At 42.9% G+C, this 72,089-nt stretch overlaps 2 protein-coding genes across 2 annotated transcripts in view; one reads left to right on the top strand and one right to left on the bottom strand.

The window, feature by feature from the left end:
* Positions 1-1,349, bottom strand: part of cdh23 (cadherin-related 23) — a gene marked incomplete at its 5' end in the record, with an annotated part of 145,779 nt that extends 144,430 nt beyond the window's left edge. Inside the window, one exon of the mRNA XM_084561196.1 lies at positions 1,295-1,349. Coding sequence (XP_084417322.1) covers positions 1,295-1,349 — 55 coding nt within the window. The remainder of the gene's footprint in view (positions 1-1,294) is intronic.
* A 25,746-nt stretch (positions 1,350-27,095) lies between these two features.
* On the top strand, positions 27,096-71,641 carry plpp4 (phospholipid phosphatase 4; the record flags this gene model as incomplete). The annotated part of the gene is made up of 7 exons (XM_084561585.1): positions 27,096-27,366; positions 51,519-51,627; positions 57,226-57,316; positions 61,073-61,136; positions 61,282-61,406; positions 68,536-68,706; positions 71,433-71,641. Exons 1-7 carry the CDS (start codon positions 27,278-27,280, stop codon positions 71,639-71,641), a joined length of 858 nt encoding a protein of 285 aa, XP_084417711.1. The 5' UTR covers positions 27,096-27,277.
* Positions 71,642-72,089: the final 448 nt, after the last annotated feature.

The following is a 72,089-nucleotide window of genomic DNA, read 5'->3' as shown; positions in this document are numbered from 1 at the left end:
AAGCTGTTTTTTTTTTTTTTCTGAGAAAGATCAGGAAACATGGTCTTTGATCACCTGAGCATGGCGATACACCAGAGACATTGAAGTGAGTATGGGTGGGGCCAACCTGTTTGAAGTTGGAGTGCTTGATAAAGTGAGAGTACTTTGAAAGTAGGAGTGTTTCATTCAGCCATATGCCTGTCTGGCTTGCCAGTATGGCTCTTCAGCCCAACGAGCATGGAGTGTGCTTGACGGGAAATAAAGTGAGGGAGGAGGGGGGTTAATAAGCTGTTCATATCTGTGGCTTCATTACAAAAGGCAGTATGTCAAGCTTGGATGTTTGAATGCAGGTAAATAACAGCTAGAAAAAGATCACAGTGAGTATCATCAATCCAGTTTGCTAGATTAGGAACGTAAGAGTCAAGAGAAACACAAGATCAGAGTGCTAATGGCTTAGTTAGGAAGGGAAAGGAGTGAACACGGAAGAAGTAGTAGCATTAAGAAACACAAGGTGTGAAGCAAGAGTGAGAGACTGGAGGACTCCAGAGAAAGAAAGCAAGCCTTGATAAACTCATTGTGCTTGATGGAAAGAGGTTGTGGCAGTCACTTAATAACTTTCCCCGCTGCTTCAGCGCTCTGTGTGATTGGAGGTGTCTCCTGCCTGTCACTGCGAGACCCTTACTGTGACTTTCCACAACATTGAATCTCTCTCTTATATGTCTTACTCAAGCCCTCACAGAGTCATACCCAGCAAAGAGGCAAATACTGTATTTTTAAGTGGCTCTTATGGCTGAGCTATAAGGTGGAGATCAGGAAAAGGAAAGGAAAGAGAATAAGATTAATTGTCAAGTCAAGAAAATGTAAGGTAACATATTTGTTAGATGTAAGAGAACAAAATCTCTTCAGGCTGGCATTCATATTTCAACAATTCACTGATTAAAATTGGGAAAAAAACACATTTAATCCTTAATTTTACTAACAAAGGTAGAATTATGGTTACATATTGATGAATTTTTTTTCTTTGCTCAAGGAAGTTTGACTGATCATGAACCTTTGAGTTAAGCAGCTTCGGTTTCACAGTGTTTTACATATTCACCAAAATAGCTGCTAAGTAAAACCACTTTTCTCCATGTTTTGCAGCTGAGACGACACATTGTTGTAAATTAAGTTTAAATGGAGCAGGAATTTATGCTCACTGTATAACTTATGCAGCATTAACACCTTTGACTCATATTTTTCCACTCAAAAAATAAAAATGAAAGTCTAGTCTTTGTGAACTTATACATATTCATTCTTTCTAATCAGGAGGACTCACCTTCACAGAAGGAGTGGAGAATGAGGAAGGGAAGGAGGAGCTTGGCAACTGTCATCCTGCCACCTAAACCCACACTCCACGACATCACCTGCACCTGATAAAACACAGAATACAGCTGCAGTTATTTTGTTTGCTAACTTGCCATATGTCTAGCCTCATAATATTCAAACACATTTCAGCTCCTCTATGTCAGGAGATTACTCTGTAAATGAGCACAAGATGTGATCAATTAGGATAAAATAAAAATGTTTGCTTCCCACCAAGCTGCAAGCAGGTGTTTTCTGTGTGTGGTGGTGTGTGTGTGTGTGTGTGTGTGTGTGTGTGTGTGTGTGTGTGTGTCGGCTCAGGGATCAGGGTGTTGATGAAATGAAATTCACAGCAACAGCTCATTTACAGTACAGTGTACACACCGTTTATTAGCCATAATCTAGACACCGCACTGTTAAATGTTTGATTTAAAAAGGAAAAAAAAAACATAACACATGTTCTGGTGCAGAAATGAAAGTGTGCATTTTCAATGTGAGGAAGCTTCAGCTCCACTGGCAGCGACTAAGACAAATTAATAACAAATAATGACCCTCAGCATTTGAAGAGCGTAATTAGGATTTTTATAGTGTGTTCACAGTCAAAATGTTTGCTTACAGGTGTCAACTGTCAATTTGCTGAAAGCAAACCGGCAAATACAAACTGATAAACGGTAACTTGAGGCATAGTTTTATTGGTGGCAAAGAAACACATTTTATTTGATTGTGTTCAATGTAATAAGCCTCTTCTTGGTTTGACACTATTAGTTTTATGAGGATTGCAGTTAGGAAACAGCTGAGTGAGGAGGCAGCCTTACTGTCTTCCCCATTTCTTTCTCCCCTCATCTTCGTCTCCTTCCCCTCCCTCATTTGTTTCCTCTCTTTACACTGTCATCCCTCGTCTCAGCAAGGCCTCACTGGGCGGAAAACTCATTCAGTGACAATTGAATTTTGAAGGGTTATCTTTCTAAATTCTCCCTCTCCCCGAAGCTCACTGTGCTGCAGTTCATGGTAAAAAACGTACAGAGACAGGGCTGCTTGTCCTTCAGGTATCTGATGGCAAAAAATAAATACAGAAACCAGGGTGAGAGGCAATAAAACCCAATACAAATGCTGCCCTGTCGCTGTGGTGCTGTTAAGGATACACTGTATGTGGAGGATTCAATTCAGATAAAGTAGATAAAATTTACAGGTGAGTAAGAACGAAACATAAGGTAAAGAATAGACTGTCACCATTTATTGTATAAATGTGTGTGTGTGCATCTATGTGTATGTGTGTTTACATTTGCTGTGCATGTTTGTCAGTTTGAATAGGGACATTTGTTTTCATTTGGATTCTTGTTTCCTCAGCATTATTGCATTTCACTGTCTGTAACAATGCAACCTGCATGGCTACGTCTTCTACTTTTTTTTTTTAGCCCAGTCCTTCCTCATTTCATTTTCACCTTCCTTCTTTGCTCACACACTTTCAATGCTCTTCCTTGCTGGACCTTGAAGACCTGATTTCCTCAAAACACGGCCTTTCCTTCTTGCTTGTCCTCTCCCATACCGATGTGGTCATCTAGTAGAGGGTATCAGTGTTGACTAAGACAGAAAGCCGACAACAGCCTGAACAGATTTCCCCTACTTGTCCTTTTCCCAGGCAAAACATTTCTTCCTTTATAATATCATTTCCTGCTGTTGGTGTCATAATCATATTTGAGGTTGCACACCCTGGAGCACTTCACGTCGCCGTATGTACAGACAAACACAGTCTGTCAGTAACTACAATACAGCAAGCAACAAGACCTCGGGGCAAAATCTGTGCTGTCTGTGCTCCTCCCTGACGCTTGGTAGGGTTGATCAGTCTGAATGACGGCAATCAATAAAGCCCATTTGCAGTTATCCACACTAAAAACAATACAATAATTGTACATGGAGCAATGAAGAAGCATGCATACCACTTCTGCATATTATCTGCTTTCCTAAACAGAGTGTGGCCATCGCCTATTGATTCTCTTTGTACAAATATCTACAGAAATGCACAGAAATAAAAATATGGGACATCACAGTCACATTCACCTACATTAAAATCTAATGTCTTTCATTTGTAGTGGATCCAAAAATGTTATTATAGTATACAACAAAAATGGTTGATATTTACTCAGTGTCACTGACTCCTCCATGTACACAATCAAACACACACACCCATCCTAGCTAATCCTTTCTCCAAATGCTAAGCGACATCTCTGAGATGACGAGTGGGCGAATATGAATGATGGATACTGGTTGAGACAGACTATGCTGGGTTTGAGAGAGCTGGAGCAGCAGTGGAAAACACAAGCAGTGCTGCAGCAGCAGCAGCATACAGTCCTCTACGCTCACCAGGATGCAGGGGGATTCAATATTAAACATTCTCACCAAAAAGCACCCCACTATGTTGGACATGCTCCATACTATAGCTAGAGGACTAGGTGGACACACTGACCTACCTGCCTTATGTTTTGTCTGTTTCCCTAACCTGGAGTGTGTATTAATCTAGGCTCCTGTTATTGTCTGCCTGAGGCATGGGGAAAGTAAGCAGCTGCCAAGGCTGCTTTGAGCAAATTACAACCTTGAATGTCTTGAATATAACTAAATTGGAATGTGGGTAAACAAACAGTAATTTACCAAAGCTCTAGTGCATGACTTGCATATAACAAGAGTGATGTTCAAGCCCTTGTCACATGAGTCCACAAAATGGTGATTGAGCTAATCAGCACCAGATAGATTTTGCATCATATTGAAGTTTTAAATCTGTTTCCAGTGGCAACATTCACACACTGGGGTGCCACATTTGGAGTTAAGTATGTAATTAGGTTTCTATTAGAGAACAGTTGAGAGTAAAGGAAGAAGAAAGAAGAAGAAAAAGACACACAGAGGAAAGATCACAGTTCAAAGAGCAAGGGACGTCAGATACATGCATTGACTGTATCTGACGTCCTGCCAGCAGGGGGAGAAAAAAGTTCCATTCTGAAACCTTAACTTTAACTATTTTGTCAAGCAGATGAATTACTCAAAATTTTAAGATTTTCTTGACAAAATTATGCCAGCATCTCAGTTGAATTAAGATCAAATAATTCTAATATGTGGTACTCATTGATGCTTGAACACGAACCTGCAGTCTGACTCTGTTACCTTTGAGTTTCGGCTCCTAATTGGACTCTTGGCCTTCCAGACCTGTTCATCATTCCCCTAGACTCTTCCCCCACATTTCCTGTCTATCTACACTGTCGCTATCCAACGAAAGCCCTTCCAGAAAGGGGTCATCACTAGGTCTGCAATAAATGATTATTATCTAAATTAATTAATATATTAATTATTTTCTGAGCAGTATACCATTCAATAATAAACAGGTCGTTTACATTTTTATTCAAACATCATGGAATATCCATGATCTCTATGAATGAAAAACACATTTCAAGTATCATCTATCCAAAAAAAGTTAAGATTTATTCAGGTTTGACCTAATCAGGAAACATGTTGTTTACTACATTCATTCATCACTCAGTGAAGACTCTGTTGAGAATGAGTCAACTTGGATAGCTTGTGCTGATTGAAAAGTGAGCAGGAGTCACCATGATTAGGGACGGACGTATACATTACAACGTTCTGACGTATTCCAGGCTAACCAGCGTTGTAATGCCATCCATGACATCGACAAATCCTTGTAGCTGAGGTGTTACCCTCCACAGCAATTGCAAGAATACATACAGAATAATTCTAGTACATCGGGAAGTACGCTTTGCTGCTGAGTGTTTTGAGTGCCACAAAGAGAAGTCTAATTTACTCCATCGCCTTGGACTATGGTGGAGAAATTTAGAAGTACTTTGGGTACTGTGTCAGTTTGCCAAAAAATGTAACTGAAACTATCAGCATGGCAAGATAGCCTGAGGCTGCGTTGTATATGACTGGGATGACGTGAACATGTAAATGCCTGGTGTGCCACTTTTTTATTACTATTAAGTACAAAATATTCCTAATTCCACCATTGTTGTGTTTTAGTATCACTTGAAATAACATTTTCTGAAAATGGTATGGCAATTAGTTCCCTTTTAAGTCTTTACATGGGAGGCTCGGGCTATTGTGTGACCATACAATGTGCGGTTTATGGTGCATACAGCATGCACCACTGCAATCACTTCACTAACAAAGCGATGGGAGGAGAATGGGAAGGTGGGGGGTGGTGGTTGGCAATCAAACCTCTGCTTAGCTCCCTAGGAACCCTGGCCATGACCCCGGCTTCTATATTCAAAAATTAAAACCAATTCTTTGATAACAGATTTAGTATGAGCCATAGTTTTACTGGAGAAGTAAGTTTGACTACAAACAATCCTATTTCACAATTCGGCAAAATGTAATTGAAAAAAATAGGTCTGATTAAATATTTAGGAAATTTGACCGTATACAATTGGGTGTTTCAAATGTTCAAAGCCATAAATGAAAAGACCCATCAGTGATAATGACTCTGAATCCAGCTCACACGCCGTACCATTTAAAATGCCATCAGGCATAGGGCAGATGAATGAAACTGAATGAAACCAGAGGCTCTTGTGGTGGGAATGGGGTAATTAAACTGCAGAAGACAGGGCTAAGCAGGAGTGGTCCTTAATGCAAGCTGGGCCCTGCTGTGGCACTGTCCCACTCCATTGGCTGAACTGTCACCATTTATCAGTCCCTCACATCGCCTCCCCCCCAACTCTGTCAGAGACGCTGCTCCTCTTCTGCTCACCCCCATTCACTTTTACATCTTGTACCAGTCTCTCACTCCCCACAAGCTTGCCATTTTCTGTCTGTTGTTGCTTGTTTTTCCCTTTTTTCCATCATCTCTCTCTCTCATCTTCTTTTCTATTCTTGTTCTTATCTACAATGGCTCATGTCTCTTCCCTTTTCTTTTTTGATTCTCCACACAACTTGACTTGCCCAATTATATACGTGTTCTGTAGTCATTTCAAACTGTTCTTTGTGCAAAGCTTTGGCAGATAATTATGTCTCTTGTGTCCTGATGTAAAATGTCAGCACAACAAATAAATGTGTTTTGAGGGCCATGCATTTGCAGTTTGGTCATATTATGTGTTGGTAACATAAAGTATTCCCATACAAATGGTAAGATAACTTAGGACGGCTCCTTGAAACTTTTTTTGTTGTAGTTTTTCACTTGTGAATAATTGACCATGAAAACCATTAAATCAAATCCAAACATTGCACTGTACTACATGCCAACATGCCATAGATGCCATAGATCTTCCAGATTTAAAAGACAGACTATCTTAAGACCTAGAATGACTGTTAGGGTCACATACAGCTCCCACTGGGTTACATGTAGGGTGGCTCTAATCGAGGACTATATAATGAATTGTGGCCTTTTGGCTTATCTGGCTGTAACATGTGATTAAAGCAGTCTAAAGTGCAGAGTAATATCTGGACTCATTGTGCCATGTCCAAAGAAGCCCACCTGCTCACATGGCTGTATCTCCTGGCTTACAGCACTCGATATTATTGATTACATGGCAATTGTGTCTGACTTGCTTTAACCTCAAAGGAACCCCTCTCAGAGGGGAGTGGAGGGTTTTAGCCGGCAGCCAAATCTGGATTATCACAGCAAATCAATGAGAGATTTCTGCCCGCCCTCGGCCCTCATAAAAAAGCCATCACTCATTAGCACAGCGATCTGAGACAGATTAGCAGACATTTGGCTTTGTCAGGGAGGAGGGAAGGATAGCACTGCTCTGATGAGCTGAGTAATGTCTTCCTTCCCGCCCTCTTGATCTCTTCATCTCCAACATGACATGACTTCTGAAAGCCTTACTCAGCAAACCTCACTCACATGACAAGAGTGCAGTGTAAACAGGATGGCATTTGGATTACAGTGCATGCTGTGCTTTCTGAGTGGAAATGGTAATCAAACTGGCACTAAACACTGATTCTGAGGGAACTGGTGATCGAGTCACACACGAAACAGTAGTTAGCACATTTTATTTGGGGCAGATTTTCAGAAAGAAGGCCACCTGGCACATTATATAATTTAGCTTCTTCATAAAACACCAGTGGAGATTTAATTCCACGCCAGTGAGCAAATCCCAAAATCACCAAATCAGGCAGATGTTAATAAATTGTAAAACATGACATGAACAGCTTCCCTCAGCAGAATTGAAGCCTGTCCCTGTTGATTGGCTTCTCCAGAAAGCAGCTGGACTGACGTCTTTTGTCAATAAAAGATCACTACGTCCCCACCAGGCAAACAGACGATAGGGGGAGTATAGGACACATGCCGAGAGAACGCCGTTCTTCCACTGGAGATGCTGCCCGCATCTTCTTTGATCCTTTATAGACTGACAGCAGTGCTTTGCAAAACACTGTGGGAGAGAGGGGGCAGAACCGGCTGGAAGAAGGAGAAGTGAGAGGCACCGCATTACAGCACTCTGTCACAAAATGCTTGAGCAGGCGCAACTCATGCCCACTCCGTCCTGTGTTGACCAATACATGGTGTGTGTTTTGTGTGTGCTAGTGGCTGAGGTGGGAGTTAATTAGACTTCACTGGAATAAAGAGTAGAAGCCTGACGGTGTGCCACACGGAGACACAGCTGGGTGGAGAATGTGCTGCATTTGGCAAATGAATGCTGAGGAGCTATACAGCTATACAACATTGATTAAAAACTGAATAACATGTTGAGGACATTTCATCCTAAAGAAAACTCAACTTAAGTATCTGTTCTTCATAGACTTAAGTAACGTGGTAATGGTTACAGGAGTGACATATGATATTTAAATCAGTTCCTCATTTGAATCAGTAACACTGAAAACTGAAGACTGATACAGAAATGTAATTTACATCATTCAGATCAACATGTCTTCCAATCCCCTTCATCCCATTGGCTCAAATTATTGTGTTTAAGTGAACAACAACCCAAACATAATAAATATTATGTTAAATATTTATTATAAAATCTTATTGTCAGGGTTGATAGTTATATGGAAGGACAATTTTTATGTGTTTTATGGTTGTATTGTACCAGACTTTTCTATAAGAGTAAACTGTTTCTGGTAGATGTTTATTAAACTTACTAATATAAATGAGAATATTTAATCTAGGACTAGATTTTATTATAAAGGAAACTAAATGATGCACAGAAACAACTCACTGTGCAAAACATTACAGCCAATTCACAACTCATAAGATAAGTGACAGAGAGCTCGTGGTGAGAGGTTTGTGGGAACCAAGAAACCATGCTTGCTACTGCCTTCTGTTCCCTGAATGCAGACTGATGAATCCACCCAAGGTCTGATTTTAAGCTTTTAGTGGGTAAACGGTAAATGAGAACATAACAATAATGCATTCCTTGACTTTTTCTTTACTTTCATCCATCTACAGATATAAAAGCCGTAATCAATAACCCGTCATAACCTTCATGTTCACTGCTCAACTTCTATTCTATTGAATCACAATGTTTTCATCTTGACTTTGTAGACAACCCATAACGTTGCATTGTGACACAATGACATGTACTGAATTACTTCTTTCCCATCGCATCTTAAAATGCATGTTTCTACACCATGCTTTCTTCTTTCTTGGCTATTATCCGCTGCGTAGAGCTTGTTAAAGCTGTTGCAGCAGAGGCCTGCGTGTATATCAAACAACACAAACACAGACAGCTGTGTCAGAGGGCAGCCGATAGCCTGTAGAGACTCATTCATCTCCTTTTGTCTCTTTCTCTGGTAGGATGCAGTCAAGCTACTCTGCCAACAGCTGACTGCTTCTATTCTGGTTGAAAGATCAAAACACACCATTTAGTAGCTCCTCTCTGGCACAGATGACCTTTGCATCTCAACACTTCACCTCTCTCCTCATTCAGCGTGCCTCCCATCTTACTTCACCCTCATTGTCTCTCCTCCCATTCTGCATTTCTCTGTGCTGCCGAAGCCCCACTTCAGGGCAGCTTTTCAGGCGTAAATACCAGCAACAAGGATTTGTCACACAACAAAGCTGCCATTAAATTGCTGTTTTGTTTGTTTTACATGCCACGCTTTATTTGCAAGGGAGAATGCATTCCGATATGGTAAACGCTACTGGCTTAGATATGAATCCCCAGTGTTTTCACGGTGGTGAATTAAAAGCTTCAATTCATTCCTCAAGGAAATTTCAATTTCCAGATTCCTCCATAATGGTTTCACACTACGCAATAATGAATCAATACAGGGATACGGGGATTAGTAGCAATAGACTACAATAGGATTATTGTGGATGGTTTACTACCCGCTATTTAAGCCATTAGCTTCTCTAAAAAGGTTCCGTCAGTGATCAGATCTAATGTAAGCTTTAGCACGCCATTACAGATTTAGGAAAGCATGGATTCACGTCCCTAAGGACAGGAGCATGACAGCTCACCTGTAAAATCAAGTGGCTGGGCAGCCCAACCCTCTTCTACAGCCTGTTTTCTTCAGTTCTACCCGACTGCCTTGGCTGATTTAATGACCACACACAGCTGGACCAGGAGAGAGGTGTGTGTGTATAGAAATGGGAAATGAGGGACGAGTACAGTGATCATAATCACAAGTACCAGAAAAATGTTGTGTAGAAACCAAATGCAAAAGGGAAAAGGCAGGACTCGCTAAACGTCTGTGAATTCTTTGCAAAAAGATGTGACCCAGACTCCAAAACCACAACAGGATATTATATGCACCACTGTATAAATATCGCACTAACAACATTTCAGTCTCTCCTTTTTCATCTGATAAATTATTATAAATAAAACATCATACGGGGAAATAATGTAATACATTCATGTGCCATCACATGAGGAGCAGGAAAGGACTGTTCAGATGCTTTCACACATGCTAATTATGGCAAAACCTTTCCCAATGGTTCCACTCACAATTTCCAGACTGGCTGAGTTGCAATTATGGCAACACCATGGGAAAAAAATTAGATGCTTCCTTTTAATAACCATCAATTTTCCACATTGTACATTACCTTCACAGCCTTTGCTATTACACTTATACCATCTTTTCTTGTCTCCGTACCTTGCTCTGCTTCCTGTCTGCGACCTCATACGATAGTCCAGTAGAGTCACTGTATCTGCAATTCATTCCTCTATTCCTCATATTGGCTTTCATTTGAGCCTGTCACTCAAGGTGTCCGTCAGATATGGACTCGCCATTTCAGTATTTTTTATTTTTTTTGTCCTTTTCGTATTCTGAATGAATCTGACAGTGACTCAAAAAGGACAACTGTCAGAAGTGTGCTTTCGTAAAAAAACTGTAGCAGTTTTCACTTTATCACATTTATTCATTAATTTTCTGTAACTGCTTGTCCTGTGGAGAATCGCGGGGGGCTGGAGCCTATCCCAGCTGTCATTGGGCGAAAGGCCAGGTACACCCTGGACAGGTCGCCAGTCTATCGCAGGGCTAACACACAGAGAGACAGACGACTACTGACACTCACACCTACGCCCAATTTAGAATCACCAGTTAACCTAACGAGCATGTCTTTGGACGCTGGGAGGAAGTCGGAGTACCCGGAGAGAACCCACACAGACACAGGGAGAACCCAGAACCTTCTTGCTGTGAGGCATCGGTGCCAACCATTGCACCACTGTGCTGCCCACATACATAATATAAAACATGATATTGATGGGACATGAGAATGCACAACAATTGTTTCAAAAGAATATGCAGCATACAGTATGAGCTGGGGGAACATTATAAACAGAACATCCACACTTATACAGCGGTGGACTGCTGTGAGCATGGATGAAAACCTGCAACATGTGAAAACTATGGCTCAATTTTTCCACGTAATTTATTACAGCTAGAGTGACGACAGCATGTCCTCAGAGGCGTACAAGCTTGGTCACTGCTTTTATGACCTAATTTCGGTTGTGTAAGGCTCATCTGAAACACATCGTTGCATGCACCGTTTAATCTGACAGGTTGGAGACAACACAGTGTTACTATGTATAGTGTCAAGTGAAGCTGGGCCTTGGTGTATGGGTTTGGGTTCAAATTAAATTTGTGTTTTTGCTGTTTCGTGTATGCTTATGTTTTTAAATTGCACTTGCTCGCTCCCTCATAATTAGACTGTCAGATGTTGCATTAGGCTGCTGGTGAATACATAAAAAAGTTGTTCACAGAAATACTAAGATGCTTTTTTTAAATATTGGAATAATCGAAAGTCATAATATTATCCAAAGTTAGAACTTATAGTAATAAGGAATATTACTGAATGAATAGTATGAACAGTCTGAGCAGAGGTAAAATAAACTCAGATTACAAAACCCTGCATTACTGCATCAGCTTTTTCTGAAGCAGGTCTAGTATGAAGACTAAAGCGTCATTACATTAAATATTTAACAAATTCTTCCATATCTATACAGTTACAACCAGGTGCTGTATTTGAAAATGATAATAATTGTTATCAACACTTTTAATTCTTAACCTTAGTGGTGCTCCCCTTCAACCTCGCGTTGCATCGCCGCTGCGTTCAGGTAACACATGAATAAATAAGTGAGCACCAAGGCGCTTCCCAGCAGGCGCCTCTAGAGTCGCCAGGGCTACCTGAGATTACACTGAACACCTGACACCTCTGCGCAAGCATGCACGCTACCTCACATTTACTGCCTCTTTAGCTACTCTGACATAATAACCTTTAATGAAACAACAGCAACAGTTGGAGGGGGGCCATTGAAGAAAGCGATATAACTTGAATGAAGTGTGCGCAGGTGCGATTTTATATGACTATAATAAAAACAGTGCTCCTATCAACCCAACACCACATCAAAACACTATTTAAAATACCAATGGAATACTTGCAAAGCCATTCAAATTCAAAAGAATGCACGACCAAATATAAAAAGAAGTTGGTGTGCGTAAAAGTCTTGAATTACGCACAGCTACAATGGGCATACATGTTATAATACACAATAAAAAACATTATCCATTATGTGAAAAACTCTTCTCTGTCGCAGTCATCCATCAAAGTCTGTTTTGTGTCTCTGAACTCATAGCGGGATGATCATGTCATTATCATATTGTCCTACCTTCCTCGTCCGTGTCCGTCGCTAGCTGAGCGCCTTTAGATTCGATTGCCTGTCCTGCTGTGATGCGTTACCAAGTATCTGCTACCCTCTCTCCTTTCTCCTCTCTCTCCCTTCTCCCCCCTCTCGCTCTCGCTCTCTCTCTCTCTCTCCCGTTAGCTTTACTCTGTCACCACCAACGCCCTGGTGATTGCAAATTCCACTTCCCAATGTTCACAATTACCTCCAAACCCACCAAGCTCAACACAAACCTGCTCTAGTCTGGAGCTCCAGCACAATGTCCCGTATCACACACACACTCCTCCTAAACCAGGGTTACACTCCAGCAATTCCAGCGCTTGTATACAGACACAGACGCATAAGTTTGAAATGTTCTTCTTAAGTCATATGATTCTACTTTTCTCGATTAAGAAACATCAGTTTTGACACGAAACGTATATTTTGCATATTACATGGCATTAATTAATTACAGACATACGTAAGCCATGCCCCTGCTGCGTTTGCTGCATGTCAGTGGGAAAATGTGAATTAATACTCTCACATGAGTTGAAATCATCTGCAAGCTTGACACAAGACGGAGTGAGATTAAAGAGATCTGTTTATGAGGCGTTTAAATAAGATCACGAGCTACTGTATAACGCAGATTAAATTTGGAGTCAATTATTCAATCACGGAGGTTACGGGTGTGAAGAGAATAGCCAGTGTTATATCACCATCTAGTGTATAAAGTAAGAACTACAATCACAAGCAACACGATATCGAAATGAGACTATTGAATGAGTTACAGACTTTATTCCACAATTCCACATAGTGACTGTTTGTCAGCTGAGTGAATAGTCCCTTAACAATAGTTGTTTCCAAACATATCCCAACTATATTTCTTTGAATGCTTTTGTTTGCATTTACACATCAGAGGCACACCTTAATTGCCCCTGGTTAGATACACAACCGTGCCTTCACACGCTTTACAAAACCTACAAAATGCAAAACTTAAAACAAATCAAATTTACGAATGGCTAAATGATAGAAGACCAAGGTAGGGCACACATGAGGTAACAACAATACCGACCTCCCCTGCAGCCAACTTTTAATCCTTACTGCACTGATATAAAAGGCAAAAGAACTGCTTTCACTCACTGCAGAATATTATTACATAAGGGCTATGGCAAGGATGATGACATGAATAAGCTGCCTTTAAAATGTGTAATGATTTCATAATGCTGCAGTAGCTCTTGTCAAAAGAAAATGATGGAAACACTCTTCCTTAAAGAGGAAGTTTTAATTTCAGTTAACCTGGGACCAGACACCTCAGGGAGGAAGCAAATAATTACAGCATGCTATTATGCAACCAAATGTACCTTTGTAGCCCGGTGAGGGAGCTGACTAGTCATCACAATGATTTACTCACAATGATGCAGGTCTCAGGATTTCCCTTTTCTCCCCAAATGCAAGTGGGACAGCTAAAAGCCCAAAAAAACACAAACAAAAATGCAACACGTCAGTTTTAAGAAAACACATTGCATTAAAAATGATACGGTGCCGACCTCTAGTGGACATTTCACGCAGCTGCAGTCTAGCAGTTTTAAAACAGATTTAAGTTGCCATGGTTACGCCAGGTCCAAAGCCTAAATTATAAGTTTGAGACTAATGTAAAGATTTTAATAACACTTAAATAATATGATTAATTAGCGTATTTTACATATGATTATTTTCACATATTTTTTCTTAGTCTTTGGCCTGAAAAACTTTTCCTGCTTGGTTATATTTTTATTGTTTTCCTGCAACACAAATTAAGCACTTGTTCAAAGACAGGGCCAGAGCTACGAAAGACAAAATTACCCAGGACATGTAGCCTAAATACTTTACTACAGACTCGTACTGAAACTCTGTCAATTTAAGGAACAAGGCTAATTAGCACTAGCCAGCATAACTGAAACGCTAACGATAGTCATCACTAAATTTAACCTTCTGGTTGCCTTTCTGTTTTGCTTCAGTGGTCAGTATTTTCGTGTCGACTTTAAACAATTTTTAAAATAAGGTTAAACATACCTTTGTCAAATTCTCACGACACTCATGTTACTTGTGTGCTAACTTTGTGCAGTACGTCCTCTGCATGGCAGCCACCTGTCAAGAACATCACAGGTGAAACGAATACAATCCATGATGACCCCTTACGATGGCTCGGTTCCAACAAGTGTGCCAGTTATTCCTGACAGCGAACCTGCATGCACTAAAGCAGGGTCTCCACTAAATGGATCGCAGCCAACATGAACGCGACTGTGCTCTCCCCTATTGTAATGCAAAGTATCTGCCGTGAAAATGCTGTTTACTGTCCAAGTGAGCCAGCACATTACTCCGTGATAATGTGGAACGAATTAGAATAAATGGAATGAGGCCATTATATTATTATTTTAATAATAACTGCTGGTCCTGTTGAGAGTATGCAATTTAAAAGATGGCCTGTAGTATTCTCTGAATGGCCGTGTAAAATGTGTGTCATGTTACTGAATAATAATATTTAAATAGTTCTTATAACTGGGAGTCTGAGTAATTTGACGTTACACAAAGCAGTGATGTAAAAGCCTTACAAGAATGTCTCGGTGTGAAACTGTGCGGCACTTGTGTATTTATTATATTGTTCTTATTTTTTAAGGCCTATTTCCCATATTTGTAGTACATTTTTATGAAACTCATAGGCAGGGGTTACCTGTTAATAACTATTGTAGTGAATATTTGTATGTAATACTGGTGCAAATAATGTGCATCTAATTCAGTAACTCTGACTGTAAGGAAGATTTAGCAAAACACAGTTTTTAATCCGATTCTGACTTTAAATTGAGAGTAGTCTTTATTTAAAGTTAGACTAAACAAGCAAACAATGCATTATTTTTTATAGTGTTTACAGGTAATCAGTTGTCTCCTGAAACTCGTTCTGACGTCGAGCAGCAGTTGCATCTTTACACACCGAGTGAGAGAGGTCCTTCTGTGTTATGAGGAATGTGGCAGTCTACTAATGACTTCCCAGCTGTCATCTGGAAGAAGCCGGTGCCAAAATGGGCAGGAGGGTGAAGAAAGCTCAGTCTATTACACTGGCACTGCCGTGGCAGCTTCCCCTGGCAGCAATGAATACCCAGACAATAGCTGGCCTAGGTTAATGTGCACCCCTGTTAATGGCGGTTACCTAACACCTTTGGAAGGACTCACCGCGAAGACAATGCCAAGCAGCACCCTGGTTCCAGTGTTGCACCCAGTGTCCCATCATTCTTCTAGACACCGAAGCGTGTCTTGTGTGCGCTCGGCTTCAGAGGCACTGCTGTTCTCTTTTCAGGCCTCTGCTATAGATAGGAAGAAGCCTTACCTTACGAGACCATTACATTATCATGGAAGAATTGAGCATGTGTGATAAAAACTTGTGTTAAAAAAAAAAAAGGTGAGACACTTAACTCGCTGAGTAACTGCGAGAACAAGAGAGTGGAGAAGCTGCTCCCGGGCTTCACAGTCAGTGTTTGCAGGCAGACATGGGCCGCACAGTCGGATGGAGATGAAAAAGCTTGACATCTCAGAGACAGATTCAGGAATGAATCATGACAATAACCCCTGTAAACCACCTGATACACAATGACACAATGGAAGTGTGTCATGTAATGGCGTGACTGAGGCTGACAAAACAAAGTAATACAACTTGTGATCATGTCGACTTTTCTTCACACCTTTACACTGACTCCTATCATCAGTCGGTGAAAGTTAACCCAGTGGAACATTCGCTCTATTTTTTGGGGGAACAATGATGATTAAAATGTTGTGATTGACTGCATATCATTAACCTAAAATCTGCCCCTCTCTAAAATATGAATACCACATTTACATATTGTGCAAGGATTTAACCCAAGGCATATAAAACAAGAGGAATATTTGATGAGCATAATCCAAAAGTCAGCTCAGAGTATGATCTAAGCAGTTGTTCCAAGAGAGCAGGAGGACCTAAAATTTTAAAAAGCCCTCTCCAGATTTAGTGTTAGTTTGGACTTCAGAAGAAACATGTTGGGGTAGTTCTGTTGGTCTCTGTTTACATTGTGGAGTCCTTTTTTTTTTATCTTCCAGGACTCCAACTCAAAAGGCACACCACCGGGAGCAAATGTACTTCCTGCGGCAGATTAAGGAGTTCAACTTGCCAAAGACCCTGGTGGTGCACTTCTACACCTTGCATCATTGAGTCCATCCTCACCTCCTCCATCATTGTCTGGTACGCCGGTGCTGCCACTGCTAAGGACAAAGGCGGACTGAGGCGTACCACTGGCTCCGCTGAGAGGATGATTGACTGCAATCTCTCGAGGACGCCGACACCGAGAGCAAAGTCCTAACAAGTTTTAACCTCCCAAAGTTGTGGGAAGAGGACAACATGGCCACAAAACATTAGGATCCCACAAAAGTTTGTCCCCTACAATTGAACAAAAAACAACATTAACACCTTTTGTTTGTTAATGCACAATTCATGCACAATCAGTAGTTGGTTTTCTATTTAAAACAGCACCTTCTTTATTTTTACTAATGTTTCTCTATTGTTCTAATCTCTTACTTTTTTTGTCCTGTCCTGTTAAGGGTCGTGGGGTCTGCTAGAGCCTATCCCAGCTGTCATCGGGCGAGAGGCGGGGTACACCCCGGACAGGTCGCCTGTCTGTCGGAGGGCTAACACAGAGAGACAGACAACCATTCACACTCACTCTTACGGCCAATTTAGAATCACCAATGAACCTAACAAGCATGTCTTTGGACGGTGGGAGGAAGCTGGAGTACCCGGAGAGAACCCACACAGACACAGGGAGAACATCCAAACTCCACACAGAAAGGCCCAGTCGGCCCATGGATTCGAACCCGGAACCTTCTGGCTGTGAGGCATCAGTGCTAACCCTTACTTGATTTGATTTATGTTCATTGCACCAAACACAAGACAAATTCCTTGCATGTGAGAGCATACATGGCAACAAGTAGGATTCAGATTTAGATTCTCTGGATTAGGATCCACTCCCAGATATGACGGGCTCATGCTAAGCTAACAAAAACACGCAGGTAATAATGCGCGTAAGACATGATTAGCTCATAGGTACGAAAAGTAGATTCAGTTTCTGCTCATAACACCCTGGTCCTCTAAGGATGAAACATATGTAAAAGACGCAAGAATGTCTATAAACCTGCAGGATGGTTTGGCATGGAGGCTCAAATGTTTGGTTTGCCAGGATTTTTGAGGAGCAGTTTTGAAACTCAGGCGGTGGCACCAGGCGTTGCCATCTTGGTTTTGCCCCCGACCTCTTCTAACGCCCAGCAAATTAAAAAATTATCAAAGAGGTGGAGTGTGAGTTGAGCTTAGTGAGGCAGGTGATGCCTAGGCAGACACACAGCAAGCTGTCAGTTAAAGCTGCACTGTCCTCAATTCATTCATTCATTTTCTATAGCCAGTTATTCCTGTTAAGGGTCGCGGGGGTCTGCTGGAGCCTATCCCAGCTGTCATCGGGGGAGAGGGAGGGGTACACCCTGGACAGGTCGCCAGTCCATCGCAGGGATAACACAGAGAGACAGACAACCATTCACACTCACACTCACACCTACCAATTTAGAATCAACAATTAACCTAATGAGCATGTCTTTGGACGGTGGGAGGAAGCTGGAGTACCTGGAGGGAACCCACGCAGACACAGGGAGAACATGCAAACTCCACACAGAAAGGCATCAGTGCTAACCACCTCGCCACTGTGCCGCCCCCTGTCCTCAGTTATATAACTTTAAACATGTTTATTTCTATTGTAAAGTTGGGCATCTTAATATGGACGTCTACCCAAGGGACTGATTTAGAGCAAGCCACGAGTGGTAATTCAAGGAACCGCAGCTTTTGGAGGATGCGGTCAAAAATTATTTTTCAACTATTAACTACTTCAACTAATCAACTATTTTAAGGTTGATTGCACGTGAATTAAAGTTTCTATAAACATCTAGGTCATAAATCACATAAGAGGCAGTGACATTATTCTGTCTGCAATACTGCGCCTGTGAATCAAAGCGCCTGACACCATTCAGCAGAGAGAGACTAATACATCTAGGTTGGTTTTCGGCAGACTTAGTTACAATAACAGATGGCAGGTTGAGTTCTCATGAATACCAAGGAGCACGGTAGACCTTGGCTTGTTTTTTTTTAGAATCATATTAAAACAAAATTACTGGGAGCAGTATGGCATGAAAGGAGGGAGCAGAATTTGCTCAGAGGAGACGAGATCCTGCTCAGACCGGATAGTTGTCTGCGTTTGATGCTCATCCTGCGCCTCGCCGACTTAATTGCACGTGCTCTGGCGTCCCGTTTAATGGAGTTTCACTGTCACCAGGGAGTAAAAATTAGAAACACTCTCAGGCAATAACTTTAATTAGACATATGCAAACAGTAATTATTTTCAGTTTTCTTTTTTGATTTGCTCTTTGTTTTTTTTTTTCTGTCAGTATTGTATTCATTTATTATTTTAATGCGGGTTTATTAGCTCTGATTTATTTCGCACTAAAACTAGAACGTATAAGGAAATATGGTCAGAGAGACTGGCACAATGTGGACACAGTATTTGCTTCCACCACACCATATGGAAATAGTTTATCTTCAGGATAAAGTTTGTTCAATTAGTTTGCGTCGAGCATATGCTGTATGTCTGCCATAATAAAAAGATTCATGCAGATGGCAGGAGCTGTGCAGAAAGTGCCAGACACTGCCGCAGCGCAGTACAGATCACTGCTGACGTCATGCCATTGCTTATCGATGAGTTGTGCAATATAAATGAACAAAGTTTGCATATAGAACTCAAGTTGTTCAGCTAATTAGAATATTATATGGATTTTTCGCTACAACGGCTCTCTCGCCCGTAATAAATTTTGCAGTGAATAACCAAAAGCGAGAACAGAAGACAATAATCCACTGCAAGTAATCACTCATTTCTTGAGGCACAATTTAGTGTGAATTCATGCCATATTTTTCATAACTTTTAACGCTATTTCTACTTCTTAGAACCATCACAATCTCCTCTCTATTCGTTCATTTCAGACAGAGAAAAAAGTCTCAGATTTAATTGCAAGAAATAGTTTTCTTGCTCGTGTCAGATGGCGAGTATTGCGATGTGTACTAGAGCTAGATGTTGCAATACATTTTAAGGATTCTACAGCTCTTTCTAATTAGCCCTCGGGTTATTGTAAGGTGGAGCTATTGTAAGAATGTCACAACAACGCCTTGAAAAAAAACCTTGCAGATCACACAAGAATGTGAAAACAAATTCATCTCCTAGAAACTGCAGTTATAATTGGTTTCATAACTACGGGTATTGTACAAACGTAACAAGGAACCGGAGCTGAAACTAGAAACGCTCTGTTCCAAAAGAAAAACGTTTTTGCAAATACACCCATACACAGCCAGCGTTGGAACAGAGCCTTTCTCAACAATATGCAATATAGCTCCGCTCAAACGCTTGGATGAGGTCAGCATTTAACCGCATTTCTTGGAAGAAATGCGGCTCATTGGAAGAGAAGAGTACACATGCAAGATGTGGGCACGTCTGTAATGATAGGAGGACAGAGAAGAGAGCTTCTTAAAGACTGACTGGTGACTTAAAGAAATAAATTGCCACTTTTTATGTGAAAGTCACCGTTAATGGTAACCATTTGAAGCAATAAATTGCTTGGTGCTCGGGTGCCCTTTTATAGTTGTCCTGCTCACAAAGACGTCATAGTAAAGCCTACATGTACCAGAATGCACCAAGTACACCACAAAAAATAAAATAACATCTGGTTAGAAGCCATGCAAATAGAATCCACCCACAGGGGGTCACAAGAAAGTGTTGTGCCGGTCCCAAACCTTTTGCCAAATTAAACATGCGAATCACAAACATGACTTTCATACCGGATCAGTCGGGGCCCGGGTTAACAATGACTGAAATCGGTGCTGTTGACCTACGGGGCACTGGTGGAAATTGGACCACTGTTGCTCGAAGAAGGAGAAGAGGAAGGCGTGCACGTAGGCAGAGAGAGAAGAAGAAAGGCAAGAGTTTAGGACTGAAAGTAGGGACTCTGAATGTTGGTACGATGACAGGTAAAGGCAGAGAGATCCTCACAAATCGCCTTGCTAGCCTATAGCTGGAGGTTTTTGAATTGAACATATCTCAAAAAATTACTCACTCAACACTAATCTCTTTTCATGCGAGATGCACTTTTTTTTTTTGTTCAAAAAGTAGAAGGTCTTAAGCTTAAGAGCTGACCCATGGATTACATCTGTCAGCTGAATGTAACCGGAGGAAAGTTTAATAACACATAGGTGTAGTTTCTAAGAGACAGGGTTGCTAAGATACAGAACGGGTTAATTACAGCCAGACATTACTGAGAAGAGAGATGATCAGGTAGATTAAGTGGAAACAGACGTGTGCGTGGACCTTGACTGTAAAAGTTGATTTTTGTATTTAAAGCAACATTCATTCATTCATCTTCTGTAACCGCTTGTCCTCTGGAGGGTCGTGGGATGCGGGACAGGTCGCCAGTCTATCGCAGGGCTAACACAGAGAGACAGACAGTGGACGGTGGGAGGAACCCACGCAGACACAGGGAGAACATGCAAACTCCACAAAGAAAAGCCCCAGTTGACTCAAAACCAGATTCAAAACCAGAACCTTCTGGCTGTGAGTCATCAGTGCTAACCACCCCACCACTGTGCTGCCCTGAAAGCAACACACTAACACTGCATTTCCTGAGCGTAGTTGTGATGTGTATAGTAAGACACAAGACAGTGTATAGTTGTGACAAGTTCAATAGAGGCTAGTGGGCTGAAAATGACCATGGAGTCACGCAGACCAGGTACCAGCTACAAACAAATAGCAGGCTGAATACTCAGCAACATGTACAGTCCTGCGTGAATCAATACACTTTTCTCACCCAACAAAAAAGTACATCTCAGACGTAAATCAATGTATTTTCTCCAGGCCTTGTTTAAAGAAAGAATTGTGGATCTGCTCTATAATCCTGATGAGTTTTTGCTTTCGGTGTCTGAGACTGATCAATGACAATATTCCACATAACTCGTGGCTTATCCGCGAAGCCGAGATATCTGATCCAGTTTAGAGACAGACAGTCACGCTCTGTACGTTTGCGCTAGCATACGTGCCGTGTGAAAATTGCAGTTACCAAAACAACGGCATGGAAAGCGCAAAAAAATATATACATTACAGGCGACGTCCTGCACATGCTGTGAGAGCTCCACGCTGTCGATTCAGTTCTGATTCACTGTTTCTCTGTTCATTTATCCACCCAGACGTAAATCCCTCTCTACTGTAGCTGTCCAAGAACTTGCATTACAATAAGACAAATGTGACAGACTTACAAATCAAATCAAACCACGGTAGACCCATAGCAGTCAGAGAGAGCCTCATGAATACTCCTATTCTTGTCGCATTTTAATATTTCATCGCTGTCTGCCATTTTCCAATGCAGAACTAATTTCTGGCATTAATTACTAATTTCACTGATGGCATTAGCACTGGTAAGTGTGATGATGATCAGATTAGTCAAGCTGCATTATGCTCCAAGACCCACAGCAAGATTTTCAGCATATTAAAATAGGGGGACACTGATAGGAAAGTTTCACTTTTCACTCAATTCCCTTGAGTCCCTATTTGCAAGTGGACTTGATTGTAGTGGTTCTGAATAAATCTACAATCTTAAGAAAAAAAATTATCAGGCGCCATGGACAGAACTCTGCAAAACAGACAGTAGACGAACTCTCCGTGTTAACAGGTTGCAAGTTGAATCTTAGTCATTTTATTTGTGCCATGCATCATTCTGTCAGCATGCCGTGCAATGTTGTGGCATTTTATTTAATTACAGATGGTGAGAGAGGGACTGGGCCAGCTTCTTTGACCGATTCACAGCCCAAATAAAAAGACTGCAATACAAAGGATGGAAAGGACATCCCATTTTCAACATGACATTTAGTTTTTGTGCATGAAGCAACCTTCAAAAATAGCAAATACATGACGAGCATCAAAATACAGCTTCAGAACCCTTCACTATATATATATATATTTAGTTACTGCCTTTGTATTTGTAGGATAGAAAACGCACAGTGCATTCATATGTTCTTATTTTTATTCTAAAACTGCTCTCCGGTGAACTCGAGGCGAGAACCGATCACATGTCAAGACCTTGTACAGGTTTTCTTTGTGTGTGCTAATCAATAAACTTGGACGCGGGGGGAGAAATCTCACCAAGGCATGTTTCATAATTTATGAAAGCTTTGTTTGAACTCTGACAGCTCCCAGCTGAGTTTTGACACCATCTCGTCAGCTGAGGCTATTTGTCATCTCACATTAAACCACCCTTTTGTTGTACTTTTATTTTTTTCTCAAGCAGAATGAATGGAAAATCAGCTTTAAATGATCAGTCCGCTTCTTCCTTGCTCATTTAGGACTGCCACGTGTGTTAAAAATGAATAGGTTCAGTCAAATATTGATCCAGCCTCTTGACAATAAACTGCACAGTCTGCTGCTTATTAACATTGTGTCAAGCAGAATCTGAAGCAATAACTCACCACCGATATAATGCTGTTATATGTCTCGCATCACAGAAGGAAAACTTGGACCGGTTGTTGTGAATCAGCGCAGTTCCACTAAATGGTCTATTGATCTCTAGCTGCTTCTTGCCTCAGGTGGTTAAAAGAAAAAAAAAAATCCACTCGCTGTCGGTGATTAAAACAGAGCCCGGTGCCAAAACAAATAGTATTTAACATATACTCTGGCTGCTGCAGCTTTCAGCCAGCCCACTTCAGTTTTAATCATTTAGAGCAGCGGTTCTGTGCCTTTTAAGTTGTGATGCCTACATATAAGGCAACGCATACTTTCAACTCCGTCAAAGAGAGCGTGGTGGTGAGCTGTAAGCGGTTCAGCTGAGGAGAGACTTGCCCTCATTTACAGTTTGTTTTGATTTTAGGGGCCTGAAGAGGTGAAAAAGACATACTGTATTTTATGTTCAACTACAAAATAAAAGAAAGATTAGGGGAGAAAAAATATTTGGTTCAGTATCTTTGATTTTTTTTTTCTCTTGTTGTACTTGATCTTTTCAAGTTTGTTCAGATGCGCCTTGTGAACTTGCTGTGAAGCACGACACAAAAGGCAAAGTGGAATATAAAATCTCTCTTACTACTAACTTAAATGTATAATGTGCAGGAGTTATCTAAAAAAATAATAGATTAATCCCTTTCAATTATTATCTTGTAATCGTCTGCAGAGGCACTGCCCTCTATTTGGATTTTGTCATTTTGTTTTTATTTTGTTGTGTATGGGACGTTTCTGGGCTTAAACCAGTCGGCAAGTAGCCCGCAACAAGGTGCAAGTTGTAAGAGTAAGACAATTGCTGCCCGTGCCATGGATGTATGAAAAGCTGCAGGTTTCTGTGACGGTTTCACAGAATTGTGAGTTCACTCAAACACACAGAGCAGAGGAGCAGTCACAGATAGTCACTCAATGGATGCACCTTCCTGCAGGTTTAGTTCTGCTTTAGAACGTAACCACCATCAAACAAGCTGAGAATAACGTCTTACCTCTGCTCTTCGTTCTTGTTAACACCGCTCCCTCTCTTCATTCACTTTCTGCATCACTCAACCAACACTGCCCTCTTCTTCTAGTTCACATTCTGTTCTATGTTGCGTCATATTGTTATAGTTGCTGTTTTCAAGAGTTAAATTCTCAATTTTAGAGAAAACAATAGTAGTGTCCATATAAACTTACACTGATCAGCCACAACATTAAAACCACTGACAGGAGAAGTAAATAACATTGACCATCTTGTGACAATACAGTGTTCTGCTGGGAAACTTTTGGACCTGGCATTCATACATGTGGATGTAAGGCACCCAGGTACCCCCACCCCATAGCAATGACACTCCTTGATGGCAGCAGCCATCCCCAGCAGGATGCAGCCTGACACAGACACACACACACAAAAACGGTTTAACTCAAAAAAACATGAACAGCACAGGGTGTTGACCTGGCCTCCAAATTCACTAGAACCCAAACTGATGAAGTATCTGTGGGATGATCGGCAGAGGCCCCTCCCCTCAAAGGCCCCCACTAACAACATTCTGTTGCCAGACACCACAGGACACCCTCAGAAGGCCCATGTCCATTCTCTGATGAGTCACAACTGTTTTGGAGGCACAAGGGAGACCTACACAATATTAGGGAGGTGGTCATAATGTTATGCCTGATCGGTGTATAATACATTTATGTAGCATGTGGAAACAGTGAGTTATTCCACTTTTGAAACTATTTCATGATGAGTTCTTGCCAGGACCGGCTCTCATTATCTGAATTTGTGAAGAACACAAAATACCAAACTCACAAAGGGCAGATGGTGACAAAACGGACAGAAATATCTGGATAGATTAATTTACTGGGAAATGTCACTTTGTAATTGATAGAGGATGCCAACCGTGCTAAATCATCAAGTATGTTTCTTTGGGAAGCAGCCGAATACTGAGACACTGCTGACAGTTCTGTCTCAAGAACTAATTGTAGGAACTAATTATAGAACATAAAATATAAAAATTAGTGGCTCTCCCACTTGTGATTCATTTTCCATGATCTAATACTTATGTCAGATGCACATCTTGCCATATTCTATCACGAACCAAGTTTATACAACGGATTCACACCTCCTTAGGTGGATCAGGATGTAAAAATATTCCCGCATGCTGACACGACTCTGCCTGTAAACCACGAATGAGTGATGTTTTCAAATAAAACCAAGCCCAAAGCGGGATGAGAAGTGATGCCCAATAAAGCTAGGAACTGAGGGAGGGACAAACCAAACCCTGCGCGGCATGATTAGTCACTATCTCAGAAAATATCCTCAACTCAGGATAGGTACAAGCATCCATACCCATGGAGGAGATTAGGAGCACTTTAAAATGAGGCATTCAGCTTTGATTTATTGAAGTATAATCCATTTCAGGGTGTGCCATATGTCTAACCTTGCAGGGTAACCATAACCTCAGGGAGTGTGACTCACAGTCTACTCTGCAGAAAGACAATAAATAAAATAAAATCAGAGTTGGGCCAAGGCAATGGATGCATTAAAATGTCTGTTACAGTTCAACTAAACAGAAGAGCAGATATTAAGAGGAAAGTGACGCCTTTTCACGTCTCCTGCATTTGCTTTCTCACAACAAATAACACTTCAGTGCGGTGTTAACCAGAGAGCCAGAGAGCAACAGCTACTCCAAGTGGTCCACGTCATCCTGCGCTGACGCTTGAAAAGCCTCTCTGTCCGGAGTGAATTAGCTAAATCCTGAGTGTCGTGATGCTGTGAGATAAAAAAAAAAAAACAACATCTTGATAGCTTGTAATAAACACGCCACACTCTCTAAAAGCTGTCGTCAGCCTCGCTGCTTTGAAGCCGGATCTCACCTCCCAACCCAGCGCCGTTTCACATCTCCTCTTGTTTTGTTTTGCTCTTATTAGGGAGCCGGCGAAGACTTCAGGCACATCACCTCAAACTCCACTGTAACGGATCAAAAATCTCTGCTGTGTGTCGTGCGTGCGTGTGTGAGCGTGCGCGCACACTTTCATTTATCTTAGTCATAAGTAGCTAACAGGATGCCTTGTTAAACAGCCGGGTTTCTAAATTGCATCTACAGTTTCCAGCTTGTCGAGCTTGCGACCCAGATAGGAGGCAGGGAAGTTTTTGGGTCAGGGGATGTTTCCACAATATGCTCTCTCCCTCACACATTCATATACTTCATATACTCATGGAGGAATGTACCGGAGTGGCAGGTAATGGAGGGAGGCCAGTTTTAGATGGCATAAAATATTCATGTGTGTCCATGAAGTGTTGGCCAGGTTTCCCAGCCCCCAGGTATGTGCTGCTGCCTGCTCTTTTATCACTGTCCGGCTGCTCAGGCCCCGAGGTGGTGGATTCTTTATAGTGGTATGATTGGACCATGGGGAAGAGCCAAGAGAGGGAAGGGCTCCCCTGAATTGGCCTTCTTTTGGCACAGTAATGTAATATCATGTGTCAGGCTGCCTAATACCAGCGTTGATGGATTAGCTCCACCGGCCGTGTGACCGTTATGACACTGTCCTGGTCATAAACACCCACCTGGCCAACACCACCTCAGAGCGGCTCTCCGCCTCTGTGTCACATTCTCTGTGAGTGCTTCATTATTTACGAGAAGAAGTTTGCTCACTTGGCTGCAGGCTGGACAAGAAGAAACCGAGTTCATCCAAGTATTGCATTACTCCACATGAGCTTCCTGTGGGGTCCTCGGTAGTGTTCCAGAAACCTCTGGTCAGCTGATTCTCCAAAATGAACCCTGGGGATGCAGAGAGAGAGAGAGGTGGAGAGAGAGAGAGAGAGAGAGAGAGAAACAGAGAGAGAGAGAGAGGGGTGGTCTCACTCTGACGCTTTGAGTCTCTCTCTTTACTTTGCCGTCTCCCATCACTTTCCCTCTCAGTTCTAACCCACACCTGTGCGTCCCCCCCACACATTCGCGCGATGTCCCCTGCGCCCAAAACTCCAACACAGATTAAGTAATTTCACGGAGAGGCAGAAGGACTCAACAGAAGATCAGCTGTTGCCACATAGAAAATACCCCGAGGGGACTGAAATAGACCAAGACGAGCGTAGACAGGAGAGGAGAGGAGCGGAGAGGGGAGGAGAGGAGACGGGAAGACTGCTTCAGGTGACCGAGTTGCAATGGAGGCGCACGGCATGCGTGATTGAGTGCCACCGCTTCTGGGAGCGCTGGCCGGCTTTCGCTGAGGTGGATTACAAAAGTGCAAAAGCAACCTTCAGAACTGACCGGGACCGCCTCTGTAAAATCTCACTTGACGGATATTCTCTGCATCATGAACGTGTCGCCCCCAGACCGCAGGAAAAACAGGCGAGAACTGGCTTTGGAGATTGGCATCCGAGTTCTGCTTTTCGGAGTTTTTGTGTGAGTAAAGCCTTTAAACTAAAAATTAAAATTAAAATAAATAAATAAATAAATCCAGCCCGGGTTTGTGCGTTTTGGCCATGAGATTGAGATTCGTGATTGGCGTTATCCATATGTCTTTTCGTGTGTGAGATAGTGAATTCAGGTTCATTTGCGGTGTGGTGCTGGACATACAGGTCTATCCGTCGATCCGCGGTTCAGCACCATGGACAGATCCCTTCCAAACAGACAGCAGACACTCTCTCCGTGTTAACAGGTTGCAATAGCAAGTTGAATCTTTGTCGTTTTTACTTTGTGCCATGCATCAGTATCTCAGTGTCACGCAATGTTGTGGCATTTTATTTTTTTTCCTAATTAAAGATGGGGAGAGAGCTTCTTTGATCACTTCACACCCTAAACAAAAAGACAGCAATGCAAAGGATGCTCCTGGTGATGCAGTGACCTCCCGTAGAGAATACTTTTTATTTTATTATTTTATTTAAATACATGACATTTGTTTCTGCGCATGAAGCAACCTTCAAAACTAGCAAATATAAATTATTAATTGTTTCTCTAGCCCGGAGGTATGAAGCCCTGTTTGCATCAAGATTGTCTCATTTATTGATTTTCTGCTTGATCTAATCTGTAAAAAGACAAAAACAAAAAAAAAAAAAAAACTGTTATCTAAATGACTCACCTTGTTGCAGCATTTAAAAAAATAAAAAATAAAGTCAAAACGAGGCTTTTCATATTTGGAGTGTGCAGCTACACTGCCTGCATTCCCCGTGCACATTATCATTAATATCTGTCTTTGGGCTAAGTCCTCTAACTCTGTGAGCTGTCACGGTAAATGAATTATACAGCCAAGATGAGCCTGATGCTGCACATTCACAGCGTTTGACACGGGCAAACTCAAGCGGAGAGCTCTAAACGAAGACAAGAAGCAAGAGGCATCTTAGTTTGAGCCTTTTGTGTGCGAGTCTGTGAGATACACATTCTTTGTGGGCATTTTGTTGTTGTTGTGAATCAGTGCCCGGGGCCACATAAAAAACAATTTCACACGATATCATCATCTAACTGCTGTCTTCTGCCACAGAAGCCCCAGTCCCAAAGTCCTTGATCTCTGACTGATGCGAGTTTTCCTCCCCATCTCCCCTCCTCACAGGAGGCAAACGAGGGCTAATAAACTGTAAAATGCTCCACCAGTAAACTCGATCAGCGTTGTACTTGCAGCAACCGGTGGCACTGAAGCGACATCAGATTAAAGGGACAGTTTGCTTTCTTTGAAGTGGGGGTTGCATGAGATGTTTTAACACAGTCAGTGGATTACCTGCAGTGGATGGTGGTTTGCACGCCTACCCCCAGTTTGGAGAAGCAGGGAGGCGTAACGGCATAAAAGCAAAGAAATGAATGGCTGTGGACAGGGTCAGCAATAAAACCCATTCAATTAGTTTATGCATATGCTATATTTAGAATATGAAGCCTAATTACCTTTCTGTCAAGGAGTCTTTTCCAATGAAGCAGTTATATCGATCCATGCTCTCCACAAAACCAGGGACAAAAGCAGAAGTCATTTTTCCTTGCAGAACAGTGGAGCTGCAAGTCCCCCGTTGTCTTAATCAGTTACCTAGTTTGTGTAATTGTGTGACTTTGCTGTGTTAACACGTTGGTTCAGCTCTTAACTAACAGCATTAGTGCAGGAGGTAAAATAACCACTTTTGTCAGTGGAGTCTGGTGTCACTGAAAAGAGCAATATAACAACTTCATGTCTCAGTCGGAAAAGGCCGCCAGATGTCAGAATAAATCAGTGATAATATTCTAAATATAGACTTAAACTGATGTTGTTTTTGATGACTAAAATTTGTATTAGCCCCTTAGTTCATTGCTTGGCTCATATGCAGGTGAATTGGAGGCGTGTCAGCCACCATCTACTGTAGGCAACACTTTAAAGACTATGGATAAATACCTCATACAACCACACTTCACAGAAACAGAACTATTCCTTTACATTTGGTCAAACAGCGTCAAGTTTAATTCTGCTACGTGGCCATATATCCAATTCAACTGCCTACATGCTTAAACATGTAAACATTATTTGACGCTATGCTTATGACTGAGAGCCTTTATTTCTGATAGCATTTCTGATCTGACAGACTGGAGCGTTCGGTCCAATTCATTTCTTTGGGAATTGCAGTGATTGTTGTATCGAACAAGCTGAGGTGGCCTCTGGCCCAGAGGGGCAGCGGTTCCCTGTTCTTGTCTCACCTCAAAGACCGAGGTGAAGGCTGGATAATTGGGGTCGAATGGAATCAGTTGTTTTCTTCGCTGGAGGTGTAATGGACAGTTTTTTTTAGCCTTTTGTGTCCAATTTTTGGGGCAGTTCCAGTGTTGGTGCCGTGCACCGTGGCAGCCTTATTCGCGAATGTTTACTGGTGACACTCAGCGGTCATGGATCTCCTTGCTTCACTGATTACTTTAAATCTTGCTTCCAGCGTTAGAATTTCATTTCAGTGCTCTGTTCCTCCGCGGCTCAGCACTGAATTTGACTAACAGGAAGAGGAAGAAATAACTGATTGTCTCATGTGCTGTTCATATTCCTTTGTAATTGTGAACATGTACCGAGGGATGCTGGGAATGAATGAATCAGTCCTTGAGTTTGGGCTTACAAGAAGATATGAATTCATCAGAGAGATGTCTCTCATCTGCGATTACACATGCAAGTTCGGTATTTCTTTTTGTCTTTGATTTAATAATGCCGTTTGTGACATAGATGTCATTCTCTGTGCTTGACTGCTCAACCACACCAACGGGAGAATTTAAACCGCCGATTCCCTGCCGCCGTTCACATCCCAATCTCGCCAAAGACGACCTTCCTTTAAGGGACGGTTACTTTTTATTTGCCCTTGCTTGCCAAGCTGCTTGTCTGTTCCAGGCCTCGGGAGGTGCACCGACCTTAGCGACAGGCGGTGTGTGTGTGATGTTAAGTTGACCCTGCGCTGTAAAACGACTAATGCCATCCAGTCACGGCACCCCGGGAGTCACACAGTGTATAGCAAATACGGAATGGAAATGAATCTTTGACATTTAACCGAGTGAAAAGTGAGAAAAATGAGCTGATATCTGAATCGGAAAGAGATAAAGTTCTTATTTCCCTGTGGTTAGCTGCTCAACGTAACAGGATAATGAGATCGGTGCTGTTTCATGTCTGTTGTAATCTAGAGCACAACAAGCAAGAGCATAGACGAGTGCCATTTCTTCCTTGAGTTGTCGTCTGCCGGAGCAACTCACGTTGAAGTTAGTATGTGCGTGTTCTCAAACTTGGATAATTACCCATAAATATCGGTTAAACACAGAGGAGGAGACAAAGCCAAGAAGGGCACAGACAAAGCGAAAGAGACAGAGGAAGGAGACAAGATGGAGGACATGCGGTTAGGGAGATCTGGATTGTTTAGAGATTTTACAGATTAGGACCTGAGGCAGAGAAAATAGGCACCGAAACCGTTCTGCAAACTCCTGTCAGTGCAAACTAAAAGCTTCTTGATGGAGCGGCCAGCCGGAGGAGAGGGCAGCTGTTTTTACGGGCTGATGTAAATGGAACAGATTTGTTTGTGCCAAGAGAGGCAATTTGAGCATAAGGGGAATTTTATTGCGGAGAATAACGGGGGTAAAGCGGAAATTCTGCGTCCAGTCTGGATAGCTTTCTTTGACCCGCCACTCTGAGGATTGTTCTTTTGATACAGTTGTTGTGAGATGAGGCTAATAGCTTGTGCTCTAAAACAACACGATTCATCCCTGTAAATGACGTGGAAAAAAGGCTTAGGGATGTGGTTGAGAGCTTTGGCACATCTCAGAAAGCCTTGCAAGATGTTGGGGAAGGGTTGAATGTCAGAGTATTACTCAGAAGTGTGCTTTCTTTTCGGAAGACTGGTTACAATGTCATCGGGACACGCTGCCTCTGTAGTTGATAAGAACAAAAAAATAAAATAAAATAAACCCTGCAGTCTGGAAGAATGATTCTCTTTGGATTAATTGTAATAAACTGTAATCCTGGTTTGGCAACACAAGTGATTACCACAGACACAAGAAGGGTAGTCTGACAGATTTGCAAACAGTATACTTATAAAAGTGCAACCCTGATCTGATTTCATACCAAACATGGCGCCGGTGCAACAGGTCACCGTGGAGACGGAGCCTCGTGGTGCCCCGTCACCTGCAGCTCCTCATCAAACGTCTCTACAAGCTCTAATTCTTGTTCCATTAAAAAGAAAACAAAATGGAGAAAAGAAAAAAAAGTGCAGAAAATAATAACCCATCACAGTGCCGCTTTCTGTGGCGGCTTCGTGGAAGAACATTAACGCTGTCTCTCTAATGCACAGGGTCACACTGGAGACGGTCATTATCCCGAGGAAGATTTCTGCAGCCCCCGTCGCCCTCAGCTCTTCATCACTGCGGGTGCTCATTCCTGCCCCATTACAAATATGAAACGGTTCACCGACCAAAAAAAAAAAAAAAAAAAGGCAGAACATATTTGATAACCGATAACAGTCAGCTCTTATTGCAGTGATGAGCGCGCTTGCAGTCTCTGTGGCCGCTTCTTAATTAAACCTCCCCGCCGCGTTTTGCCAGTCGAACGCTTTTAATGTGGAGCAGCGGGTTCTGTTTGCATTAGCAATAATACTTTCATATAAATCTGTCGGGGTGTAAAGAGAGGAAACATCAGATAGTGAGGCTGTTATCAGCAAAATAAAGCGGTGCTGTGATGGGATGCATGCATTGATTTCTGTACAATTAAAGTCCTGAGGTGGAAAATATCAGGATTCAACATATTAAGATTGATCACAGAATGTAAACATACTGAACGCAGACCTTGAATATAATCAATAATGCATCACGGATCGTACCTCTAAAGACACTATAATAATCTTGTACATCATCCCAAATTCTACACCCAATAGATTTAGATGTGAGTGAAGACATCTTCACCCCAGGGCCACAGGTGTGAGTGTCAAAGCTCTATTAGATGCCTTTCAATATTAATCCTTGTCATCTAAAAGGCTTGCTCACACTGCCAACCTCCACAACAAACACTGCAGCGCTGCGGCTCTTTGTTTTATTTCACCAGTCTATATGGTTTAGTCAACACACCTATGTCCATGGGAAAGAAAAAATCAAAGCAAACAAGCTCAGTCCTGCACAGTAAAAGCACACAGTGGGTTATGGCAAAGAGTGGACGTAAATCCTCCCGTAAAGCAAGTCCGGCAGAAAGCACTTAGACCAAGATAATGTTCGCAGAATCCGGTTGACTAAAATGAAGAGAGGCAAGAAAATATTTGAATTGCGGTCACTGACTGATGAGGAAAAAGCATCTGAAGCTTTTATTATCATTATTCATTTAAACAGCGTTACCACTTTTACGTTTATTTAGTTAAATTGTGGTCAGAAATCACTTTTCAACAATGTGACAGATGTCTGGTCTAGAGTCCTCTCAGCCTGACATCATTCTCATTAGAATATACAGCGATCAGCCAAAATATTATGACCACTGACAGGAGAAGTAAATAACATTGATCATCTTGTGATAATTCAGTGTTCTGCTGGGAAACTTTATTCAATTCAATTCAATTCAATTTTATTTATATAGCGTCAATAACAATACAAATCGTCTCAAGACACTTTACAAAAACCCGGCCTGAAACCCCCAGAGCAAGCCTGAAGGCAACGGTGCCAAAGAAAAACTCCCTTTTAACAGGAAGAAACCTCGAGCAGAACCCAGCTCATATGGAGGGACCCATCTGCCTAAGGCCAGCCGGGTACAGACAGAAGAAAGAGAGAAGAGAACAGCAAAAAGAGAAGAGAACAGCAAGATAAACATACATCTGTCATAGATACACATATCTGACTAAAGCGTACATGTGGAATCTTTATGACCTGGCATTCATTTATGTGGATCTTACTTAGACATGTAGCACCCACCTAGATCAGACCAGGAACCCCCAACCCCATAGCAATGACACTCCTTGATGGCAGCAGCAATCCCCAGCAGGATGCAGCTGGACATCAGGCAGGAACAACTCCAAAAAAACATGTCAAACAGTACAAGGTGTTGACCTGGCCTCCAAATTCACTAGATCCCAAACTGATCAAGTATCTGTGGGATGATCCACAGGGGCCCATCCCCTCAACCCATAGGACCCAAAGGCCCCCCACTAACAACATTGTGTTGCCAGACACCACAGGACAACCTTAGAAGGCCCGTGTCCATTCTCTGATGAGTCACAAATGTTTTGGAGGCACAAGGGAGACCTACACAATATTAGGAAGGTGGTCATAATGTTATGTCTGATTGATGTACGTCTAGTAACACTCCACCTGAATTTCATCATGGCCCATGTTTCAACCATTTACAGCTCCATGGACCACACCATTATGTCACCGTTACGCTTGAAGCCCACCCAAACCCAGATTTGATTTGCCCAGCAGATCACTGCCGCCTGCATTATTGCTATAGCGTATTCTTTGTCTTCATTCATCTTCTGTAACCGCTTGTTACTGTTAAGGGTCGCGGGGGGGGGGGCTGGAGCCTATCCCAGCTGTCATCGGGCGAGAGGTGGGGTACACCCTGGACAGGTCTCCAGTCTATTGCAGGGCTAACACAGAGAGACAGACAACCATTCACACTCACACCTTTTGCAGCTAACATCTGGAGCAGTGATTTGCAGGTCATCCACTCCATAGCCCTCATTATCTCGGACATAACAGAAAAATTGATACGTCATGTTTGACAACTGACTGTGGCTGCAGGGCCATGGAGACACTTCCCGAGTGAACGCTACTGACACATAATGACCGAGGGCAGAGGGAAAACAATGGCTGAGGAAGTGCAACCTCTAGCGATGCTCATTTGTAGCTCTAGGTCTATAACAGCACGGCGAGAACGCCCCATTGTTGTACTTGATTATAAGGGCTAATATCAGCCTGATTAATTAGTTGCCGCTCAAAGGAGGAGCTCTGACAAAGTGGCTGTTCGAGGACATGCAATTAAACCAAACAAAAGGCAATTCAACAAGAACATCTGACAGCATTAGTGAAAATAAAAAGGAAACAATGTCAGAGCTTTTTCAACCAACTTTGATTAGTGGCCACGTTCAAATCAGAATCTGAGGGTTCTGTGAAAACAAAGAAAACAGAAAAGCTGGAGAAGATTAGAGGAAGGAGAAAAGAGCGAGGAGACAGGGAAGGGTGATACGCGTCGAGCAGCAAACTAGGAAGGTGCTGTGGGAGAAATAATTCCAGCGAGAGCCGAGGCGGCCGACTGTCACGCTGAGACCAGGGATTCCCTGACAGCGCAGTCTGCCATCGCTCTCAGCCAGCCTGGCATTTCATTCCCCACAATCGTCTGATCAGCTCATTATGTCCCGCGATCCCTGCTGTCATCTTTCCAACCCCGGCTATTTATCCCTCCATGGGCGTGCGATCGTGTGTCGTTTTCACCATTCCTTCCTAAAAGGGACAAGCAGAGGTTTCTGCAAAGATTGCCCCGTGGATCAGCGTATCCACCGGATGATGAACATTCACAGCACGCACGAAGATGTTAGCAGGAATGGAGTCGACACAAAATCAATCAAAACAAAATCTTTTTTGATATTTGGTTTTGATTGATTTGAATTTATTAGATCATGTCTGAAAATGAGTTTTCTCTATCCAGTCTGTGCCTTTATGGCAGAGAGTTTAGGGAAAAATTGTAATTTTCTCAACATAATGGTGTCATTATGTGAATGAATAATTGATCAGATTTTTGTACAGTTGAGACCGTCCCCCCACGAAAAAACCTCAATGAATTCACAGTTCCCTCATTACACAGTGAAAATAATACACTTAATCAGTTACCACCATGTTTGCAGGACTTATTAAATTAAATTCTAAACACACAGATCAGGCATAACATTAAAACCACTGACAGGAGAAATAAATAACACTGAGCATCTTGTGTTAATGTTCTGCTGCATTCGTGTGGATGTTACTTAGACATGTACCACCCACCTAGACCAGACCAGACACCCCCACCCCATAGCAATGACACTCCTTGATGGCAGCAGCCATCCACAGCAGGATGCAGCCTGACACAGACACACACACACAGACGCTTCAGGAACAACTTGTGAAAAAAACATGAAGAACAGCACAAGGTGTTGACCTGGCCTCCAAATTCACTAGATCCCAAACTGATCAAGTATCTGTGGGATGATCCACAGTGGCCCCTCCCCTCAACCCATAGGACCCCCACTAAGAACATCCTAATCCAGACACCACAGGACACCCTCAGAAGGCCCATGTCCATTCTCTGATGAGTCACAACTGTCGTGGAGGCACAAGGGAGACCTACACAATATTAGGAAGGTGGTCATAATGTTATGCCTGATTGGCGTACAGTCACAGTGAGGATTCTACTTCATGTGTAGCATTTTCAGTTGAGCGGAGAAATTAAATTACAGCTCTCGCGTGATTACATTTTACATTGCCAATACTTACTGCAACATGGTATTGTGTTAATCTTGTTGTTCAAACAACACGATCATCTGGATGAATAAACTGTAAACCAACTGATCATAGACCGTGACTGCGGAGAATCCAGCTCACTGCGAGGGTTTGTACTTAGCCTCCAAGCTAGTGGTTTCCTGTTTCAAATTATGGATTCTGACTGTTACCACCTGCTGGTATTGAGAGTTATTTCTTCTCAAGCAGGTGCAGAAAGTGTGCACCAGCTGGTTGTTGGCTGTAGTCTGCAGTGTTAAAGTGGAAGTCTTTGGTCCAGACACAGTTGGTATGAAGCAGCGCCACGGTAGACCTTCGTTGCCACGCTTTGATGTCAGTTTGGTGTGTCCGTGCTTCAAAAAATGTATAAATGTCTGGCAGGGCAATCTGGTACGTTTCTTCTTCTTTTTTTTTTTTTTTTTGGACTACATGACATAAATGATAACCTTAGATGCACCTTTCAGATATTGTAGACAAGGTTTGAATTATAAAACAGAACAGAAGGGCTCAGTCAAGTTTGTTTGGGGCTTGTCTGTTTTTTGCTTTTTTTTTGTCTTTAAAGGGAGATTGGTACCCGTTGGTTGGGAAGGTTATCTACCTTTACAAAATCAGAATCTGAGGGGTCTACTTTTACAGCCATAACATTAAAAGCACTGACAGGAGAAGAAAATAAATAACATTGACATAGTGACATTGTGACAATACAGTGTTCTGCTGGGAACCTTGTGGACCTGTCATTCATTCATGTGGATGTTACTTAGACATGTAGCACCCACCTAGACCAGACCAGGCACCCTCACCCCATAGCAATGACACTCCTTGATGACAGCAGCCATCCCCAGTAGGATGACGCCTGACACAGACACACACAAAAAAAACGTTTTAACTCAAAAATATGTAAAGAACAGTACGAGGTGTTGACCTGGCCTCCAAATTCACTAGATCCCAAACTGATCAAGCATCTGTGGGATGATCCACAGAGGCCCCTCCCCTCAAAGGCCCCCCACTAACAACATCGTGTTGCCAGACACCACAGGACACCCTCAGAAGGCACATGTCCATTCTCTGATGAGTCACAACTTTTATTTTTTGTGTGAAAGTAATCTTGAAGCTGAACTTAGTTTTTTAATTTAAAAACAAGTCTCCTGTTGTTTGTGTCTCAACCACAAATTAAAGGGACCTATGACCAGAAGCTACTGTGTGTATTAACCTTTGCGATATGTAAAGACATATTACTAAAATTAATTTAAAACAAGGCACCAGCAACCTTAGAATGGCAGTATTATTCAACATACTGAGCCAGAGGAAATACTGGTATATATTTTATCAAGTTAGGGTCGGACTGAGGAGAGACCTTGTTGTCTGTCTGCAAGCGCAGGAGATGGCAAAATGATGGTAAATGATCAACCGCTTCATGCAGTGCATGTGCAGTATGTTCTTCAGTAGGGTTTATTTAGTTCATTTGAAATGGAGACATATTTGAACCAAGACTGGTGCTCGTCGTAGCAGGCGTAGTCTGAGATGAGGGGCAATGCTGTAGACCTCTGAGGTACGGAAGCACTGTGAAGATGACAGCTTCCCTCGGAGCCAAGAGGAGGATCCCTGCACTGCTTTACACATCCACCTGTCGTGACATTTCTATTCTTAAACCTCCACCTGTCACTTCTTCCCTCTCTTGCCCCTTTCTCGGGTATTTTCTTAGATCGGCGCCATTACTGTCATTTCCAGCATTACGCTCTTATAGAAAGACAGATGAGGGGCTAAGGCGATGAAAGGGACCCCATCCAACACACACACTTGCGCATTTGGCAGTCTTCTGGCCCAAATCTCAAAATATATAACAAGCAAGCCCTTCTCCTTCTGCCGCAGCCTTCATCACGGCTGTGTGTGTCCCTCAGGCTCCCAGGTTTTGCTGTCAGACCCCTCTTTCCCTGATGGCTCTCCTCTGGTTTTTCTTTAAGACAATTGCGCTGCAGAGTGATAGCACACTTTTTGCCACAGCGAAGTGGATCGCAGGTACAGACAAGTCTTAGCGTCCAAGGAAAAAAAAAAGCTTTGCAGATTTGCTAAAGCTCGGAGCATGTGTATTATTGACACAGGGAAAAGTGAGATCTTCAAACAAGTGGTTATATTTTGAGCTGCACGTACAGATTTTTAATCCTGACAGCAGGAAGGAGGATTTATTGAACAGTGGACACCACATTGAAAGTAATAAGAAAGCTATGAGAGAGAAAAAAAAACAATATAAAACAAAAGAAAGTTCTTGTTTATGATGGAATAGAAGTGAAAAACTTTTTAAAAAAGACATGGATAATGGAAACTGTTAGTTGTTGAGGGTGGTCGAACATCTTAGCTGTGGCTCTGTGCTGGAATCCGATGACCTGGATTACACAGTAATAGGATACTCCTGTACTCAGGGCACATACGTTACTTTAGCATTATTATTCCCCACAGTGTCACAACTTCAAATGGGAGCTGGGAAATTTTAATCTCTCAACAATGATCGACAACAAATATCACTGCAGTTGAATTGACCTTCTGACTTTTCATCATTTTCATCCATGCAGGCACGAGTTTAACTAATCACATTAATTATGGCTCGGCTCCATTTAAGAGCTTTAGTAATCCATGTCAGTCATCAAGCAGTGTATGCAGACTAAACATCTAAACACAGAGAAATAACATGATAGTAATTAAATCCCCTCGAAAGGCCGTCGGAAAAAAAACGCTGCATTGAACACATTACAAAGAAAAAAGGTGGCACAGCGTCTGGCACTTACAGTACACCCATTCTGCACCTGTGTAAAAGGAATTAACTCTTAAAAACCGGAATAGGAAAAGCTGGAAGTTTAGGAAACAAGCAAGAGTTACCAACATGTTGTTATCTCTGCTACTTTCGACTTCACTGAATATCAGAAGTAATATCATGCATTTTAATACTCAACCCTTTTCAACAACTTTAGTTACTTATATTTACTGCAAATTCGGATTCATTCATCCTCTATCCTCTGAAGGATCACGGAGGGGCAGGAGCCCACCCCCTGCTGTCAGTGGGCGAGAGTACCTGACAGCAGGGTCTCCAGTCTATCACAGGGCTAACACAGAGAGACAGACAACCATTCACACCTACGACCAATTTAGAATCACCAATGAACCTAACCAGCACGTCTTCGGACAGTGGGAGGAAGCTGGAGTACCCAGAGAACCCACGCAGACACAGGGAGAACATGCAAACTCCACACAGAAAGGCCCCAGTCAGCTGATAGATTCCAACCCAGAAGCTTTCTTGCTGTGAGGCATCAGTGCTAACCACCATGCCACCACTTTATAAAATCCAACATATTAATATATGCTGCCACGCATATCATCCATCACATCATCCTCTGAGATTTTGTCACCTGATGTTTTTTTTTCCAGTGACTGGGTCGACAACATCTCGACTTTGCACCTTAACATCTGCCCAAAGTTTTTTGATTTATAACACATCTTTCATAATTCTTGCGACAAGAGGCAGAATAAACAGCCGCCAATTAAAGAACCCTTAAAAATAAATTAAAACACACCCCCAAAATTACAGAGATTTACACTGGATTAGTTTTATCATAGGACCGCTGTGTTACAAGAAATAGGGTAGGTAATTTGCGGCATATTTTTTACTTTACAAATCATGGCCATGTCTAAAACTAGTCCCGTGTAAATAGGACTATAGATTATATTTAGAGGCCCTTGCAAGAATGATGTTTTAACTCATCATGTAGACTCATTGTATTTTAGACCACAGGTGAAGGCTCTGCACAGCGCAGTAAACCCACACAGGTGATTTCAGATATTCTGACTGATTCTTGCTCTTCTCAATTGTGTGGGTACGTACACACAGCAGGGCCTGATTGACATCTCCCTCACTCCCCTGTTAGCTCGGTGGCCTTCACACTTATTACTACTCAGAGGTGGGCGACCACTGGTAATTCCACCCACAGCCAGCCTGAGCTGAGCTCTAATCACATGGAATATCTGGAAACCTGTGGGGGCGTATAAGACCTTTGAGCTACACTGTGTATCGGCTATATTACTTGTAAAGCTCATAGCATTATTATTTCGGATTGGTTTGAACGCCTCTGCCCTGGACTGTTGGAGGCAAAGAAAGCCACGGCTCACTCACACTCCGTTGCATGTTTGTTTGGGAGTTAACATTCTGCATAAACTAGTGAGCGACACAGAAAGCAATACGAATGGAAGGCACCTGGGCCGGCTGTCACTCCATGACACCTTTTCCCTAAAATAGGTTCATCGCCTGGAGACAACCACCAACGCTTTAAGGAGGATTTACCTCTGTATGTGAGCTGTGTGTGCAGAGTTAAATCCATAGCGATTGATTGATTGGTAAAAAAAAAAAAAAAAAAAGTAATTCATTCATTTTCCTGGATGTGTCACTTCCCCCAGGGCATCTAAAGCTCTTCAAAAACATGAGAAAAATCAAAATGAAAAAGTGTGATTTTCTGGGGCAGGTCACGAAACCCATCACAGTGGAGAGTGGAAGGCAGAACAACAAGCAAACAACAACTAAAAAACACAAAAGGGAAATAAAATACATTCAAGCCTCAGCCAAAAAACTTAAATAGCCCATGGCAAGGTCAGCAGATCCAATGTTATTACGTATACGTATGACCACCTTCCTTATACTGTGCAGGTGTCTCTCGTGGCTCCGAAAGTGGGGGCCTATGGGTTCTATGGGCTGAGGGGAGGGGCCTCTGTGGAGTTGTTCCTGCCTGTGTCAGACTGCATCCTGTTGGGGATGGCTGCTGCCATCAAGAAGTGTCATTGCTATGGGGTGGGGTAGCCTGGTCTGGTCTAGGTGGGTGCTACATGTCTAAGTAACATCCACATGAATGAATGCCAGGTCCAAAAGTTTCCCTGCAGAACACTGAATTGTCACAAGATGGTCAATGTTATTTACTTCTCCTGTCAGTGGTCATAATGTTGTGGCTGATAGGTGTAGATCCATGAAAGTACGGCATATCTGTGACTGTTTCTTGTTTGTGAGGTGAAGCAGCAGTACATGCGTAATTTACCCGGGGCTTGTGCAGCTGCTAATGACCGCAGGTGTTTTGTGAAGGGGTGTGCACGCCCAACCCTCCCTTGAAAGAGCTCAAAGCTGAAATACTCTTGCTGTCGGTGCTGACATTTGCTAGGATGAACAATGAGCGTGACATCGGTGATAAATGTCAGCCTCGTGTATCAGACCCATATCCGTATCCAATCTGCATGAATGATCAGGGTGTCTCCCTCCTTCTCCTTGTATTTTGCTCCAACACTGCGAGCGCCTAACTCAATAATCTCTGCAAGAGAAAGCACACCGTACACACCCACTCAAACCTCTTTATGTACACTTTGAAACGCAAGGCGCATGGTCTGAGACGGATTCCTTAACCTCAAAGGAGACCATAGATATTATTCTGCTCTCAGATTTAATTATCTGTGCCTGAGCGGGCCTGGTTTTATTTTTGATAATCATCTGCTTTCAAAGCAGGAGGATGCTGCGAAACTGTCTAGATTCTTCCGGTTCAAGGTTAACTGATAAATAGATGATTCCTGTGTGTATTCACCTTTCAGCGCCGACCATTTACCTAAAGGTCACAGGATAATTTCGGAGCACTGAGGTGAGTGTTGCTTGATTAAATTTGCCCTGACTGTACGCCACGGTAGGTACAAACATGATTAGGTATTAGGTTTTTACGATTAATTTCATACTCAGAAGCACAACACTGGCGTCACAATATCAACATCAGCTTTCGGGATAAACATGATGTAGTTCATATTCAGAATTATTCTTCTTAACCATTTTGAAATCTGAAACTGTCATAAAAGGACATAGCAAAGGTTTGGGACATCAAAAACAACAATACAAAACAGAATGATGCGTGGTTTATGCTTCTGCGTCAGTTTGACACTGTAGCTATGGTGACAGGCATAGCTATGCATTGCGGCCATGCAGACCACAAGAGCTGTGATTGGTCTGCTTGGTAGCAGGAAAGGTTAACTGAGGAGGTTCGGAGATACAAACGTTTGTATGGCTCATCTTTGGCGAAATTTTGGTGAAATTTTGGCAAGATTTCAGTTGCAATTGTCGAAAGTGAAGCAGGACGTAAAAACAAAAATTAACCCGACTGGCAATTAAGACACAGCACCGACTAGTGGTGGGGGATGTTTTTCCAGAACGAGCCAGACTGACGAGCGCACAAGTATAAATGGCTCCCAGCGGCGTCGGTTACGTCGCCTATGTCCCACAGAGGCCTAAACCTAAACCGAGCTTAACTCCTACATACTAGAACGATGTGCTGTATGGGGACATTAAATGTGGCAATTCCCTTCATACGGTGCAATCGAGAAAGAAAGGAAGCTCGACAAATCTGACGAGCCAACACCAATGGGCCAGTAAAGTCGATGCATTTGCTCAGCGAGCTCAATGAATATAAGCTCCGGACCTGTGGAGCATTTGCAAAGCCTCCTGGCAAATCCTCGGTGCGCAGCAGCCCGGCTCCTTTCTTTCCCCGCCGAGGGTTGGGAAACTTATCTCGCCATGCCCCTCCGCCATGGTTCCTTGCTTCCCCCAATACCTCAGCGTCTCTTATTGGTCACGTCCTGCCAGCATCAGACAGCTGCGTTTCCTAATGCCTGTCTCCAACAAAGCCCTCCGACCTTTCCCGAGGTGTCTCTGGGGCTTTTATCATGAACTGACATCTGTACTCTGACCGAGCAGGCGCCCCCTTTGTTTAGCTTCTCATTAGACAATGGGTTTTTATTTTTATCATGAATTTGCCAGTATCAGTGGGTAATGCAAATGAAAAAAAAGACAGTATTTTCTACTGTACCCCCTACCAACGGTTTAGCATGACGAGCAAAAGATGGTATTTTCTTTTCTTTTTTTTCCTCCCCTTTAGTCAACCGGAGACGGGATATCTCCAGGGAATCCAGGGCTAGCTGAGTGTCAGTCAGCATCTATCCCTCTCCCTTTCTTTCTCCGCTGACTGTGACAGGACCGATGCTGTGCATTCCTGACACGTCCCGACCAAGGCCCCGACTGTAACACCAAACACACACAGAAACAGAAAGGGCATATGACATTTACTGCACATGAGTTGCACAGCGGAGTAGTAAATAAATCTCAGTTTTGAAGGCATCCATTTGATTACTTTGCTCCAAAGAGATTAGATTATGTAGTCAATTTGTGTAATTTTGGTGAGAATTCTCCCAAAGCGGTTGTATGATTTTATTTGTGGGTTAACGGTGTAATTTAATCATCCGTTTCCTTTTCCAAACTCAGGCTGGGAGTATTATGTTGGAGAGGAGGCACGACATTGTTCTGTTTCCAAACTCGATCCTTTTAAAGCCGTGCCATAACAAGCCGCTCAACCTCACCTCCACGCCTAATACCTTCTGTTTCCACCCTGTCCCCTGCTGTTTGGGCTCTTCTCAGCCAAAGAAATGTGTTATTTTAGGTGTCTGAAATTCAATGGGAATCGAATCGAATGGATGGCTTCTAGCCTGGTTGAAACCTCCTAAAAAAACAGTGATCTCCTGTTAAAACACCACACTTAAGCATGTATTAGTCGTCGGAACAAATGTACAGGTCTACAGGTCCAAAGCGGCACAATCAAATCAAGAACGTATCCTCGTTTGTCAGTCAGTCCCCCTCTTTCTCCACTGTGACCCACCACTAATCAAATTGCAGCAGCAGCAGCAGCAGCAGCAGCATTTTATTAAATCACATACTCAGTTGTCATTATTTTAATCCAGCTGTGCCAGAGGAGTTAGATTTGGTTTCGCTGGAGCAGCAGACGCAAGATTTGTGTGTCGGGGGCGGGGAGACTATAACTTAAGCAAAACTTGTGCTCCACTTCTTCCTTCCAGCAGTGTGAAGTGCTTAAGTTGTGGAATCGTGAGAATTCGAGGCTCACCTGCTGAGACTCTCATCCATCAGTCATTACGTTTTTTGTTTGCGGGGTTAAAACGGCTTCACAGCACATTTCACACGCGCGCATCTCTGCGGAAGCTGTAAAATATTAGCAGATGTATCATTCATGATGTTTTGAATTGAGAGCGGCACTGTTTTTGACCTACTTTACCAAGTTTTTAGACACATTAGTGCATTGTGATAAACGCAGAACCCAGCACAGCAAACTGATGATCAGTGATAGTCAACTTTTGTTGATATCTGCCCTTTCATTAAACAACAACACCTAGCATTCTGGTAGCTTAGTTTAGCATAAAGACTGAAAGCAGGGAGAAACTAGTCTGTAAGATAGATCAATTTCTGCACCAAGACATCTTTTGTGGTGGAAAGTTGGTCTGGAAACCCCTCTGTCGGAAACTGATTATGCTCTGGCAAAGATCTGACAGGCCCATCAAATCGTTTGGGCACCAAATCGTTTGGGCGTCCATCATCTCGGCACCATGGAATTGAATTTATCTAAAAACACCATGGCTCTGACGGGTTGTGGGACTGTCCTGTTGCGTGCAAAGATATTCTTTCTCCATATGAGCTGAAACATGCACAATATGATCCAATAGTCCAGCTCAAACTCTTGTGCAGATGTAAAAATATTAGATTAAATGAGTTAATTATTGAGCTCGAGGCCATGAATGTTGCATCCTTTGAGTAGAGCTTGCCGTCTTTCAGCATTTAGCAAAAGACAATGCTAGTTTTTTCGTCATTTTATGATGTAACCCATCTAACGGAACTCTCATTTGTTTGTTTGTTTGGTTCATCTGAGAATTACGCTCTTTTAGATAAGCCCCATCAAGTATTGAAAGGCTGAAACCGCATTTTTACACATATCCTCAAAAAAAAAAAAAACAAAGTCAAGACTGTGCAAGAGCCTCTCTGCAGTCTATCGCCCTTTTAATTCGAAACTGCCCTGTGCGGCGACCAAAGTCCTGCGCTCAGACAATCTAGAGAGCCATTCAAGCAGCGCGATACTGATTTGGCCCGAGCAGCCCGTCTAGGTGCCAGCCACCACTGGGACAAAGCTCGGCCAGAAATGTCTGCTCCCCTCTCTCCCTTCGTAGCACTTATTATTCCTCCTAGGAAACGCTCCTACTTCTATCAGTGCACATTTTTAGACATAAAGGATGTAAAGGCTCTCGACTTTCACCACTGAGCATTTAGGTTTATTGAACAGCCCAGTTCTCCCATTTCATTTGATGGCAGCGTGAGAGCAGAGATGTGAATTTGCCAGTGGTAAATGAACCAGAAGACGCACTAAACGGAGGAGGATGAGAATTTCCCACAGGGCTCAACACAACCTCTGATCCTAATAGCTTGTAAATCTCCTAAGTCACTTTTCAATAGCTCCCCGCTGTATGATTTAATGAGTGCGGTAATAAGTAGAGGGTGACATGTGAATGCCATAAGACTGAGAGAAAGGCGGCAATGATTGCCTGCCACTGCTGGGTGAAGTCATTTCGAATTCCGTCCCAAATTTGGCAGATGGTCACCTCCCGCGCCTCCACCACGGTCCCTTCAACACACACACACACAACTCTCTCTCACAGCTGATTGCCAAATGTGCTCCTCCTGAGAGTGCGAATGCAATCAAATGCGAACAGACAAAAAAATAAATAAATAAATGCTAGTGCATCCCTTTGAACGTGTCCCCGCATTGCAGCAGGTCTTGTGTCGTAGCGGGGAACAACTTCAGTGCAAACAGCAACAAAGTGAAGAAAATGGCTTAACTCGCGCCACTTAGAGAGGGCGAGACCCGCGTTAGAGTTAAACCTGAGACACGGGAGCAGACTGCTCGTGCTGCGCGCCGCTTTGTGCCTGTTTGTCGAGCCCGTTGTCAGGCTCCCTGATATTTTCCGTTCCCCTCGAGAGGTGAAGGTCGCGCGGCCTGTCTGTTAAGCGGGCTGTGCTGTGTAAGTGCTCCTCTGTCGCCTCCTGCACCTGTAGATGAATGCTGCGTGGCTGTGCTTTAATAAGGGCTTCCTGGGCAGTCTGGCTCCAGCACAGCCAGCCCCATCTAGCAGATATAATGCGATCAATATTAAAGAAAACATTCAGCCTTTGCTCGGATATATCTGCGATAGGCCGATGCAAGAGCGAAACCGCGTGTAGCCACCACTCGGCTAAAAAGATCACTTTCAGACTTAGCTCGGAGAAAATGGGCGCTCGCCCGAAGTTAATCCAACTAAGCCATAATTGCTTCGAAGCACATCCGACTAATTAAGCAAGTAAAAAACTTTCTGTCACAGTGGCACAGCAGAAGATACGTAAGGCCACAGCCACACATTCTGCTCACAGTGCATTGTAAATCAGGAGCTTTCAAATGAGCCGCTCATATTGTTCTTGGTGCTGTTGTGTGCTAAATCTAAAGCGTATCAGCACAGCGGAGAGAGAGAGAGAGATAGAGGGGGGGAAATCTTGAGAAATAATTCAGTTTTATTTCTTCGGCTGTGACTGTGCTTGTCAGATTTAGGATATGCATGTGGTGGAGATGGATAGGAATTGGTGATGATAAATTGGCCCAAATACAGCGCTCTAATGAAGAGGAATAGGGACGAGGCAACATTCGGAAAAAAGGGTTCTTGAGCTAGAAAAGGTCAGACATAAAAATTTGACTAAACTAGTTCGCGGGCTGCTCTTTATAAAAATGCATGTGGATGTACACCGATCAGGCGTAACATTATGACCACCTTCCTAATATTGTGTAGGTCTCCCTTGTGACTCCAAAACAGCTGTGACTCATCAGAGAATGGACATGGGCCTTCTGAGGGTGTCCTGAGGTGTCTGGCAACAAAATGTTGTTAGTGGGGGCTTTGGGTGGAGGGGAGGGGCCTCTGTGGATCATCCCACAGATACTTGATTAGTTTGGGATCTAGTGAATTTGGAGGCCAGGTCAACACCTTGTGCTGTTCTTCATGTTTTTTTAGTTGTTCCCAAAGTCTTTTTGTGTGTGTGCCTGTGTCAGGCTGCATCCTGCTGGGGATGGCTGCTGCCATCAAGGAGTGTCTTTGCTATGGGGTGGAGGTGTCTGGTCTGGTCTAGTTGGGTGCTACATATCTAAGTAACATCCACATGAATGCCAGGTCCAAAAGTTTCCCAGCAGAACATTGAAATATCACAAGATGATCAATGTAACGCCTGATCGGTGTATGTGGCATACCCTGTGCCAACAAAGAAATGCCCCTTTTTAATTATGCTATTTGAAGAAAATAAAGGATGCGTCCAACCTCCATGAATCAGCTTCAAAAGTTTGATGTCAGCAGAGATTGTATAGAAGCCAACAGGACTTTTCTCATTAATGCTCCTACACGGGACAAACCGAAGCTGATAAAACAGAATTAGATACTCCCCAGGCAGCCAGCAAGCGGTGCTGAGTTTAGGGCATTTTGTGTGCCTCGCCTTTATGGGCACTTAGGACACTGTCTATTCTGGCCAGAGACCGTGTATCGTGTCAGGGGGCCACCATCGTAGTGCTGATGAGTCTGCCTTTGTAGGAAAACATTTTCCACATTTGGCAGTTTCTCAGTGTTTTCTCTGTTGACTTATCTTGTCTTTGCCTCATCTCAATGTCTCAGCAACTTCAGGTCATTTTAAGCAGCTGCTGAAATCATCTTCCAATGAACAGAAGACAGAGGATCCAGAATTTTGTCTGTCTGAATGCGTCACTTCGTTCCTTCTTTGTACCACAACTCCCCTCACTTGTTGTCTTCTTTTTTTTTTAGAGTCAATGTGATTACAATTATTTCCCAGCATGATAAATTGGGGCGCATCCTGTGTGTGTCATTACCTCTCCAAGCGCTTACATTAACTCTATTAATGTGGCTGCACTTCACGTCGTCTTCCCTTCCTGGCGCTGGCTAAAGCATCCTTTGTCGCCGGCCGGTAAACGATGCACTTCCTACCGCTTTCAGCTCGGCCCGTAAATTACTGTTAAGATTGAATTAATTTCCACAAAGGGCAGGAGTGTACCGTTCGTGGAAAGAAGGACGGCGCGCTGATTAATTCTAACTCTGTTTGACGTCTGGAGCTCGGAGGCCTTAAAGTGCGCCTAAGCCGAATTGGAATTTATCTTTTTATTAAAGTTTGTCGTTGGAAAAAAAAAAAATTCAATCTGAATCCTGAGCAGGGGGAAATCTTTTGAGGGCTGCGCTGATTTGTTGGAGGAGATTTCATACAAATTCTCAGAAACGAAGGAGGAATATTACCTCTGGACAAGTCGTTTGGTTCCGAGTTTATGAGAGAGATCATTTCTAGCAAACAGAGCGGTGATATTAGTTGCCACCAGGATGAAAAGTTATCTACAGCTATTATTATTATTATTATTATTATGGGACTGGAAAACTTAAATATTAAAAATACTGTACAGAAAAGTAATTACACACTGCTCACTGCGGGCTGTGCATTCTAACATGACCCATAAAAGAAAATATTATGAGTTGGTACCTTGGGGGTGTGTGTGCCTCAAACTCATTAAGACGTCAAGGGTTGGATGCAAGATAAGCCTTGGAGAGTGACATGCAAATCACTGCAGTATTTAATTACCTGCATGCTCTGTATGTGTTCATAAGGGAGGTTTAGCTCGTGTGTGTGTGTCTGTGTCAGATTTGAGCTCGGGGTCTGTCTCCACTGACTCTGTCGCTTTTTAATCCCCGCGGACGAAAATAACATTCCCAGTCACTGGCGCCTGAACAAGAGAGCTGACGAGATGACAAGCTGGGAAAATGGAGTAATTCGTGAAGCATATTGTGCGCCATTAGCACGGTATAATTCATTGTGCGCCGCACGTCGCGAATGTAATGCGGCTGAAGTGAATCACGCACGCGGGCTCAGCAAGGTGTAAAATGAGCTAGTACTGATTAGGTTGCTCTTTCGCAAAGAGAGAAAAAAAACCCAAAAAACATCAGGACACATAGTCACCAGCGGACCAACAAATAGGCTTTCCACTGTGGGCTACGCGCTGCACGTCTTTCCAGAAGATTAAAAACGTATAATTGATTTTCCTGTAGCCCGAAGAGACGCAAAACAAGAACATTTGTTCTTCAGCGCATCTGTTTTATGTTGGACCTTCTCACAGATGATGCATGTACCATTTAGCCAATGGCTGCCTTCACATTTACACAGCTAGATTCATGGTGAGCGGCTGCATGTGATCTGAGATATCTTCACATTTCTGCCGCTAACCAGTGAGCATCTCTACTGGAGCAGATAAATGACTTGCTGAAGGGAATATCGTTGGGTGGGTGGGTGGGTGGAAGGCGGGGAGGGAACATTACTCAATTACGAGTTTCCTCATAAACTGAAGCAATACCTCTGAAGGATGATTTGCTAGTATCTCTTCCACAAAGTTTAGGCAGCTGCACTTCTTTATCATTTGAATTAATATTCCTTGCGAGATAATGCTTGCTTTTTTAAGTATTAGCTTTTGTAGTATGCTGTAGATACGGAGGAAAACAGGAGGAAAAGATAGGGGTATGCATTCCTCAAAGGTGCAGACAGCTGGGGCAACAAAGGCATTGCAAACATATATAACATTTTTATATTTTGGATGTGTGTAATAGATTCGTTTATTATTTTGCTTGAGGACAATACAACACGTGTGCAAAATAACCTTTTGCATCCACATAAAATCCACCATCGCACGCTATCTTGATTAAGCATTGATTTTGTGTTGACCCTTGCTCGGGTAATTGCTTGAACCTGCAAATCTGTCCTAGTGTTTTGTTTATTTGATTCCATTATACTTATTTACTAGTTAGTATTTTGTCTGCTAGAACAGATTAATGTTTAAAATTCACATTATTTCTTTTGCTCCAAAAACACTTTTACAAACAAAACACGCCTCTCTCCTGATAAACCCGCTCTGATTGGTCAGCTGGTTGTTTTTTTCTTACATGATGATGTAGATAAGTACCAGAGGAAAAGGCCGAGTATTAATAAAGCTGCTTTCACACCCTGGTTGTTGTTCTGAAACCAGGAGTGTTTGTCCCTCAGGTCAGTTCATTGTGTGAACACAGCAATCACACTCCGCAACAAATGAAATGGACTAAGCCTGGTTAGAGAGGGAGGTCTCAGCCTGATAGCTGTCGGTCCCCCAGAGCAATTCATTTGCAGTTTGAACACACGTGTCTGATGGATTAATACGACAACCTAATTATATAATAAAGCAGCTTACCTGACTGTGAACACTGCTGCACACCTGACTCCTGACTGGTGTGTGGTGGCAGCAGTGCATGCTCTCATCATGCTGAACGTTGTTTTCTACGCAGAGATGCTTAATCAATATGTTGATGTTGATTATATAGTGAACACTGGTACATGACCCACAGGACGTCAATACACGACCAGCCACAACATTATGACCACTGACAGGAGAAGTAAATATCATTGACCATCTTGTGACAATACAATGTTCTGCTGGGAAATTTTGGACCTGGCATTCATTCATGAGGATGTTACTTAGCCTTACCCATAGCAATTACACTCCTTGATGGCAGCAGCCATCCCCAGCAGGATGCAGCCTGACACAGGCACATGGAAAAAAAACGGCTTAGGAACAACTCAAAAAACATGAAGAACAGCACAAGGTGTTGACCTGGCTTCCAAATTCACTAGATCCCAAACTGATCAAGTATCTGTGGGATGATCCACAGAGGCCCCCTCCCCTCAAAGGCCCCCACTAACAACATCCTGTTGCCAGACCCCACAGGACACCCTCAGAAGGCCCATGTCCATTCTCTGATGAGTCATAACTGTGTTGGAGGCACAAGGGAGACCTACACAATATTAGGAAGGTGGTCATAATGTTATGCCTGATCTGAGTTTTGATTAGTTTTCGATTTCCTGAAATTTTTCTTGCAAAGAAAACAGTTTGCAAGTGCTTAGAGCTGAGGGCGCATCTGCTTGCTTTGTCTCATTGCCCTGCGAACACAAACCGATCCAAGGTTAAACACAGCGCTGTAACAGTATTGTGTTAATGACTCGCTGTTTTGGAACGAAGTAAAGGTGTGAAAGCAGGGAGAGAGTAACTTGCTTTGGGCGAAGAGCCATATAACACACCAAAGGAAAGAGACACGGCCCAATATGTCAAGTTTAATTCTTCACGTCCAAGCTACATATGAGTGAAAACACGCTCCCTTTGATTCTTATTAGTGTTCAAGTGAGTACAGGGGGAGGGACGGAATTCAACACTAACATCCAGCAAGGCTACCATTGGTTTTATTATTATGAATATATACATAAATTGTAAAACAATAGTCTCCTGTTCCCGCGGGCCTGAAGTATCTTGAGCTCAGCTGCGGAACAGAGCGGGGTGTTGAATTGTTTTTAAAGTGCGGCGACACAGCGACCTTGTTGAGACGACAGAGAACACGGTTGTGTCTGACACATCACTCGGAGGCCGGGGCCGGAGGACGCAGGAGCATGCTAATTCGTTCCCGCTCGGCGAGTGCGTGTGACAGCAGTGTGGGCGATCCCGGACGTGGCCTCAGTGGCGCTTAGCCTCACGGAAGAATCAACAGGTCGTCTTAGTTTGTGTAAAATCTGTTGTACTGTCAGTCACTGTATTGAGCGTCCCTCACGTATGACAGCATCCGCCAAGTGTCTCTTCCATAGTAACTTGGACGTCTGTTCTTTCCCGCAGATTCACCGAGTTTCTGGAGCCCTTTGAGAGAGTGATCCAACCAGAGGAGCTGTGGCTTTACAAGAATCCTCTAGTTGTGTCAGACCACATTCCTAAGAGGGTCATGTTCGTAAGTACCTCCTGTCTAATTGTGCATTTCTCTTATTCCAGGCTCAATTGCTGCTGAATACTCATTGCCATTATTATTGCAGCCTCCATAAACCGCATCCTCGGCTTGATTCCTAGTAATCGTCGTGGTGCAGAAATCCTTCATTTGGGATGATCGTTAAAATAAAGTGTTTTACTCCCGTCGGGGGCGAGGCCTGAATCATGTCGATAGTTATGAGAAGAGCTTTGTGGAACTGTGGTGATTAGCTCCTCCAATGTAAATATCGTCTGCTCTTGGACAGCAGTGGGTGGTGCAGCGTTCAGATAAATTTCTGTAATGTATGTGGCACGCTGCATTTCTTTTTTCTTTTTTGTCCACGCAGCGTGAACTGAAAATAATTTTCCCTTTGCCTGGTCCTGTAAACATTGAGAAAAACAAACAAAACCAGAGAATCCGTTGGCAAACACTTCTATTCAGCACATATTGGAGGGTCTGGGCTGATTCTGTTCTCATGTGTTGCTCTAAACGGGCTTCAGTACACTTAAAATACAGCACAGTGCATTCCAGAGAGCGTTCAAATACTGTTTTGAGTCGCATGTTGTTTTCCGACACTACATGGTCCTATTTTCAAAAAGCTATTAGAGTGAAATATGATGATATCAAAGACACCTGAGCAGTAGAAAAACCTGAAATATTTTCATTGCAACTACTAACAGTAGTCTAGACCTCGCAATGACGTGAAATATGTACCTTTTTATTTTCTTTCCATGAATTTAATGAAAAGACCACGACAGGAAGTTTAATGCTAGAACCAGGAAGTACGGTAATTAGCTTAGCATGCATGAAGATACAGAGCAGGTGAACATCTAGTATGTCTCTGTCCACAGCTGAATACACTGCTCAGTAATACATTTTATATCATTACTTTAATTAACACGCAGAAATAAAAGTAAAAACAGCAGGTTTTGGGCTTACGAAGAGGTTCGTGCTGGAAGGAAGTGCCCGGACTTCGACACCAGAAGCTGGGGTTTGCATCATGAGTACGATTTGTAAATTAGTTTAGGCAAAAATAGCAATTTAGGTCAATAACGGCAAAATATTATATTTTCAGATTCTCCTCCGATGGTCTAATTTTCCGACTTTGGTGAGTTCATGTGATTTTATATTGGACTATTGACAAATAGTAGGCAAAAATAAATGGAAATGCAAGTCATTTAAAGGAGCTATGCAAAGTTTAAAACAGAAAACTGAACTGGGATGGAAATGAGTCCAAAAAACGCTGACTGCACGATTACAACTGTGGCTGACACATGTTTTGATGTGTAAAGGTAAAAGATTAAAAAGACAGGAAATAGCAAATCAAGTCGTACCATACCCCAAACCACCACACCACATGTTCCTTTTCACCAGGTGACTCCATTATCTCACCATAAAATTGATTAATGTGGCTGTAGTCACTTCACGTTTTTAAATATTTAGCAGAGTGGCGTTTCAGGATCAAATATTTTAGAGCACAACAAATGAGATTGTGCTCAGTAGCATCACATCCTTTCCAGAGCTTGCTTGCAGTTGCATATTTGTGAAGTTTAAAGAGAAATCCGTCTGACAGTCGACTCAACATGAAGCAAAGCAGCTAGTTAAAGCTGACATAATCTGAACTGGCATAACCAGACTGAATTCTTAAGACAATATGAGTCTGATAACTTGCCATTTGGATTTCATAACACAGTGTTTCAACCAATACAGAGAAAACAATGCCTCTGCATGCAAATGGGGCGACCTGCAACCAACCAGAGCCATCAGAAGACATATCTGGGTGTCCATCATCCGTGATGTCGCCTAAACAATTTGACTGACTCAACAGTCCAGGCTTCAGACTGAAATTCCCCCACTAAAATTTTGTGTTGGGGGAAATTTCTGATGGGTTTCAGGCTAAATATTAATACCATCAGAATGTGCTTTTCATAATGGTGCTAAGGGGCGAATATTGAGTCCTAATAGTGATCTTTAACACCATGTTAGGTGGAGTATAATCAGGGATACTGCTGTGACGGGATCTGCGTTCCAATAAACTGTTTGGTGGCAGCAGCTTCACTGATATAACTTAACAACAACATTGTTATACACACAAAGTCATTTCTACTGAACGAGGAATGTCTTGGATCAGCTGGAGAGTCCACCGTTTCACTGACTTTCTCAGACAGCTTAATATCGTGCACAGCTGACATCTTCTGTCTGCAGGCTACCTTGTCAGAAAACCGTCTCTTAGGTACTGACGGCTTAATCACAACATCAAGCCAACGTAACAGGCAACGACTCGGCCTGCCCATTGTTTATTTAGCTCACCTCTTTGCAGCCTGTCAGCGTTTGAGTGACTGGCGCTCCTCTGCATCCTATGCTCCCGCGCACACATCCATCATCTCACTACGTGCGGGGAAAAAGCCGCAGAGAAGGCAGCGAGCTCCAACTGTCAGTCATTCCAAGCTACAAATAATGACAGCAACTGTAAACTTTGGTACATGCGATACTTTGCACCGGATCTACGGATGTCAGCAGTAATAGCAACAGTCGATTGATGTTAAGTGTTAGCTTGGCGCCGCTTAATGGTGTTTAAAGGGCTTCATGCCAGACTAACCACTGATTAATATAAATAATATAAAATGGTTAAAAATTGAACAGAAGCGGAATTGCTCATGAATAAAAGATCACAGCTTTAAATTGCTCATCAACAAATCATTTGATGGGTATTTTGTGATAAGCACTTGAAAGCGCATTAGTCAAAAGCATTACATAAACATCTGAGCTAATCTTTTTTCCCCAATGCTACATAAAAAATAAAAAAAGTTACAATATATATGCACCGATCAGCCGCAACATTAAAACTACTGACAGGATGAGCGAATAACAATGAGCATCTTGCGACAATTCAGATCTGCTGGGAAAATTTTGGCCCTGACATTCATTAGTGAGGATGTAAGGCACCCAGGCACCCCTACCCCATAGCAATGAAAACTCCTTGATGGCAGCAGCCATCACCAGCAGGATGCAGCCTGACACAGACGCACACACTAAAATGCTTTAACTCAAAAAAACATGAAGAACAGCACAAGGTGTTGACCTGGCGTCCAAATTCCCTAGATCCCAAACTGATCAAGTATCTGTGGGATGATCCACAGAGGCCCCTCCCCTCAAGACATAGGACCCAAAGGTATCCCACTAACAACATCCTGTTTCCAGACACCACAGGACATCTTCATAAGGCCCATGTCCATTCTCTGTTGAGTCACAACTGTTTTGGAGGCACAAGGGAGACCTACACAATATTAGGAAGGTGGTCATAATGTTACGCCTGTTTCGGTGTACAGTCACTATGAGGATTCTACTTCATCCGTAGCATTTTCAGCTAGAAGATTGTGTGGAGGAGTTTAACACAATAAATTAGCGGTTGCAATGAAAGCACACGACCCACATGCCACCCAACAGTCAGACTGCTTCAGTGTCATCGCTCTCACAGCGGCCCTGAAGGTGTTGGAGAATTTATTCGCCCGTTTCAAGACGCCCATGGAGGGACTTTACGTGAACGCTAAGCCTCATTGACTTTCAGAAAAATACAGTGTATACTGTATACATAGGTCTGTGTACAGCCACAAGAGTGTCTTTCTCCCTTTCTTGTTTTCTTGCAGTACAGTGCTTTGTATTTATCGTAGGACACTGGACATGTTGTTCTTGCTCTTGCTGTGCATTATCAACATAATCTCCCTTAGAGCCACAAATATGAATGTGATCCACCCTGTAGAAGGCACTCGGTGAAAGTAACATAATTCTTTTATGAAATTCACACAAATAAAGCACCTAGCTTTGTCATCCATAACAAAGAAACACTTGGACCGTCGTCCTTCACAGGAGTGTGTAAAACAATCACCAAAGAGCGTCTGAATATGAAAAAGAGTTGTTCCAAGATGCGTTTATGCTTCAATAAAGAGATTAGAACTTCACATTTTTACAAAACGTTACAACACAATTATGCAGTGTTAATTATTTAAGGTGCTTTTGGATATTTTAATGTGTTGTCATGGCAACACGAATCCCCACAAGTACTGACTGTGCACTGACGTGAGTTTTACATCTTGAAACTGCACTTTGAAGGAGACAGTTTAGGTAAAAAATAAAAAATAAAACTCGACGATCCGCTCCCAAATCAAACAACGGTGTTACACCAAATGTGACAGCGTTCTGAAATAGTAGTCCTGCATAAGTTCTGAGGAGAGGTGAAAATCTCAAGCCAGCTGAGAAATATATATATTTTGTCACTGGATTCCCCCACAACCTCAGTGACAAAGTGATGGCAGCTGCTGTGACTCAAAGGGCACTGATAAACAGGGTGCATCTTTTGGCAAAACATGGTGGAGGCTGCTTGCCGCTGTGCTGCCTGAACATGGCTGCTTCAATCCATTTTTGGCTGGAAACATTTTAGTACGCGCCGTGTTTGAATCGGTAAGTAATTCATGGTGCTCTGAACGTTTCCGTCTGCAGGTGCGTACATGATATACCATATACAAACATTAGACAGTTTATTACGGACACTAGTGACAATTCAGTGGTCTGCTGGGAAACTTTTGGACCTGACTTAGACATGGAGACCAGACCAGGCACCCCCACCCCATAGCAATGGCACTCCTTGACGGCAGTAGCCATCCCCAGCAGGATGCAGCCTGACACAGGAACACACACTAGATCCCAAAATGATCAAGTATCTGCGGGATGATCCACACCACAGGACGCCCTCAGAAGGCCCATGTCCATTCTCTGATGAGTCACAACTTGGAGACACAAAGGAGACCTACACAATATTAGAAAGGTGGTCATAATATTATGCCTGATCGATGTAATGTGATACTATTGAATTAATGTGATACTGTCCATGATACAGTATGCCTCGCACTGCCAGTTTGCACTGAACATTTCCATTGCTCTCTGTAGCCTCAGTAAGATATCGGGACTTTCTATCGTCTGTGCTTGTGTTAAAAAAGGTTCATACAAAAACTGCAGCAGCTGTACTCAAATTCAAAGATGCACTGCTGGGTGTGACTCCAAGTGCAATTACAAGTTTGTATCCAGCTACTTCAAGGGAATTGTAAGGTGCAAAATTAGTTTGTAATTGCCAGAGATATGCAGACGTACACGTAGCTGAACTAATGAACAGCACGGAAGGGAAATGTGTGTTATAATAATGGAACTGAGACTGTGCCTTTGTTTTTGCTGTCTCTGTTGCTTGAGGCAACGAAAATACAGCGTTTGCCCAGAAAGTATTTGGTTCGTTTTAAGAATAATTATGAGGCTGCTGCTGAGGAGAGACAGATCTTTTATCATGTTAAAGGTAAAACTCCCTCCGTCCCCCCGTACAGGTGGGGAGAGGCACTGAACAATAAAAGGAGCTTGTTTGGCCCCCTCAGTTCGCCTTGTTAATATTAACTCAGAATAATGGATAGGTTCGGGTCGTTCCCCGAGGCTGGAGTCGTTTAACAATTAACCTGCAAAACGGACCTGGTGGAATGGCGCGGCACCGCTCCAACGTCTAAGGTAATAACTGCGCATTTGTCGTCTTTTACTTCCTCGCAGGCCATCTCATTCCTTACTCCACTGGCGGTGATATTTGTGGTGAAGATAATTCAGAGGACGGACAGGACAGAGATCAGAGAGGCATGTTTAGGTGAGTGTTTTTAAGATATCTGCTGTGAAATTTTTTAAGTAATTGTGCAAAAATTATTCTCTTGGTTTTTAATACTGCTCATTGAAGCCTACCTAGAAGCATGGGTCACACAGAGGTGGTACTTTATGATGCACATCTTTCAGCTCTGCAACCTAATCTTTGAGCCAGTGTGGCACAGTACAAATCTTAATCACAGCAGACATAAGCGTTTACCAGTTGTTTCTTTCTCACACAGCAAGTGGGCCTTCATCTCACACCATTTTTTTTATTATTTATTTTTTTCCTGTTTGCCGTGCTCCTCTGGATCGGGAGGCCTGCTGAGGCTTTGGCACATCACACTGCATCAGGAAAGTTTAAGACAAATCCAATTAAAGAGACACACGGGGATGAATCAGGTGGAAGGAAGGTGGCTCGGTGCATCAGCGCAGAGATTACTGTGCTGTGTAGAACTTAACGGGCCTGTTACAGCCCGCGGAGAAGCACTTCTAGCAGCTGCACGGGAAAACAGCCTCGCTCGGATGGGAGAAAAAAAAAAAAAAAGAATAAAAAGAAGCCCATTACTCTGACAAGTTTCTACATGGTCCTAGTTTCGAGGGGTGGCTTTGAATCAGTGTTACCACCAGACCTAATGAGAAAGAAATATCAGTTTCAGTGTGTAGTTAAAAAAAAAAAAAATGTGTCTGGTTTTTAACTACCTACACACCTTTTCACTTTTCATCCCAGCCTTGAATCATAAAAAAGTCGCCATCCACGTATTCTTGCTAATTTATTGAGTTCAAAGTTGTCCCTGAGGGTTCTTTAATGCTGAATCCCGAATCAAATTTTCAAACAGATGGAAGTGAGCTTGCATAAATTGTGTTTTTTTTCCACCGGTGTGGATACCAAAGGGACTTTGTTTTGCTAATATTCTGCATTTACCGCTTGATCCTGCGCGTTCTATTATCTCATCGCCTCTTTATTCGTCTTTGGAGTAAAAAAGGAACACGGCGTAAACTTGGTGGTGTTGCCTAATAACCCTTTATCATTCCCAAACTCCTGCCGCTTAATTACATGATTATCTATCAGTCAGGATTTAAAGAAGCCATTCGGAAGTGCGATTATATTTTCCAAGAGACCGCTCTGCTCTGACAACGAGTCGGTGACGATTCTCTCGTGAATGTTTTTATCACGTAGCAAGCACAGACCTTGCTGTTTATTGTGTGAGATACAAAGGCAGCTTTTCATATTTGTACCAACGTGTCAAAGCTGCAACCCTACAGATACAACAGCAGCAAATATGCTTTACCTGCATCATTGAGGAATGTCAAAAATCTGAAAAACTGTTGAAAAGATTTTGTTGGCAGCCGTTTATTTAAATCACGATGTGCTGCGCTTTGGACAATCAGAGGTTTTCTCCAATCGAACAACTCAGCTTCTCTGTCTCTGGAGAGTGAAAGAGTAAAAGTAAGAAAGGTAATGCAGCGGCAGCAACCCTGTCTTTTTATGCAAGGGGAATCTAATTTCCAGAAACTGTGGCCTGCGGTGTAATCACTTGAACTAACTCCAGGGTATATGCTTGCCAATGGGACCAATTTTGGTGACCTCACAGTCTGAACGTAGCACAGACTGATGCGGCTTGAATACCTCATTACTGGGATGAATACAATAGGGACTCTTGTGATGGCTTTAAGAATCGCTAATCACACCACTGTCTCTCAGACCCCTTAAAAGTATGAATAGCTGATGAAATGCAAATTCTATAGGCAAAAGGTGGTTATATATATATATATATACAATAACATGCTGAAGACACATCATTATGTCGTTATGTTTGATCAGCTGCTTTAGTCAGAAGAAAACAAGTAAGATGCTGTCAATGCTGAGGTTGACTTAGGGCAACCCAAAAATGTATTTGTACATTACTGTCTGTTAAAAAAATACCCCCAAGCTTGACTTTATGTGAAAGAATAAAGCTGGGGCAGTGGCTTTATACTTTTAGTGCTAGACCTAGATCAGAGTAAACACTGCTGCGATCAAATGTCCCATTTCTGAACGGGTCACACAGAACACCATCTCATTTCGGGGCCTTTCATCCGTTCTGCTCCGACTTTGCCCAAATTAACAAGCTGTTAAATAACACTGACACTGCGGTCCTCTCAGCGGCTCAGTAAGATAATACATCTCAGCTCTGACAGCATGCGGTGAGAATTCAATTCTGCAGGAGACTACCAGGATTAACCTGCGAGGGCAGGCACTGGGGCTAATGATGAGCCCCAGCGGTTTTCTTCACAGCTAATTAAATGAATGTACAGTTAACGGCACAATGCGTACCTGTCAACCAACTGTAGTCCTTCTATTTCCTGATATGGATGTTGCACTGAAGCAGTAATTGCTTCACAGTCAGATACGGCTCTAAATTGGTGCAATCACTTTGTCCCTCCTACAGAAGGGATAATTAAATGATCCATTGTGTGCACAAATGTTTCAAATTTTTGGTGCATTCCTCTCTATGGATTACTACTATACTATTATACTATACTATACTATACGATTACTATATTATCACCATGTCCACAATGTCACCCCTATGACAACTGCATGAACTTTGTGACTCCTGTGTTCAACACTTTTATTTGTGATAAAAGCAGACAAAGCCTCATTTGTCTCATTTCCTTTTCCATCAAACTCCACTGTACTTCATGTCTACTGCTACTTAAAAGCAAATATTGAAACTAGCATGCATTAAACGTGTCAGACATTTCAGCACGGTCACTGTAAGTTGTCATTTTCTGTATGTTAGCATGCAAAAGTTAACATTTAGCTCAAAGCACCACTCTGCCACAACATAGACTGTATAAAGACGGACGGCAGAACCGCTCCTCAAAGGTGAAGCCAAAGCAAGTAGAGCTCCCCCTGGTGGCTGGCTGCAGTATAGGTCATAAGCTCCGCCCCCTCATTGTTAGTGGATGGGACCTGGGCCAAACTAAAACACTAAAATACACGCCAAGGACGGTTTCTGTCATTTTATGCAATTAATCTAATGCTGATGCACACTCAAGTGTCCATTTTTATGGTAAGTTTTCTGGTACTAGTCAGTTATTTGATGCTATAGAAACAGGATGTGGCATCACGATGATTACAAGTTGCCGTGCCAACCGTGAAGCAAGACTGTGAGAATTGGAAAAAATAAAAATAACATAAGTACACTGGATAATCCAACATTTTCCTTAGAGAGAGAGTAGTATTAATTAAACGAAAAGTGTGGGTGGGTCATGGCTCCACTCTCAAACCGTACTGACTCTGGCTACAAACTTGCAAGATGGTGTCCCCCGTATGCCCGGGAAAATAGCGTCCACTTGGCCAATACAAGGAAGTGGCGACACATTGTCCATATTTACATACAGTCTATGTGCCAAAAGAACACGGTCAGATGCCCGTTAGTGAAGTGTTTCAAATCTGCCTGCTGCCATTCCTGCTTAGAGACATCGAGAGCCAATTTCTAGTAAAAATCCTGACAGCCATCTGTCTGGGTGTGAGGGGAAATTCCCATGAAACTAACTGGCTCTCATATGTGTATACAATTTCATGAGAGTGGTAAACCTGACGGAGCCTTTTATTGGACAGTAAACAATAACAGTGAAACTAAACCTTTTATCACAGCATCATTGTTTCAATTAATATTTCCTGTATTGAAAATGTCAACATCGACATCTTTTCAGTGGTTACAACAATAAACCGATGTAATGTGTCTGCTTATGTGTGTCTCTCCTTCTCCAGCTGTGTCCCTGGCTCTAGCCCTAAATGGAGTCTTCACAAACACTATCAAGTTGATTGTTGGGAGGTAACCAAGCTCAAGCATTTCACATTTCACAGGCTTTGTCAGTGATGTTAAGCTGCAGGCTCTGATCACATAACTTATTTAATATTATGTTGCAATCCGTTCTTTATTTCTGATGCTGAAACTGTTTTTTACGGGTTGTGTTCAGACCCAGGCCAGACTACTTCCAGCGCTGTTTCCCAGATGGGCAAGTTAATGCGAAGATGCTGTGCACCGGGGAGCCAGAGCTCATCGCCGAGGGACGCAAGAGCTTCCCCAGCAGCCATTCCTCCTGTGAGTATCACGAGGCAGGAGACGCGCGTCGCTGCCGGCGCTCGCAACGCGGTGCCAGAAGACATCAGAACTCTCACTCTGACTCATTAAAACTGCACACAACTGTAGCTCTTCACTCAGTTTGATCTCGACGCTCTGAGCACCGTTTCACTGAAATGTCGAAAAAATAAATGTGCGTGCGCGGAGACGGGCTAAAAAACAAGGCGTTTCTCTTCGAGGGTAATTACAACATGCAGCAAAAACGTTGAATTTGCACGGCCCGAGGCTGCTTGTCAATACTTTGTCAAGCGCACGTATTCTTCTGAGCGTACAGCTTCATCTGACCACCTTCTGTGTGTTCAGCTGTGCAGACCAGTGAGGGACGCAAGACATGCTTTGGACCATATTGCTTTCCAAGCTGCTTTCACTTCAGCAGCATGCTAAATAATTCACGTGTTTTTCTGTTGTCCAGCAGATGAATGGGAAGTGGTATTCACGGAGCATTCGCTGTGGGCCACATGGATGTTGAATAAAGCCTGATTATTATATGGTGGCGCACCAGGCATGTGGAGACGCCATATAAGAAGATACACATCTTTGAAGAGTTCAGTGAATGGCCTTGCTGCCTTGAGCAAAGTGATTGCGTTGCTTTGAAGATTGCACATCTTGGGAAAGCAAAATCCACATAGTGACATTTAATTTAACCTCCTGCTATGTGTTATGCAAAATTAGAAAACATACATTTCCTCTAGTGAGCTGTGCCCCAACTACGACACGCCTGATGTTTATATTATTTACTTTTGTTAACGCTTCCATTCTAGCTGCACATTTAACAAGGTAGTTATGCTGAATTCCTAAGTACCGCAGGAATGTGTAATAGGATGGATGACTGCATCCAGTTGTCGCAGGTTGAAAAGCAGGGAAACGCTTGATGCTATAAACATCTTGAAATTTTCATATTCTAATGATCCTGAAACTGTTACCTGTGAGTTCAGTAATCTCGAGAGGTGGGGAGCGCTTGCGCGCGCAGTAAACACGGCGCTTCAGAAATGATTTGAGAATGCGTTTAATTGCCATCCTGCTGTGATTGCGGCTCCGTTGACCCACAACAGGCTCCATATCAAGCGCGAGATAATTGGGCTTTCCGTGCCACAATAACATGCCAAAACCTTCAACAATAGGTTAGATTGCTTAGGCAGTGAACATTTTCACTGATGTTAAAGCTGGCTGTAATTTCACAGCCCGGTCTGATTACAAATCGATGCTTTAGCAGAATATCAAAAAAATTGAATGCTCACATCTTCTCGGATACCTGCTTTAGAAAGGAATGCTTTGAAGTGCTCGCCGCGTCCCGGCAGAAATGTCAACGAGGGACGATGCTCTGTAATTCACAGCAGCGCCATGTGTGGATTACATTCATCTATGAGACAGCTCTAATGGCCTTATGTTGTTGCACTGGTGAGTAAGAAAGTGATTGAGAGAACAGTGCGATGGGGACACAGGGAGCACCCATATGCCAGCACGTCTAGAGAGCAGAAGAAATCCAATTTCCTGTCTGTGTCTCTTTGCACCAGACAATGCTTGTTGGACCACACATAACTTACAGGGCTTTTACCCAGACAAATGCCAGACAGACGGCAAAAGTGAATGCAGCCTTATTTAAAGTGGCAACACAAAATCACTTCTGGATGGTTGTGAAACCGGAGACGCAGACGAAAGGGAAAAATAATCTGTTTTGCATTCACATTCTCAGAAATGAATTCACTGAATTACAGATTGCAGGATGCCTATAATCTGTGCGGTAAAATACATCCCAGACTAATGCGCCAGAATCTGCCAGGGGAAAGTTATAAATACACACCAGAGCTCTGTGTTTGACGGCAGCTAGTTTCTTAAAAGCACTGAAAACTATTATTATTGCATTTCAAAGTTTTAAATCTGCTCGCGCGCTCCGTGATTAGATTTCCTTTCTTCACCTCATAGCAAAGAAACGGAGTAACAGAAATTGGAGGAGACAGGTCCTAGAAAGAGAAAACAAACTCCCCTCAGCCCACAGCATCAATATATAAGGCGGCAGAGCCAGCACGCCCTGAAGCGTTAGCTGTAATTGTCTGCTTCTTATTCATATTCATCTCACCCTCTCCCCTTGTGCATATTAAACCATTAGATATGATCAATTAATATACACTTTTAAAAACCATCTGCCATCGACATTCTCTCCAGCGCCTAAGTGAATCTTAATCACATCATTTAATGTCTACAGCGCTTCTTTCGCATATGCACAACGATATGGATTAAATTAACTACGGCATGCCCTGTCCATCATATTAGTTCAGTATCTAGAGAGAGAATAGCACTCCTGTAAAGTATTCTCTCGCATTCTTGCTGCGACTCAGTCTCACACTTCTTCACTGCAGAGCGAAGAAGCGGCAATTATAAAGTGCTAATAAGGAGGTTCTGTTGAGCTTTTGTATGCTAATGGATGAAACGGCCTCAGCGCCTAAGTGGTTGGTTAATATGCATTACTTACTTCTGGTGAGAGTCAGCGGTGTCCCTCGGGTCGCTGCGGGGGTCAAAGGTTTGAACAGGAGGGAGAGCCTGGGGAAGGCATCGAGATGGAAGCATATTAATATGCAATCTGGAGTGTTGTGCAGATGGAAAGTGACGTATCACAAAGTAACGCATGAGTAAGTAATGACTAATTGTAGAGCTGCAATGGCTCAGGTGTACAGTTAGGCATAGTGATGGGAAGCCCAGCTCTTGTCAAAGAGTCGGCCCTTACAGCTCGGCTCCGCTGGAAGATTTGAGGAGTCTTATGGCTTCCAAATGGTTCACAAATGGATCTTCGTTTAGTTTCACTCTGAGCCTTCCATTTTATCCTAATTTAGTCATTATGAATGTTTTTTTTGATGTTCTTTAGCTTTGTCTTAACAAAACACTTTAGATAAAAGTCTTTGGTGCAGGATGGCATTCAGAAATACCAGATGCCCCAGCTTGGATGTCCAGTTTTCACTGATTTCTTTACTTTTTCCCCGACGGCTTGCACTCACATCCGGCTCTGTACCACTACACTCACCGTCTTCGAAGTGTCTCCCTTTTTAATACAATGGTATGATCCTAGTCTGTGCCATCAAAATAAAGAGCCACCCCTGCCTGCATGGAGTCTCAGGAGCAGCTGAAGCTTCAGCTCTCCCAGATGTGAATCGTATCTTCTCGTTCGCTACAAAGATTCGGCTCGTTCGCGAATGACACATGACTGGTAGGAAGTGCTCAGAACTAATTGTAAACATGAACATGTTAGTTGTGGCAAAAAAAATAAATAAAGTTGAGCTTTTCCTTTAACCGCTGTGCCAATCTGCAACAGTTCTTACCACCTAGAGAGTGCGGGTGCAGTAAGTCAGACACGTGGCCTTCTTTCCAAATAATAATTCCCAGCACCATTCACCGTTTCTTTTATAACATAAAACAAAATTAAGATGCAGACGTTCCAAAGTCCTCAAATTGTGTTTGCAGCACATTCACCAGCAGACGCATCGTAGAGACGGGAATTAACTTCAGCTACGGTCAACGACGGTATCAGCCGTAACCAGCATACCGCCCTGTAAACCACGAGCCGCAACTTATATGATGAGTAATGCGATCAAAAGCTTTTTTCCAACACCTTTCCTAATTTTTTTCACCGTCACGTCAAAACGCTGCCATGTTTACAGAAATCACCTCCTCCCATTTGCTTTGAAAAATGCAACCACAATGAGTCCTCGCGTTTGAAGATGATAAAAGCAATCGCACTGCACTCATCACTCTCATTAGGCGTCTTTGTTTTGCCTCGGGGGAATTGCTTTTATTAAAGGCTTTTGAAATACATGAAGGGGATTCATTACCCTGATGTGTTTTTTTTCCCCTTTCTTGGCCTCCTCTCTGTCCTCTCGCCTTTCGGGGACTCCTTCTGCTGCTCCAGGAGCATCCTTCAGGATATGAGATACACCTTGTATTCAACGGATGACGCATCGGCTTAGGTTAACGTGCTAATTTTACACGTTGCAGTGTTTGTGGGTTTCTCTTTGTGTGGTGTGCTGCGTGACACGTAGCCTACTTGTTGTCCCCACTCATGTATTATGCATAAGACCAAAGCATTTCCATCAGTGTAATCCTCAAGATGTTGACTCACTGTGTCGGCAAACACATTGGCTGTATATGGGGTTTTAAAATTGCAGGTTCCCTGCTCTTCTACATTTAATCATTTTTCTTCCTTTAGTGATTTAAATCCAGTTTTGCTTATTTTATTGGCTAGGTTTAATCTGTTTGGATCTATGCCACAAATTAGGGGGAACCATACTGTATATAAACTGTCTGCACTGAAACTGTAGATGATTAAATGTGTTCATCCTCTGAGGGTTTGTTGACCTGTCCAGGCAGTGTTTCCATGCCTTTCCTCTCAAAGCTTGGATATGCTCCAGCTCCTGTCACTCTGAATGAATAATGATTACGGGTAACAGCGTATTCCTGCATCGCTGCTTCTGTCTTTTCGGAGAAATAAAATGTGAGTTTTTATTTTTTTGGGTCCATAACAACAATACAAAATGAAGGGAAGAGCTCTGCAGAAATGATGAAATGTTCTCATGTTAAACTGTTAAAAGTTCAACTGTTCAAGCGGCAGACCAAGTCTGTGGCTCATGGATAATTTAGTTCTGTCTTCCCAAATGAGTAATGTAATTGTCTCAGTCATGGTTAGAGCTATTAAAATGAATGGTTTGAGCTGCTGTGCGATTGGAAATGTGGAGAGGTCGCCCAGAAGTGAGATGGATAGGCGCTGAGGGGATGCTGAGGCTGAGGAATCTTGGAAAGCTTGTTCAGAGCATCCAAACAGAAGGACAGGGCTGATAAACAGAGCCAGAAAGCATGAAAGCAAACCCATGTGGTTCACTTTGTGGGTGGTGATGACGACTGTGTGCAGCATTTTATATACCACAAGGTGCCAATTAACTTTAAGCATGATTCATATCTAATTCTGTACTCCATATGAATTGTTTCAACCGACTGGATTTATCCTTTATCTAGCCTTTGGTGAAATAATTTCATCAACTAAAAAGATCATTCTTCTGTCTGGGTTTTTTCTAATCCAGTGTTTCTACATAACATCCTGTGCCCAGTTTGGATACAGCGTTTCATTCCTAGTCCACCAGGGAGCTTGTCAGAGAGGCAGAGCTGTACAATGTGTAGTTAAGTTTTTGGCGGGTGTGCAGCCTCCGCAATCTGCAGTATATTGACCGGGAACACCACTCTCTGTGTAGATAAGCAGAAACGTTTGCATCCATCTTCCCAGAAGCCAGGAGGCATTTATAGGGGCCGCACTATCTGCCAGTGGTGACTTTCCAAGGCTGTGCCCGCTTGCTGCTCGCATTTAAAGCCACATTACCTGGACACACTGGCCACGTGATAACAAGAAGAAGCCACAGCACATAATAGCGGAATCCTACCAAAAAGCTATATCCAGGTCTGGTTAAGAATTCACATGGCTGTAGGTGTTCAGTTAAAATGCAATCAAGCAAACTACAATATATCTGTAACTTCCAAGGTGGGTGATGGTGTTTAACCATTTTTTTTTAAATAAAAATCCAATATGGCTCTAAACCAGCCATCCAATATCCTGGTGTGAATTGACTAATGGAAAATGTTGCGGGTTTTAATGGAACCAGCTCCCTCATCCTGACAGCAGAAAGTTCTGCCTCTGCCTTCCCTCCTTCCCACCGTTCTCCCTCTCTCGCCAGAGGCTGAACACGTGTCCTGGCGCCCTTAGTATTCTCGGCCAGTATGTGGGTCGAGTGACAAATGGGCAGCTGATGGGTGCTGATGGGTGCTGTTTGGCCTGATGTAGCGGTAAACTAATGACCCTGTCTCAGCGCCGCCTCTTATGGCTCCATCACAGAACCTTTAATTCATACAATTAGACCGCCGCTGTTTCTCTTACACTAACTACCATTACTGAATGGGGGTGACGGCGAGGAGGGGGGCAGACCAGCAGCTCGGTCACATTAATTTCTCACACAGGCTTTTACTTTTCACAGTGCCGTGGTGGTTGGCGCTGATGCCAAGTTTCTGGGTTCGAATCCATGGGCCGACTGAGGCCTTTCTGTGTGGAGTTTGCATATTCTTCCTGTGTCTGTGTGGGTTCTTTCCAGGTACTCCACCGTCCAAAGACATGCTCGTTAGGTTAATTGGTGATTCTAAATTGGCCGTAGGTGTGCATGTGAGTGTGAATGGTTGTCTGTCCAGGGTGTACCCCACCTCTCACCAGATGACAGCTGAGATAGGCTCCATTCACAGGACAAGCGGCTACAGTAGATGAATGGATGGATGGGTGAATGAATGAATGTAAACTCTTCCTTTCAGGTTTGGTGGAGCTGTGCACAGGATGTATATAACTATCAGCTCTATGCTAAAAGTAATATTGCGACGCGGTATAATTAAGGTACTCCCTTCTCTTATCTTTGTTTAGGCACCATTCATTAGGAAGCTAATTTAGTGATAATAGACGCACACTCGACTTTGCAAGAGTGTACACATTGTTAAATAAGTCTCCTTCAGGGTGTGAATTGTGTTTCGTGTTTGGCTTCACCTGCTCTCGAGCGCCTGCACACAGAGGCTTGGTTTACACGGACAATCATTCTTCAGCCCAGAGAGAATCATTGATTTCAACTTAAACGTGTACACGAATGCTAACATATTGTATATGCATTTACACGCCCGAAGCATCGACAAGGACATGGCTTTTTTTTTTTTATAATGTGGAAAATGGTGTTTGTTACTGTATATCACAAATAGAGCTAAGAAAAAGAGGTTTCTCCCAACTTAAACAGGACTGGGTTGTTTTTCTACATCCTGTCTGCTCCAAACACGTGCAGAAAACACGCACAGACTGGATGCATTTATTCCTAACAAAGAAAAATAAATCTGATCAATCATTTACATAGCCGCCAGTCTTCTCATATTAAAAGGATTATTAAAAAGTTTACACCTAACCCTCCCAATCAGATTGAAATATCCTTTTATCTGTCCAATCTGTCCATTTTTATTCTGATTATGCTGATAATGCTTAATACGCCTAATAACACTGTGTATAATGTTTAATCCTTCTTGTCTTCCTTCCTAGTTGCATTCTCTGGTCTTGGTTTCACCTCCTTCTACCTGGCCGGAAAGCTGCAGTGCTTTACGGATCAGGGCCGTGGACGTAGCTGGCGTCTCTGCGCAATGGTGCTGCCTCTTTACAGCGCCATGATGATCGCACTGTCCCGGACCTGCGACTACAAACACCACTGGCAAGGTCGGCCCCAAAATTGATCAGACACGTGAATGTGATGGAAATTATTCCCAAGCAAATGATGTGTCTTCTTAACTTTGTTGAATCTGCTCGTGACGGCTGAAGGCCGACCGGTGCTCAGGAGTGTTTCGATCGAAAGTGTCTCAAGGCACTTTTATAATTATAGCATGAATAATTGATAAGGCCAGCAAGCTCAAAAATATACAGCAATGTACAATAATTCAGATGGTGCAGCTTGGTGGCGATGGTTCTCAGGGGCTGTTTCTTTTGGTGATTGTGTGTTGTGTAAATTTCAGTCTACCGTGTCTCTGCACAGAATTAGCAGTGCTTTTAGGTTCAACGGTGCCATATGAGGAGTTATTTTTCACCAGATATAGTTACTAGCAGTTAATCAAGTCCTCTTATCTGGTCTGTCCTGACAGTTATGGCATGTGGATTCAAAACAAGTCATTATAAAGCTGCATAGAAATAGCTGTGGTCAGTTTCTGTAAGATATGTACCATAGATAAGAAATTAACTATTCACATAACATCACAAGAAGAGTCTATAGTTGAATGAGGTAGCTGATTAGTGAACAAATCAGTGTTAGCAACTTACACCAATCAGGCATAACATTATGACCACCTTCCTAATATTGTGTAGGTCTCCCTTGTGTTGCCAAAAGAGTTGCGACTCATCAGAGAATGGACATGGGCCTTCTGAGGGTGTCCTGTGGTAACATAATGTTGTTAGTGGGGGGCCTTCGGGTCCTATGGGTTGAGGGGAGGGGCCTCTGTGGATAATCTCACAGATACTAGGGAATTCCTTGTGCTGTTCTTCATGTTTTTTTTTTTTAGTTGTTCCGAAACCATTATTGTGTGTGTGTCTGTGTCAGGCTGCATCCTGCTGGGGATGGCTGCTGCCATCAAGGAGTGTCATTGCTATGGGGTTGGGGTGCCTGGTCTGGTCTAGGTGGGTGCTACATGTCTAAGTAACACCCACAGGAATGAATGCCAAGTCCTAAAGTTTACCAGCAGAACGTTCAAATAACAAGATGGTCAATGTTATTTACTTCTCCTGTCAGTGGTTTTAATGTTGTGGCTGATCGGTGTACATTATGTAATAGCAGGTGTTGATTTTCTGGAAACTGTCTCAAATGACAGTTTCATTCAACAGCAGATGTCTACATATTATATTACAGTTTAAGATTTTTATATCTTCGCAGAGAGAACTGGCGGGAGTCTGTGGAGTGCAGAGGGACGGGAATACATATGTGGGGGAAGGTGTTGAAAGGAATATCTGATAATGTGATGACAGCTCTGTCATATGGTGTTAATTAGTTTTAGAGAGCCATATGTTCCTGGGTGGCTGGGTAGCTACAAAAAAGACAACTTTTTTTTCTTTTATCTTTTTACAACCAGGATTTATTTACATCGAAAGCACAACACAGACAAGATGATCACTTTCAGAATCCCCTCTGTTCTCTACTTTTATTCCTCCCTCTCCCTGGCAGATTGTAAGTAAGCAGCAGCGGTTCAGCCCATTAAACTTGAGGGGCCTCAATCTGCTCCCAGCGTAAACACAAGCTGGAGCGCCCCCCCATTAGACTGCCTGATACACCATATTTGACGGATACCAATATTCTCCCCGTGCTTTTGCACTTTGGGAGGTGTGCTCTCTCCTCCCAGAGGAAAAGGCCGGGCTTCCAGTCACAGTCTCAATGAGGCCACCGATCTAATACTGTATATTGCATCAAGTCACAGACTATTACATTCAGCTGACAGGAGTGAAATAAAACACAGAGCATGCTCATGCACCGTACAGATCCTGAATGGCGGAAATCGATGCCGTGTTATTTTCGTTTCAGCCCGAAGGAGAAAATAAAAGAAGATCTATGGAAAAATATCATTTTGATATCATGGAAGCCTCTACTTCAGCTGCTTGAGCTACCAGCTGGCCGTGTCATTCTGATCTATACCCTGCAATAGAGGCTTAATAATCACTATCGCAGTGTGATATTATGTGATGTATTATAGCTTAAAGGGGGCCAGGTATAATACGAAACTATTCAGTGTATGATAAAGTGAGTGAGACAGTCTGTCCGGAGGCAGGTTAGCCCAGTGCTCAGTAGAAGAGATTCATTGCTTTGCCTTTCATGTTACTTTCATACAACTGAAACACTGGAGCACATACACCGACCAGCCACAACTTTAAAACTACTGACGGGAGAAGTGAATAATATTGACCATCTTGTGACAATACAATGTTCCGCTGGGAAACTTTTGGACTTGGCATTCATGTGGGTGTTACTTAGACATGTAGCACCCACGTAGACCAGACCAGGCACCCCCACCCCGTAGCAATGACAGTCCTTGATGACACAGGTACAAAAACGGGTTAGGAACAACTCAAAATACATGAAGAACAGCACAAGGTGTTGACCTGGGATGATCCACAGAGGCCCCTCCCCTCATAGGCCCTCCACTAACAACATTATGTTGACAGACACCACAGGACACCCTCAGAAGGCCCATGTCCATTCTCTGATGAGTTACAACTGTTTTGGAGGCAACAAGGGAGACCTACACAATATTAGGATGGTGGTCATAATGTTATGCCTGATCCATGTGCAGCAAAGGCAAATTAACTGTGCTCGTTCCAAGGTGTTGTTTCTCTTCCTCCACATGGGCTAAAATTAGCCGGATAAACATAACTTCAGATATACTCTCTGTGTTTGTGTGTCTTCGCAGACGCCTTTGTCGGAGGAGTGATCGGGCTGCTATTTGCGTACATCTGCTACCGCCAGCACTACCCGCCCTTCCTGCACACGGACTGCCACCTGCCTTACGCCGCCCTGGCCGCCGTCGCCCACACGCCCTCGCACCCTCAAGAAGACCCGCAGCCCACCGACAACGCCACCACCCTTCCCCTGGAGGGCTTGACCGAAGGGCCGGTATGACTAGTGGCCACCACCGAGACTCCCCCCCTCAGCACCCTCACCAAGCCGCCAAGCCCGCCTCCCTATTCCCAGTGACTGACCCGGCTCTTGTATACATTCCAGTGGACAGTGAATCATTTCCCACATCCCAGTCTCGGTGACACCTACACTCTTTTTTGTTTACTTTTATCTTTTTTTTTTAATCTGGCTTTCTGCTCAGCAGCCATTAAAAGTCTATATTTGGATGCGATGCATGAGAGGAACCAACGAATATGGGACATCACCGCTGAGAGAGAGAAGAGAGGAAAACATGTTGAAAACCTGAGGAAAAAATCTCACTAATGGCTGTAAAAAAAATATATATATATATATATATGTATATATATATATATATATATATATATATTTTGGGGTTTTTTTTGCTGGAACTTTTTTGCTTAATGAGAGATTTGGTTGGCAGATTGTTTAA

The sequence above is a fragment of the Chelon labrosus genome (genome assembly GCF_963514085.1).
Source record: "Chelon labrosus genome assembly, chromosome: 15".
Classification (NCBI taxonomy): Eukaryota; Metazoa; Chordata; class Actinopteri; order Mugiliformes; family Mugilidae; genus Chelon; species Chelon labrosus.
This window is presented reverse-complemented; position numbering and strand designations above follow the sequence as displayed.